The following is a 57,307-nucleotide window of genomic DNA, read 5'->3' as shown; positions in this document are numbered from 1 at the left end:
GGGTGAGTGGTACTTCTCGGTTCAAGGGAGTGGAGATGGATGGAAGGAAAGCTAGGAAGTATGGGAACACTCGAGACCATTTGAAACCTCTAGTTGGCATGAAAAGGAAAGGTAGACCGGCTAGAGTTAAGACTACACCTACAAGAGCGGAGAACCGCCGAGACAAGATGATGAATGAAATGCAACAATCGATTTTGGAATTGGCAAAATCGCATAGGGAGTTAAAGGATCTTGTTGAGGACATTCGTGCTAGCTCTAAGGAAGAGAGCAAAGAACTTACAATTGAAGAGGTGGAGTCTTACAGCCGTGTCAATGAGGAAGAGGAAGAAGAAGAAGAAGAAGAAGATCCGAGTTTGAAGGAAGAAGTTGATTCGAGCTACAAGAGTAGTGATTCGAACTCGAGTGAAGATGAGGAGGATAATGGCAAGATCCATGAAGGAGGGAAGTTGCCGAGCCAAACTGAGCCTAATCCGAATGTGAAGGCCATGGTGACACGAAGTGGGAGGACCTTGGATGCTCCATTGCAGCAACACAAGAAGGCCGTGCCTTCTAGAGGACTAGAGACCGAGAGTTTCAATGCCAAAGACTTAGAGAAGGACCCTGCCTCCTCTAAAGCCAATGATGCCGTGCCTCTACCAAAAGATGATCATGCCGTGCATGACAAAGGTAAGGATCCTAACTCTAGTGGTTTGATTTCAACTAATGATCTTCCTCGTGTTCCCTTCCCTAGTAGATTCGCAAAGCAAAAGAAGGATGACTCTGATCAAGCCATGCTCGACATCTTCAAGAAGGTGGAAGTGAACATGCCTATTATTGAATGCATACAACAAAATCCTAAGTATGCTAAGTTTTTGAAAGAATTGTGCACCAACAAGAGGATGACTCGAGAGAAGGAGGTTGTTACAATGAGTGAGACGGTTTCTGCCGTGCTCCAAAGGAAGCTACCACCTAAGCTTAAGGATCCAGGGAGTTTTTCTATCCCGTGTACAATCGGAAACATGACATTTGAAAAGATAATGTTAGACTTAGGTGCATCTATTAATGTAATGCCGCACTATATCTATGAGAACCTAGGTCTAGGTGATTTGAAACGTGATAATGTTGTGATTCGATTGGCTGATTGTTCCAACAAAGTCCCTTTGGGCTATGTTGAAGATGTTCTTGTGCAGGTTTCGAGCTTGATCTTTCCTGCCGACTTCTATGTCATAGACATGGAACCAACGGAGGCAGATGACAAAGAGGTTCCTATTTTGTTAGGCCGCCCCTTCATGAGGACTGCACGAACGAAAATAGATGTGTTTAGTGGATCACTCACCTTTGAGTTCGATGGTGAAGTGATTAGCTTCAACATCTTTGAAGCTATGAGGTATCCTCTTTCGGAGTTAAGTGATTGTTTTTCAGTTGACATACTTGATTCCCTTGCAGATAACTATCTAAATACCTTGACAAATGACGAGTTGGCACTCACCATTGCCCAAGGGGCCGGATTTACAAGTGATGGTTCTAACATTTCGGAGTTAGAAGCAAACAATGCCGTGCCATCCTTCATTCTTGAGAACGTGACCTCTCTTGAGGTTGCACGTGAGGTAAGCTTTGTCTCTCCTAGTCCAATTCTCTTAACTACTAACAAGAATCTTCCTTCTGTGGTGCAAGCTCCAAAGCTTGATCTTAAGGTTCTTCCGGACCACTTGAAGTATGCGTTTCTAGGAGAAGAGGATACATTGCCCGTGATCATTTCATCTGCACTAAACGAGGAGCAAGAAGAGAGATTGATTGAAGTGTTGAAGAGACACAAGACGGCAATAGGATGGACCTTAGCCGACATCAAAGGGATCAGTCCTACCATGTGTGTGCATCGAATATTGCTAGAAGATGGTGCCAAACCAACTAAGGAAGGTCAGAGACGCCTTCATCCACCAATGATGCAAGTTGTAAAGGATGAAATCACTAAGTTGCACGATTGTGGCGTGATCTACCCCATCTCGGATAGTAGGTGGATCTCTCCTATTCAAGTTGTGCCAAAGAAGTCAGGCATCACGGTGGTGAAGAACAAGGACAACGAATTGGTGCCTCAAAGGACAGTGACCGGTCATAGAGTATGTATTGACTATAGGAAGCTCAATGTGACAACAAGGAAGGATCACATGCCATTGCCATTCATTGATCAAATGCTTGAGAGGTTAGCTGATCACTCTTTCTATTGTTTCCTTGATGGATATAGTGGATACAACCAAATAAGTGTTGCGGAAGAAGATCAAGAGAAGACTACATTCACATGCCCTTTTGGTACGTTTGCCTATCGTCGCATGCCTTTTGGTTTATGCAACGCCCCAGGTACGTTTCAACGTTGTATGTATCACATTTTCTCTGAGTATATTGGTTCTAAAATTGAAGTTTTCATGGATGATTTTTCTGTCTATGGTGAAGATTTCGAAACTTGTTTAGAAAATGTTGAACTTGTGCTCAAACGTTGTGAAGAAACTAACTTGGTTTTGAATTGGGAAAAATGTCACTTTATGGTCACGCAAGGCATTGTCTTAGGTCATATTGTTTCATCTAGAGGAATTGAGGTTGATAAGTCTAAAATAGATCTTGTGCGTCACTTACCCCTCCCCACAAGTGTGAGGGATGTTCGATCGTTTCTTGGACATGCAGGTTTCTATCGTAGGTTTATCAAGGATTTTTCCAAGATTGCGAGACCAATGAGTACATTGCTTCAAAAGGACATCCCATTTCACTTTGATGATGATTGCAAGCTTGCATTCGAGACCTTGAAGAAGCTCCTAACTTCAGCACCGATCATGGCACCGCCGGATTGGTCCTTGCCATTTGAGTTGATGTGTGATGCCTCCGACTATGCAGTTGGAGCCGTGCTAGGGCAGAGGAAGGACAAGCAGCCCTACGCCATCTACTATGCCTCACGAACACTCAATGATGCTCAACAAAACTACACCACAACTGAAAAAGAACTGCTTGCCGTGATCTTTGCTCTAGATAAGTTTCGTTCTTACTTACTTCAATCTAAAGTTATTGTTTACACTGACCATGCAGCTTTGAAGTATTTAATGACAAAGAAGGATGCCAAACCGAGATTGATTCGATGGATTCTTCTACTCCAAGAATTTGATCTCGAGATCAAGGACAAGAAGGGAAGTGACAATGTTGTGGCGGATCACTTGAGTCGTTTGGTGAGAGATGCCGAGCCCTTGGCCATCCAAGAGAGCTTTCCGGACGAGCAACTCTTTCGAGTTGAGGTAAGTGAGCCATGGTATGCAGATATTGTCAATTATCTTGTTTCTAAGCAATTTCCTGATACATTATCGCATGCTCAAAAGAATAGACTCAAGGCATTAGCTAAGTATTATGTTTGGGATGAACCATACTTGTGGAAACATTGTGTCGATCAAATCATTAGGAGGTGTGTCCCTGAACATGAACATCAATCTATACTTACGTTTTGCCATTCTGAATCTTGTGGAGGACATTTTGGTTCACATAGGACTGCTCTTAAGGTGTTAGAATGTGGTTTCTTTTGGCCTACGATTTTTAAAGATGCATATCAGTTTTGTATGACGTGTGATAGGTGCCAACGTATGGGAAACTTAGGATCTAGAGATCAAATGCCTATGACACCGATTATATATGTCGAAATTTTTGATTGTTGGGGAATTGATTTCATGGGACCTTTTCCTAGCTCAAATGGTTTCTTATACATACTTGTTTGTGTTGACTATGTTTCGAAATGGGTGGAAGCAAAGGCCACCCGGACTAATGATTCTCGAGTTGTTGCAGATTTCCTTCGTTCTAACATTTTCTCTAGGTTTGGTATGCCGAGAGTTATCATTAGTGATGGAGGATCTCACTTTTGCAACCGGACCATTGAGGCGTTGTTGAAGAAGTATGGAATTAAGCATAAGGTTGCTACGCCTTATCACCCTCAAACAAGTGGACAAGTGGAGCTATCTAATCGTGAGATCAAGAGAATTTTAGAGAAGTCTGTTGGACCATCACGCAAGGATTGGTCTCAACGATTGGATGATGCTCTTTGGGCCTATAGGACGGCATACAAGACTCCCCTAGGCATGTCACCATTTCGACTAGTCTATGGCAAGGCGTGCCATCTTCCCGTGGAGCTTGAACATCGTGCATGGTGGGCTGTGAAGAATTTTAACATGGACATTGATGAGGCCGGATTACATAGGAAGTTGCAATTGCATGAGCTTGAAGAGATTAGGAATGAGGCCTATGATTCGGCAATGGTTTACAAGGAGAAGACTAAGACATTCCATGACCGCATGATTAGGAAGAAACACTTTGTCGTTGGACAGAAAGTTCTTTTGTTTAATTCTCGACTTAGATTGTTTCCGGGCAAGCTCCGCTCTAGGTGGCTTGGACCGTTTGTTGTCACTAATGTTTTTCCTTCTGGTGCTATTTAGATCAAAAGTATGGTGCATGGAAAGGAATTCACGGTCAATGGACATCGCTTGAAGCCGTACTATGACAATTTCGTGGAACACAATGTGGAGGAGACGTCTCTCCTTGATCCTACGGCAAGCAAGTGATGATTTGAGGATAGTCTAGGCTATGGACTCTAAACTTAACCCAATGAAGGAGCCATCAACGAGTGTTTGCATTTTCTTACCCCTTAACTCTTTCTAATTTTCGTTGCTTATCATATTGTACATTGAGGGCAATGTAAGTTTTAAGTGTGGGGTGGGGTATACATCATTCGTTGTATTCTTGTGTTTGATGCTTATGTGTTTCAATTTTGTGTTTTGATTTTCGAAATTTTAGTGTTATTTTAGTTCTGTTTTTCGATTTTTGAAGTTGTTTAGTTGTTTTGTTTTTGTTTTGAGTCCTAGGTATGCCTTTAACTGTCTAGGATGAGTTGATCTTTGAATTTATGGTTGATAGATGATCATGATATTGGAATGAACTTCATTGTTATTTGATGGTTAATCGATGTGTAGATTTTGTACGAACATGTAGTAGATGAGGATTTTGAAATTTAGGTACAGAATAAGCATGTTCTTTACTTGTTTGAATTCATGTAACCTATGTGAGATTCGAGCCATATATATGTGACTTTCTTTGGAGAGTTATTCTATCGTTTCTTGGCTTTATAACCTCATTACATCTATTTTGATCAATTCATATGCCATAGAATTGCAATGAACTAGAGAATGCTAGAACTTACTTTGTGAAACTTTCGAAGCTTTATGTCATAATATACTCTGATTTTGAAAAGGATTGTTGGATCTTTTTAGGATTTCCACCACTTAAGCCAAAAAGCCGTATTCCCTATTTTGAGCCCTGCTTGGGACACCTTAGTGTTAACCCCTTTGAGCCTACGTTGAGCCTTTTCTTTCATTACCAACATGTTAGATCCCTGCTTAGTATAGTTATATCTCTACCTTGTCTTTAAGGCTTGGCAGAGCCGATTTTGGATGTTAATATGGAGTGATGATTTGATTCAAGTGTGGGGTTGTGCTATTGTGTGTATCTATGCCGTGAAAAGAGAAATAAAAGAAAGAAAAATGTATTGAAGCCGTGAAAAGAAGAAGAGAAAAAGTATATGTATACACGGCTAAGAAAAAGAAGAAAAATTGAATGATAATCTCGGCATACATGTTATTTTTGTGAATTTGGAGTTGTGATGTATTTGTTGAAGGCTCAATAATGTTATATTTTAGCCTTTGTTCGTTTTCACAATGTTTAAAGTGAAGAATGGGTCCAACATGATGATATTTGGCCCTTGTTTTATGGAGTATGGCGACATAAGGTGGATGTTTTGCTCTGCTAAGTCTTGAGGATGACCTTTCTGATTCCTTTACCTTGAAAATATATCAATGCCGAGCCTAAGCCTACCCTTTTCTAAAGATCCGCATGATTCTTAAAATGAGTAGCTCTTGATTTGTGGAGTTTGTTTCATAAGTAAGCTTATGGTTTGGGTTCATTTGTGCATATGATTGGTATCTTTCATGAGGTTTTCGATTTCACTATGTTCATAACTCTTGTGTGTGAAAAGCTTTTAAGCATATGCCATGTTCTTGAGAGAAAAGATTTGGAGTGCATATCCTTTGTGAGTTGAATTTGAACTTGTTTTGAACATGTCGAGCTTAATTTCACCTTTGTTTCTGCCATGTCTTACTTGTTAAACGAAATCTCATGTTTATTAACCATTGAATTCATCCTATCTATTTCGATGGAGTGTTATTCTTGATGCTATGAGTTTGAAGATCTCTGAGACAAAAAGTTGAAGGAATTAGAATATTGTGTCGTTAGTTATAGTTGCTTTGATTTTGTTTTATGTTTTGATTTCCCTTTTTAGTGTTTGCTAAGGGACTAGCAAAGTCTAAGTGTGGGGTTGTTGATAGGAGCACAAAGTGTGACGTTCTTAATGTTTATATGCCCTATTCTTATGCTTTGTTACTTCTTATTTAGTTGTTTTAGATTCATATTTGTCATATGTATGTTATAGGTAGAGCTATTTCGAATTGAGATGATTTGATGATGAAATTGTGCTAAGTGTTAGAACTCATGATTGAGCTAGGATTCCTTACTCGACTAGGACTCTACTTTCCTATTTTCATTCTTTCCTATTTCTTAATCGACGATTTCTTTTCAGGAAAGACAAATCATATTTGGAAAGAAAGAAAAGTTGCCGAGTTGCATTCCTAGTTGAACAAGGAAATCATATTCGAGTTGAACAAAGAGAAGAGGAGGCCGGCCTAGCTACTCCTAGTTGGACCAAGATTGTTGCCGTGCAGCCCTTAAGTGATCTCCCTATTGGACTTGGTTTCCTACATCAAGTTGGATATGGAGTACATAAATCAAATCCATAACAAAGAGGATTTCAGTTTCCCAATTGGATTCTATTTCCTTATGGCACAGCAAGAAGGCTTCCTAGACCTCTATATATAGAGGCCGGCCTCTCCATTCAGGAGGATCATCAGCCTATACACAAACACAGCCATAGCTCTGCCGAATTCATCCTTCACCATTCCAAGAAATCCTAAAACCGATTCCACCATTCCTCACCTATCAATAGCCTTCAAACACGCTTGTGAAGAAGGTTTCATCCATAGAAGTCTCGGCTACACTTGTGGATTGCTTGATTTATAAAGTGTAACCATGATTCACTCTTGTTTAAATTCGGTTTTGGTTTTATTCTTGTGCTTGGATGAAGCTTGCGATTTGTGTAGTGTAATCTTGTATCAATTTTGTCTATGGAATAGCTACTTGATTCAATTTATATAGAGGTTTCGAAAATTATGTTTTGGTTTTATGAATTTCTGTTTTTGGTTTCTGCCGAACCTAGCTCTTGATCAATTTCGATTTCTAAGTGTTATGACTATGCTTGTAGCATGATATTTAGGTTGTTGAATTAAAGACTTATGCTAAGAACATGTTTATTCTTTTATATGTGATATTCGAAATTGCATGGTTGTTGGTTAAGTAGGTGACATACTTGATGAATTCAATGTGCATGGCTTTGGAATTACATGATAAAGATGAACATGTTAGATTTCGATTATGGCTGCTTGGAATGAATCGAATGTGTTAAGTGTCTATGTGTTTAGGTTACTGCTTAGGACCCTAATTGCATGATCCAACCTTAGTTATTCATGATAGTGTCTCGGCATGACTCTTAAAGGAGAACTAGAACTTGATTTTCGTTAGCTTTATATGAGTTGTTTTGGTGATTGTTTATGTGTTGGTTGGTTGATCACATGTATATATTAGTTTAGGTTTTATTTACTGTTTTTATGATTCAATCCAAAATCTATATCAAACTTTAAAACCCTTTATGAATTCGTGTAAGTATTGTGATCCTAAGCCCTGGCTGGATCCCCGGTTTGTGAACGATACCCTCTTGCTTTATACTACTTACGATGCTTACAGGGTTAAATATTGATGTCGAGTAATCGAGCACTCATCATGGCTATATAAAACCTCTATTGTTTTGGTATGTTATTAGTGTCAGTGGTGTTGTAATATGACCATGAGGGCTTTTCTCTTATTACCTAGTTGATCCTAATATTTACCCAGTTAGTTAACCTTTGTGTTTTTATGAGCTTGGTTTGTATTTTTTTTATGTGACAGGACATGTAATTGTCTACTTTTGGTCAAGTAACTATACATGTAACTAGTCATGCAATCAAGTAGTTGTTTATCTAACTAGTCATCTAGTCTATAACAACTGTGTAACTATGCAAGTAACTGGTCAAGTAACTGACTATTTGTAGTTGTGTTAATAACTTTGTTGGTATTGAGTATTTGTCTTAGTAACTGTATTGGTAACTGTGTATATAACAATATTGGTTACTTTGTTTTTATTAAATAATTGTTAGGTAACTGTATAGATATTACTTTTGGGTAGGTGTGATATTGGGAAATACAACCGAGTGGAGGAAATTCTACCCTATGCCCAGGGCAACTATTTCGTGGTGATGACCTTGAAACAAACTCTACTCAAAGTACCACTAGGTACATATATATGTTGTTAGGTTCTCGATCGATCGACAATTAATCATTTAACTGACCGTGTAACTACCCAACTGGTCAAGTAACTACTAATGTAACTAGACTACTCGAACGAGTAAATTATCATGTAACTACTTAAGTCATTGGGCACTACACACATATGTAGTTGGTCTTGTAAATGTATTGACATTGAGTAACTGTTTCCATAATTGTGTTGGTAACTTTTTTCTATTAATTGTTTGGTAAGTGTGTGAATAATTTTGTTGATGTTCAATAAATATCATAGTAACTGTACTTATATTAAATAACCATCATAGTAAGTGGACAACAAACACATCACGATGTTGTACCGCACCACGATAGTGAAACATGAAGAATAAATAACTACTAATGTAACATTTAAAGTAATTTTTGATGTAACTGCCTCGTTAATTGTATTGGCATAATTAGATTGTTGATTTAGCTATCTCGGTAACTATATTGGCATTGAGTAACTGTCTTGGTAACTGTTTATGTGACAATATTATGTTAGTAACTTTGTTGATACTAGGTAACTGTGTCAATAACTGTATTACATTAGGTAACTCTTTTGGTAACTGTCTGTATAACTATCATGTAACTGTGTTGGTATTAAGTAACCATCTTAATAACTAACAGTTCTCACACACCTATAGTACCTTCAGAACATAAATGGATCCAGCAACAGTCTATCCCTCTAAGATCATCAGTTTATCAGGAAACGTTCCACCACCTTCTCTCACCTCTGGTTCTCTCATACACACACATATCATGATCGACCAAGTAAGTACATATGTAACTAAATTACTCAAGTAACTTCTCATGTTACTACTCAAGTTTCTATGCACTACTGATGTAACTCATTTTTAACTACAAATTTATTATTCATGTAACTGATTATATGCATGGTATAACCAGTCTTTTAATTACTCAAGTACTATAACAATCGTATATCTTAACCATGTCACTAGGTCATAAGCAAGTAACTGGTTTATAACAGACCATGTAACTACTTAAATGCTAGCTATGTAACTACCCATCTATCTAGTAAAGTAACTACTCATGTAATTGAACTACATGCTTAAGTAATTGGTCATGTAAGTACTCAATTATTTGGTTACTACTTGTGTAATTGCTTGTGTAACTAATCAAGTAACTTGATTAGTTCATTAACTAATCATGTAACTACTCAGGTAACATGACAAGTAACTACTGAAGTAACCAGTCATTGGTCATGTTACATATTATTTGCAGTGTGTCGTTGTACGACAAAGTTACGTGTTTGATTATATCAGTAGCTCATGTAATTGGTCATGTAACTACTCAAGTAACTGATCATATAGATAACCATATATATAACTAGACATGTAACTATATTGGTAACTAGAGTAGTAACTACCAAGCTACTAGCCATGTTGTTGGTTCTGGAAATGAAACTGGAGCAGTAATTGCCATGCTGTTGTCTAAGCTATTAGATAACTATAATGATAACTGTAGCAGCATGGTACTAAACCCAACACTATACTTCAATATCTTGACCAAAATACCTTGATATGAAAAGAAACAAGCCACAATATGAAACTAAAGAATGGAGTTACTGAAATTGTGACCAACTATGTAAGACCAAGTAGGTTTGTATCTCTAATCAGAACTTTAGTAAGAGAATCCAAACTAACCAAGTAACTACTAAAATACTAGCTAGGTAACCACCCAAATGTGTGTCTCAACGCCAATATTATACGTTTTACCATGTCATAGCCCATGTAACCGGTCATGTAACTATCGTTGTTTGATTGTCTATCCAAATAATTAGTTACATGATTAGTTACTTAAATAGTTACATAATCAGATACTGATAAAGTGATAATATTGAGTAACTATTGCATTGTGCAACTGTTTAGGTAACTATATTAGTAACTGTCTTGGTAAATATATTAGTATCTCTATTGAAACTGAGTAACTATTATTACCTCTGTTGGAATTGAGTAACCGTTTTGGTAACTATATTAGTAACTCTATTGGAATTTTGTTATTGTCTTAGTAACTATATTAGTAACTCTGCTGGAATTGAGTAACTATGTTCATAACTATGTTAGTAACTCTATTGAAATTGAGTAACTATTAGTAACTCTGTTGGAATTGAGTAACTGTCTTGGTAACTATATTAATAACTATGTTGGAATTGCGTATTTGTCTTGTAACTATATTAGTAACTCTCTTGGAATTGAATAACTGTCTTGGTAACTATAACGGTAACTAACACGTAACTGTCACATATCTATGTTGGTATTAATAACTGTGTCGATGAGTAACAGTTCACAGAAGCATAAGAACAAATTTAATTCAGCAACACTCCACCCCTCACATCATCAACTCATCAAGAAAAGTTTCACCACCTCCCCTCACATCTGGTCTTTCAAACGTGTCTCAATCATGGTCGACCACATTTATAGATTCCTTTCGCGCATTTCGTCAAACACCTTCCATGCATCTTCTAGAAATCCCTATTTTGTATATATGTTGACGGGCTTGACCTCCACAAAGGGATTTACTTCAATTCATTAATCATGTTAATACTTCAATGGAGCATTGAGCCTATTCACATCCTTATGGACGATTCATCTTCTCACTCGAATCAGAAGTCCTTGACAAACATGAACTCAGTTTGGTTCTCCTCCTCTACCACAGCGTCGATGTCGTTTTGATACAAGAGGCAATTGATGGATGTGTTGTTGTTGTTCTTCTTGGCTTCAGATTTTCAAGGGTTGGTCCATATAGCTCACTTTTATTCGTTGCTCGGACAATGAGAATTGGAAAAGGGAGAAGATCATAAACAAAAGGATTGGAGAGAGAGTGTGTGTGTACATGGGTGTTAGGTTTAGATCAAAGTTTAACAAGTGACGGTATAAAGGACATGGAAAAAAAGAAAAACAGCCCAATTTTAGGCAAAAATGCCAATTTGCACCCCAAAGTTAGTCATAATTATCAGTTTCCACCCCGAACTTGTATTTGAGTAAATGTACCTCCTAAACTTGGTAAAATTTGCCGATTTGCACCCCATCCGTTAAATTTAATGTTTTTCATCCAATTTTAAGTCACATGTCATGCATTTGAGGGGCAATATTGTCATTATATATCTATTCATATTTAATAATGAAATAAATTAATAAAATTACTTAAGAGCAATACTTGCTTCTATGTTTTTTTTGTTTTTTTTCGAAACATGTTATTGATTTATATATTTATTATTTTACGTGATATAGTATGTTAAAAGATATTAGAAAAATATAAATAAATACATAGAAAATTAAAAATAAATGTGTACATATAAAAATATATATATGTATACACAACACACTATATTTGAATGGGTGGGTATGTTGAATATATAATTCGAAGTAGGGTTAAGTATGTAGAAAAAAAATGTATATAAATAATTTGATTAAAAAAAATAATCCTCATTTTAAATAATATTTTTATTTGTTTTTAAGATATATAAAAATAAAAAATGACAATATTACCCCTAATGTGCATGACATGTGATGCAAAATTAGATATAAACAGTTAAATTTAACGAATGGGGTGCAAATTGGCAATTTTTACCAAATTTACGAGGTAAATTGAATCAAATGCAAGTTCAGATGTAAATTGACAATTTCAGCCAAATTTAGGGTGTATTTTGTCAATTTGTCCTAATTTTATCATTCATTCAAAACCAATGAACCTTTTTATCATGTGTACTATGGTATAAAGACACATATTTATCAAGTGACAAACTAAGGTCTTTTTTTAACATTTTGACCTTGAAATGACTTTTTTAAATAAATGTTTTTTGAGAAATTAGTGTAATTAATCAGTGTAATGATGTATAAAATCTTTAAGACTTCCTCAAATTTGAATCTTTCTGTATGTAAAAAAAAATTGAATCTTTCCATCCATACACAGACTAGCAGACGGGAGCTGTCAATGAATAGAAAAGGCAAGCACAATTGCTCGTTCAGAGGGTTTCGGAGTCTATATATATATCATGATTTAATCTCTTCTAAATTAAATATTAGGTCGATTAGGTCAGTCACGCTGTATGTATATATATATGTATATATATATGTATACATATATATATACATACAGCGTGACTGACCTAATCGACCTAATATTTAATTTAGAAGAGATTAAATCATGATATAATACATATATAATAACCAATCACAGTTTGACAGAAAATTTGAGAAGGGTCAATTGACCCTTCTGGCCCAATGTGGCTGCGCCTGTGTACCCAGGCTTGCTTAGAAAGTTGGTGAGTATGTATTGATAGTAATCATTTTGTCTTTCTCATTTCTATCCTATAAGCCCTCCGTTTCCAACATCTGCCCTTGGTTTGTTCGCCTTGTAGGCTGAGTTTGTTTGTTTATCTCTTTTTTCTCTAATAAATTTGAGTTTACCAAAAAAAATTAAAAAAATCTGTCGTAGCTGTATATGTATATATATGTAAGATCTTGGTTCACACAACCTTGCATTTTATTCGAATACTTTCAAAAAAGTACGTACGTAGAGATGAGAGAAAATATAGAGAGAAATCAGAGAATCATAACTACGGATGTAACATCTGGTGATACTGGTTTCTTGCGAAAAATTACAGATGCGGAAACATTACATAGTCTTCATAAAAAAAACGCCCAAGAACAACACTGTTCTTCATTTGCAGCTGAATTCAAGCAAATAAATTTCTTCAAGTACGTCTCACTAAAACAATCATTATTGATATGGGACACTAACGAGAAAGGGGACACCCCGCTGCATGTTGCTGCAAGAGTTGGATGCGGTAAAGTTGTTCAGTACCTCATCAAACAAACTGAAGCGCAACCTGTTCAAGGAGTAGTACTACTGGAAAGTGGCCAAACTCACAAGGAGCTGCTCCGGATGACCAATTCTCAGGAAAGAAGAACCTAATTGTACATTAGCGTTTGTTATGCCTAGCAATTTATTTCATGAAATTCTATTTTGGTATGTGACAGACGTCCTGCAGCTCTTAGGTTGACCAGCACGGAGTATTCCTAAAATTTCAATCCATACTAGTAAGTAGTAACCAAAAAAAACTCAGACGATACTTCAGATCAAAATTCACAGATCAAAATACATTTTTTTAACAAAATTTGAAAATAAGCAGAGAACTAACAAGCCTTACAGGTAAAAAGATGATTGGTCGCCTATCACCAACCAAGTTTTTTCAGGAAATCCCTGGTCCTCTTCCTCATTCGTGTAAAAACTATTACCACAAGAGCAAGGATCCAAGGAGGGAAGTTTCCGCCAAAGAAGTTAAATTTTTGGATAAATTCCGGAGGATCCTTCATAACAATTGTTATCAAGATAGTCATAAGAGCTACTCCAAGCAAAATCTTCGTGATTGGTTGGATCAAGGAATCCTGCAGTGAATGCAGACATGTATGCATCAGCCAAACAGTACCAAAAGACTACCAAGGGTGACACAAATCTTTATCTCTTTACAGAGTAAAGCAAGCCAAAGAGCCATGCTGCACAAAATACAGGCCAACATACAACCTATACCCTTTCTTAAGAGAAAAGGCACATTCTAGTCATAAGAGCTACTCCAAGCAAAATCTTCGTGATTGGTTGGATCAAGGAATCCTGCAGTGAATGCAGACATGTATGCATCAGCCAAACAGTACCAAAAGACTACCAAGGGTGACACAAATCTTTATCTCTTTACAGAGTAAAGCAAGCCAAAGAGCCATGCTGCACAAAATACAGGCCAACATACAACCTATACCCTTTCTTAAGAGAAAAGGCACATTCTTTCTCTAATACTATCTGATAATCTGAAGGAAATTCGAGACCAGAAACAGAGAAGATACAAGATAGATATAACAAATTCAGTAAATCCTGTCAGGCCGTTCATCAAGTGATTGAATGACGCAACGGAGCCATGGATGCAAAATAACATTGGCACCAAAACTACATATTAGTGGAGAAATGCAACCCCGCAGTCGGCCACTATAAAGATAGGTGCTAATACTTGACACCAGCCAACAACTAGCCCTCGAAAATAAACTATTCACCAGTCAACAATAATCATATATAGCAAGCAGTATCAGCACAATTCCATGCTGGAATCGAAAATTTGAACCTAGGGACTAGCCATTATACAATAATGTGAAATCTGAAATGCACAGTGAACTGAAGGAATATGTAGTACTAAATATGAGATGTCAAACCCCCCAAACATAACAAGCAAAGAAAGCTTCGGAATTTCATGTCGGACCGACCAGATAAAACAAAGCATATATACATATCGGAACTGAATTTGAAATTGAATACCCTTGGCTCGCCGTCGATGTGAACCTCGGATCCATCTCGATATGGGAGAATAGAGCGGCCATTTCGGTGGTTAAAGCGGATGGGGACGCCGCGACCGGACTGGGGATTGAAAGCGTAGAGAGATTTGAAGCCGTACTTGTCGAGAATGTCTCGAACCTCCAACTGGTTCTGGTCCCAACCTCCAAGGCTTGACTTGAACGAATCGATCGGACCTTTGCCCTGTCGGTACAGCCGCACCTCTACTTCTGCAACCTTGGTCTTCAGTCTCGGCTGCGGATCCGGGTTTGGGTTTGGGGTTGAACCCAGCTCTTCGATTTCGCTCACTTTGTTATCGTCCTCCATTTTTGGATTGTGATCGTGGTATTGTTTTAGGGTTTGGTATTATATGCAGCTGCCTTGCTTCGTGTTTTGGAGGTTTAAATGGTTGACTTCCGTTGGCTGCTCCGCCCAATATTGATCGAACAAATTTTATAGTCTCATTTTCAGAACCGAATCTCGCTTTAAAATTAGTGTGAAATTCTTTATTTTACTGATTTTTCCGTCACTTTTTCACATCTCCATTATTTAGTTGTTAGGTATGTATGTATAAATCATTCATAAAAAATTTCACTCAATTTGGTAACCGTTTGAGCTTTCATAATTATGATTTACAATAACGGTTATAATTAGACAGATTCAGTTGGTTCATAGATTTAATAGTGTTTCAATACCTTAACGATCACCAAATTGAGTGAAATTTTGCATAGATGATCTATACATCCATATCTAACTCCTGAATGGTGGAGATGTGAAAAAGTGACCGAAAAATTAGTCAAATAAAGAACTCCACAGTTTAATTTTAATATGGGGCTCCGCTCTAGACGGGGACTATATATATATATATATATATATATATATCTGTGTGTGTGTCATTTTTGTTGTAGGAGAAATATAACAAATATAAAGAGAGAATTGAGAGATTATCTTATTCATTTATAGGAGCCTCTATTTTTATAGAGGATTACATGATACATTCATATAATAACTAGGAAATCTTTCGTTGCGTGTAATAGTAAACCTATTACTACATGGAACTTAATATTCCTATTCCTAAGTGGAATAGACCAAGGCACACACATAGTGAATCCTAAAGCACTCCCGTTTGTGTTGCACGTCTATTTAGTGCTTTCATGTTGCCTCGATAAAAAACCTTATCAAAGGATGGTAAAATCCAGTGGAATAAAAATTAACCTTGATCTAAGGACAAAAAGAGCGCAACGCACCAATCTTTATTTCAAAGATAACAAGTATATGGTAGACTCACCCTGATGTCTACATCTTTGATCTCCCTGATAATTATCCTGATCAAGAGACGATATTTAGACATAAACGATGCATGCATTGTTATCTCGTTAAAAACCTTGCCAAGTAACAAAAACCTCATGGGTGAAAAATAACCTTGGTCGAAGGAAAAAAGGAATTCAACACACCATTCACATTTGAAAGTAGTATGTAACGTGCTAGACATCCTCAAATATTGTCTGCACCTTCCCCTGATTCATACTTAATCATGGGAGCTTTAGTAACCTTAGCATAGCAATGCTTAACATGTATTTCAAATGTGGCTTTGGGAAATGATTGAGCAAATCATGCCATATTTTCCTCAAGTATGATCAAATTTCACTTTGATCGTGAGGAGAAGGCTGCTTGAGAACTTAAAACTTAAGTTCGGGCTAAAAAATAGGTTTTCGCGCATCATGACCTTCTATCGCTTAATCAGTCAAATATTCCTCTAGAAAATAGGTATGAACAAACCGTTGAATGATCTGGAAATTAGACATCCGTGCCTTTCTATTGACATATGATTCATAATCTAGTTCGTACGGAGCTGATAAAAAAACTCTGTTAAATTTGACTGACCTGTGAGTTCCTGGACAGAACCGTCATACTTTGCCAAAACAACTATAACTCACTTAATATAATAGATATGATCGAGTGGTTAGTCTTCCGAGATCTTTCCAGTGGTACCAATTACACGATTTTCCATTGAGTAGAATGTACTATAGTTCATGTCAATGTTGACCTACGAATCTACGCAGATTTTCCTTAATGTGCCTTTCTTCTCAATGCTAGGATTAAATAAGCCCATACCCTTAGGTATTGAAAGGATGTATTTATGCCATTCCATAGGTATTTCGTGGGCGCCAATCAACACCTAGCTCAATGAATGAGAAGTCAAGTCTTGTATCTTGATAAGTACCACAATGCGCTAGTGTACTTATATAGGGAGTTTCTAATCCCAACACTTCGTCGTCTTTTCCTTTAACGAAATGGATCTCTCTCTTTAGAGTAAAGACTTTGTCTGATCATAGGAGTATATGCAGGCCTCAATTATACCTTTAGAGTGCCTAAGCTGATTGATGAATAATCACCAATATTACAGTCCTCGACTACCTTTTTGAGACCGTGTCTTTCCTAGACCTTTTACATTCTTAACCTCAGATTTTCAATACATAGTGACATGTCTATATATGTAAACCCAGAATAAACACGCATAGGGCATAATTCACCATATCTCTTCCTAATTAAGATGTCACTTAGTGAGCGTTTCAAAACCCTTTTGCAAACGCACTTTGTGAGCTAGGGTAACTTAATTTGGGTGATTGAAGTTATTTTAGGAACCTTCAGTCATATCTCTTGATTTTGATCCCATAGAGATGCGTAATGACCACATTCCAAAGCTGCTTGGTTAGTTTTTCGGAAAATCCCTAACTGACAAGGCAATGGAGTGTAATGACATCCAATTATGAGAGCAAATCTCATCGTAAATGATTCCAGGGCATTACATGAGAAATTTTGCGCCATAAGGTGAGTCTAAACTCCTTTTCTCACTATGCTTTCTAACAAATTTCATAGGGTTTTATTTTTGCAGTGTCGGCTTCACCTACGCAAGGACCTATCTTTTGTTTAAACTAGATCTTTTCTTTCCATTTAGGCCAAAGCTATTATGTTGGTACTTTTAATGAAGTATGGTTCGATATCTAACTCATTATCCCACGTCCTCATGTACACTAGTGGTAATTTCTCTTTGTAGAGATCTCTATATGGATAAGCAATGGTATTAAGGCGTCCCCTAATGATAATCATAATCCAGAAAGTTGTCATGAGATGGATGAGTATCTTTTGATCAATGGATCAAGTTGTGCATACTTGCTTTCTCCCTTGAGCGAGTAATCGAACCAGGTGGTCTCCTTCGTTTCTTGAGGAGCCACGGCCTATGACACCATGTTGCTATGTTTATGGCGTCACCATGCCACCATCCTATGGTGGCGGCGCAATGCCAAGTTCTTTCTTGGTTGCCCAATTCTGGATAGCGCCATGTCCTCTTGATATGACATTAACCCTTGTAGGTTGCAGCTATATGATCTCGTCATTCTAATTATAAATCTCCCCTAACGACAGGAATACTTTCTCATCAAAATGACAATCCGTAAATATCGCGGTAAAAAGAGATCACCTGCCAAAGTTACTAATATTAGTGGACATAGTTGGAAGTTCCTATCCAACATAAAAACTTATTCATATATCAAACTAACTAAAGAACCCATCATTGTGCGCTATGACCGCGCAATATGACACATCTAACTTAGCTCGGGACTGAAAGTGCTATTCAATTCTCACACATATTCACTAGTCCTTAGTGAAAAATACAATGATGGTGGGCATAGTTGAATAAGGAACGTTGCATGCAAAACTTGCATAACTCTAACGGAAGTATGGTGCGCATTACCAATATTAAGACTGAAATGATAGTCATTTTTCGTAAGACCAATGAGTTTTTATATAGAGATATGAAGCCCATCATAGATCTCATATAATAACCAACATAAGTAGTGGATTATGGTATAACATGTAACCAGAGTGTTACCAAAACAACCAACACCATAAAATTTCTAAGGCGTCCGCAAGTTGGTTGAATCAATCCACAAAATTCCCTTTGGATTCAAAATAAGAATGAGATATTTTCTTATATATCTTTAGTGTAGGTGGGTCTTGCTCCTATTGTAGCTTTAAAAAAGGCCTTATAGAACGAATGATGGTGTTGAAAATTGCCAGTGAAGCATCTAGGGAATTTTATTGCATCACATAGCTTTAGTTGACGTCTTACCATTGTGGAACTAGGGCTAGTTCGAAATCATACCCAATTATAATTAACTCTACCATGGCATAGCCCTATGTATAATCAAATATGTGATATACACATGATATTGGCTTCTCAAAAGTTAAATCAACTAACTTAATTGGTCCATGCCATGACCACGTCATAGGACTAAATGTTGTTTGATATGAAAATGCTTCTAATAGTGCATGTGACGTTCAAGTCACCTAAGCTACGGCAATGAGCCATTAGGCGTCATCAGAATTTCTCCATTGTGATCTTTTTCTCAATTTATCTCGTCTTAGATCATCTAAGTGATAATGTCAATGCCGATATGAGTCGCAGTCCCAAATATCCTTGTTGGCGACATTCTAGGATCATAATCCTAAGTGTAGTGAATTTAATCCACTCGATTGACTCATAATATGCTCTAATAGGCTTTCTTTTTCGCTCTCATTAGAGGCAATACATAAGAATTATGATCATTCTAAAAAATCATTGGTGTAAATGTCCTTAGAACATTGTAAGGTTCGATTACTTCTCTGTCTGTAAAGATCTTCTGTGACATGAAATATAATGCCAATATGCAATATAAATCGAGCATTTACTGGCTCATTAACCACTTGTGACGATCCAATCATCGTAGTCACAGAGGAATATTATGACACTTATATGCTCTAATGTCGTGTATTATTGCTTCCTAGAAACAAAGTATAGCGAGTAGACCTCCATGAGGTCGTGCACACGTGCTCGACGCCCGTAAGGACAACATTGATGTCTCCGGATGATATATTATGAAAAGCAAAGTTAAGAAACTAAGATTCAATCCATCAAAAGGAGATAGAGCATGCATAAGGAAACTGTTTGGTAACTTCAAACCAACAAACTTGTCTAAGAAGTGGGGGGTCGGTAGTGCGAGGCACACTCAAAACCACTAGACTAGGTCTATACCCCTTAATTAGCTTCCTGACATGAACATCACATATAGTTTGAATGAGCTAAGTTCTGTATCAATTTATAGTTGTTTCTGCCAAAACACATAAAATCCAATTCTAGAAAGTAGAAAAAAAGAGCGAAGCCGCACCTTCCCTATGAAAGTCGGCATGGAACGCTGTGCCTCCCTCTGAGGCCGGCCACGTCTACGCCTCCTTGATAACAGATTTGTAACACCGCCTCAGCTCCCTGAGGTCGGCTATGTTACCGTCCACTCCTCCTAGGAGTTGGCGAGATTATGCCAGAATAATTCTGTGTTCATATATAGTCCCAAACTTTATGATACCTCCAAAATAATTCGAACCAAAATTCGCATCTAAGAAGGAATAATCAAATGGTTTTCTAAACACTGATAGGAACACAAAGTGTGATGTTCTTAATGTATATATGTCATGTTCTAACTCTTTGTTACTTCTTATTTCGTATGTTTTAGTTCATTTTGTTAGAATAAGTGTTTAGGTAGTGTTTAACGCGAATATGAGTGAATTGATGATGAAATTGTACTAAGTATTGTAAATCTATATTGAGCTATAATTCCCTACTCGAATAGAACTCTACTTTCCTATTTTCATTCTTTCCTATTTCTTAACTTTCTTATTCTTTTCAGGAAAGACAAATCCTAGGTGGACACGGAGAAGTGGAGCCATGATGCACTCCTAGATGAACAAGGAAACCATCTTCGAGTTTGACAAAGAGAGTTGAGGCCGTGTGAAGTCAAAGCCATATTGGATATGGAGAAGCGATGCTGTGCAGCCCAAAGACAAGTTCCTTGCGTGTTTCATTTCCCATTTAGACTTGGAGTTGGATTTCAAGAATCAAAGTCTATATGAAAGAAGATTTTAGCTTCTAAATCTGATTCTACTACCTTAATGGGACGTCAAGGGTCTAATTTTCTCTCTATATATAGAGCACGACATGGACAGAAGAATGATCATCAATCCTTGCATCAAGTATAGCCAAAGCTCTGCCCTAAACACTACTCACCATTTCCAAAGCAGTCAAGTTGTAAACACCATCATCCTTTCATCCCATTCGATCAAAAGCGCTACGCCTAGGATTGCCATCCAAGTTGAAGCCGTGCTGCCTTGTTTTGATACCGCTAAGGAGATTTACAAAGTGTAACTCGTTACTTCTTCAATTATGTTTTCGGTTTAGATCTTTATGTGATGTTGTGTTTCTGTTTTTAGTTATTTCCGAATTTGTGGAGTACTATTATATAATTTACGATTTCAAGATGTTATAAGTAGTTCTGATTTTGTTTTATATGATTTATGCGTTGATGCCGTGAGTTTATGATTTAGTGACTTAATGATTCTCTTTCTTGTGCGTTAACTAGATGTGATTCAAGGTGCTAAGTTAGTTTTGCATTAGGATTCTTTAGTGTTTTTGTTAACTTGTTAAAGTAAGTGACATGCTTGACTTGTTAGTAATCATTAGCAATTAACCATGATTTGTTTGTTATCTAAGATACGCTAAATAATTAGATAAGAGATGAATCAATGAAGTGGTAGGATTGAGAATGACATATTACCTTGTAATTTCTAAGCGCTAAGATTTGATTACTAGGCCATGTTTCAAATTAGGGATGCGCTGTAACGACCCTAAAATTCGAGCCTAAAAACTCAAAATTTCAAAGTCGTTAGAACACCAAAACAATCTCAATGAAATCGAAATCATTTAACGTGCACAGCGGATCATCACTGAGTTCTCAATACAACTCAGAAAACCAATTATTACAACCCAAATTTATAATTTAACATTATATAAGATGAAAATGTAATAATCCTCACAATCTCTCACAAAACTCACAAATAAAACCACACCAATTCTCACACACAAATCCACGCTAGAAACCTCACCACAAGCAGGATACGAACGACTTCGAGTCTCCGGAGTCGTCACTCAATCTCCTCTAATCAACACCTGTGGAATTATCCCCTACACCATCGAATTGGTGCACCGGGATTGTAAACACAAACCCGGTAAGCTTATAGCTCGTATGAGTAAAATGAAAATATAATTCGCATATCAATATATACGAAAAATCACAAATCAACAAATATAAATGCCCTCATGAGTCAATGGACGACCCATCTGGTTGTCCCAAAGAAATATGAAATGAAACGGTCATGAGAAATTAAGTAACCCTTCTGGTTACCCAAATGCATTTATAATACGGGTACCAAGAACGCTGGTACACATCTGTTACCCCTCTCGTAATACGCCGCCGATATTGGATAGCCACCCGCTACCCAACATCCAAAACAATTTGAGTACCCATGAGCAGATAACCACCCGTTACCTCACATGCAGTACTACGGCAGACAGACTAGAGCTCTAACTGTATCGTAACTTTCGCCCGGCCAAAGGCTAGGTTCCGACTTGCCAAACACGTACAATAATCTCACATCATATTGTACAAACATCAAGTCCGAAGACAAATCAATATTTTAACAATCTCCATGTTAAAATCACGTACAATAATCTCACATCATATTGTACAAATCAAAATCACATGCTCGATAAAATCATGTCATCGAAATGACATCATCACGATAAAATCATAACAGTACATTATATAGCAAACTATATATATATGTACTTATTTACCTTTTATACAATATATATATAATCCACTATATCGTATACGTGTTATAATTCGTAAACACGTCCGAAGACAAAACGTTTAACAAATACATATTAAAATCACGTACAATAATCTCACATCATATTGTATAATTTAATTCACATGCTCGTCATATAATTCTCGTCATCGAAATGACTAATTCCAATGAATGCATAACAGTATATAATATAGCAAACTATATATATAAGTACTTATTTACCATTTATACGAATATATATATTCCACTATATCATATACATGTCGTAATTCAATATTTAGAACTCTTGTAAAAATCTTGAATTTACCACAAGGGTAGATTCGTAAATATGTGAGATTTTACTCACCTTATCGACTCGAGCGTAATTCCACAATTTCCGAAGATAATTCATTTCCTTGATTTATCGATCACCTCAATCGAGCTTGAAAACCACCGGAGATGGCTCGGGTACGGCGGAGCAGAAAACGCAGAGGTTGACGTCGTTGGTGGAGCTCCGGCGTGGCGTGAGAGGGCGAGTCGACCTCGGGGTTGCCTGTGGGGGATGGTGCGACGCCTCCTAGGCCGGCGGTGAGGGCCACGTCTCCTTGTGAAGGGAGATTGGTGGTGAGGCCGAGAGGAAGAGGGAGAGAGTTCGGGGAGGAAGAGAGAGAAGAGAGAAAGAAGAGAGGGAGGCGGAGAGAAGAGAGAGAGAAGGGTTTCCTGAAATGGAAACCCTAATCACAAAAATACCCATTTTATACTCGTTTTCAAAATCGGAAACTAACTTCCGACGTTAATAACTTTCATCTCCGACGTCCGATTCGAACGCGTCACATGTCCACGCACTCGTATCGACGATCTCTACAACTTTCGTGAAGGAAGTTTTCACAACTGAACGACGGAATAAAATTCGATATATACGTTGCGGAAACGTAAAGTTTTTCTAATTAAACGTTCCGAGAACGTTTCCGTTTCTCGTTTCACAACGTCGCAACCGATCACATTCATTCTAATTAAATTTCACAACTTTATAGAATTATATCAAACAAAAATATTGTTTGAAAAATAGGGTTATTACATGCGCTAAGTAACCTAGCTCGGCCTTAGGTTGTTGTTTGTTCACTTAATATTTGTCCGCTAAGGCTCGGTGTGTGCATAGGATGAGAACATGATTTCGAAACTACTTGTGACGTTTTGTTTGGTTATCTATGAGTGTGTTTGATTGATCACTTGTATATATTTGTTTAGGTTTTATATTTTTGTTCTTGATCCGAAACTATCAAATCTTTTATCTCTTTGTGAACTCGTTGTTTTTTGATTGTGATTCAGTCCCTGGTTTATAACGATGTCTTCTTATTTTATACTATTAACGATGCTTACATGGTTAATATTGATGTTAAGTAATCGAAATGATCAATCACACTTCGAAAACTTTATTAATATGGCAAGATTGCATCAAAGTTTATGATCGACCTAATTTATAATGACCTAGTCAAAATAAAAGTTAAGGAACCATGTCTTCTCAATAGGAAATTAATGCGGTGTTAGATGATGACGTCGAAATTCAAATCGTCCATGTTATTAAAAATGTCCTTGTTGCCACAAAATCCGCAATTGTGAGATTAGCACTACAAGTTTTTATCTCAACTTCATTCCAAAGATAAATTACTAGAGACATGAAATCTTTGTACCTCTAATATGTAAAAATCATAGGCTTGTTTGCACTATAGTCCCATTCTCAAGGGTTTGCGGTGCGGCATTCGCTATTCCAACTGGTCTAACATTGATTAAGGAAGAATATCATCATGTTGCTCTACGGTCTGAAACAGTACTATGAGCGCGCTGATAGTCTATAAAGTTGTTCTTACTATATGCGAGCCAATATTGAGTCACAAGAGTCGTGGTTGTAATAAAGAATTTAGATAGCATTTTCTGGAACATGTTGTCGTCACTTATGACAATACTACAGAATCATAATCTCAAATATAGATTAAGCTTCTCTCAATTGAAGTCGGTGACTATTTGTAGCCAAGTGAGAAAATATCTTCCCATTGGAGAGATTGTATGAACGTTACCATAACGCTCACTCCGTGCATTCCATAATCATGTAGGATCACTCTATACTATGTATTGTCAACATAGAATCCTCTAGGATCATTCTTATCTACGTCTTGCCAATGTAGAATGGAAGCAATATGGCGTCTCACAAACATGAGAGCTTGTGACTTCAATTTAGCGCTAGATTCCACAACTTTGAGAGTATAATATGTCGAACGCAGGGCGGATCAATTGATCACCCATAGTGGTAGGGGAGGATGAAATATCCTTTAGGTTAAAACCTCTGATGGTGGGGTTTTGATGCTAGTCTTGAGATTCCAAATCACAAATAGTTTGTCCTCTTATTTCGACTGTCCCATGTAGTTCCAAACCACACTATATGTCAGCGACTTATCACGTGATTCCAAACCGCACTAGGTCAACTTGTTTGCCCAAAAGATATCATGTTCTAAGAAATGTGATATGAACAATATGAGAGGGAACATAGTTCCAGAAACCGTAACCTGAAAATAAACCCAAGTCTTTAATATTAACCTGTCAAAAGCAATCTAAATGACCTAAAGCAACTCAAGCTTTTGACAGCTAAACTGCATGATAACCTGTTGTATGAGAAATATAGCAAACATAAAAAAAGAATTGAGAGATCATCTTATTCATTGATAAGAGCCTCTATTTATAGAGGATTACATGATACATTCATACAATAACAAGGAAACCTATCTCTACTTGTAATAGTAAACCTATTACTACATGGAACTTGATGTTCCTATTCCTAAATGGAATAGACCAAGGCACACACATAGTGAATATCGTAAAACACTTTTCTTTAACTCTCAATCTTTATTGCAGGAATCATAACATTATAATTTAATAATTCTGGTACACTATCATCTAAATTGAGAATGATAAAAGATTTTCATAAATCTAGTTTTGAAGTTTATGTTTGACAAATTTAATTCGTCAATTGATTTGATGAAGTATGATACTAATATAACATCTATAATACATAAAATATTAAAATCTGAGAAAAAAGTTAATCTAATTGATAATTCATTAGAAAATTCTTAGTTCTCAGTTTAATGGTTCTTAATCCAGCGGAAGACTCTTGTATGTGCATATGCATATGTACTAGAACAAAAACACATCTAATGGGTGAGAACATTTTGATAATTTATAGGAACTTATACATATAAATATAGGTGAGAGATATACTTATTAGAGTCAATAGAGTGTCATAGATGAATTTACAAATTGAAGTGTATTATATTGGCCTGTCAATTAAAAGTCAAGATATAATTTGCAAGAATATTTACTGATTTAGGTATGAATTGCAAGTGTACTTAGATTGATTAAAACAAGGCAAAATTGCCAAATACACCCTAATTTGGTTGAAATTATTAATTTGCACCCCAAACATGCAGTTAATTTTCCTCTTAAACTTGGTAAAAATTGCCGATTTGCATCTCATCCGTTAAATTTAACTGTTTCTATCCAATTTTGCGTCACATGTCATACACATGAGGGGTAATATTCTCATTTTCTATTTATATTTTTCTTTAAAATATTTAAAAGAAGAATTACTTTTTTAATCAAATTATTTATTTACATATTTTTTCTACATACTTAACCTTACTTCGAATTATATATTCAACATACCACTCATTCAAATATAGTGTGCTGTGTGTATATATATATATTTATATTTATATGTACACATTTACATTTAATTTTCTATGTATTTATTTATATATTTCTAATATCTTTTAACATATCATATTACGTAAAATAATAAATATATAAATCAATAACATGTTTCGAAAAAAACTAAAAAAACATAGTAGCAAGTGTTTCTCTTAAGTAATTTTATTAATTTATTTCATTATTAAATATAAATAAATATATAATGACAGTACTATCACTCAAATGCATGACATGCGACTTAAAATTGGATGGAAAATATTAAATTAAACGGATGGTGTGCAAATCGGCAATTTTCGCCAAGTTTGGGAGGTAAATTGACTGAAATACAAGTTTTGGTGCAAACTGACAATTATACCCAAATTTGGGGTGCAAATTGACATTTTTGCCTTAAAACAACATTGTACGTTCTTTAGTCTGCTAATAAGTAACACTCTTCGACCGGTCAGTAAAATGCAACTCAGATTACTTGCAACTCTATCATGTTGTTCTTAAATATCTATACATATATATACATAAATTGTTGTAGGAGAATTATCTCCGTAATCTTCTCATGTATCTTATCCTAATTAGTATAAGTTAGTCTAGATAAGGAAAAATATATAATCTCTTAGTCAACGGGATACTCAATGTAATGTCTATATATAAGGTCTCCTTATCAATGAATAAAGACGATGGTGTTCTCTATTTGATACATATTACATTCTTCTGTAACACGTTATCAGCACGTAGTTCTAACCTTGATTTTCTAGGTCTAGAACCCTAATTTCTGAAAAACAATTCATTATGCGATGAAATTTCTACATAAGAAGATGAAAAAAAAACGTTCTGCTGAAAAAAAAGTTGCATAACAGACAAACCAGAAAAAAAACAAAAAACGGTTTTACGTAGGGCACCTAGAAATTTGATCTGGGCACCCCAGCATTCCTTCGACCTGCAAAGGTCGACCCAGTTGACGACGAACCCGCTGCCCAAATTGGAGTACGCACCAGCGCCGACGACCCTCAACCTAGCTACCGTCGCAATCGTCTGGCGCGACAGGTCCGTCGTCGTCAGTCTGATTCAAGCATCTACGGGTCCCGCCCAATGCATTTGATCTTCTCAATCAAAACCGGGATCCAAACCGGAGAAGAGGCCACTCGGCCCCGTCGGTCCTGTCCCGTCTTGCTTGACCCGAGTCTACTTGGATCTAACCCGAGTGAGATTTTTAACCTCTCTGGCTAATTGGTTAAAAGGGGGATGGTAATTTTGCCCCATGTATATTGGTTTTAACCTACTGGTGAAACACATATATTTATATTAGTAATTTCATGTTTGATTTTACTATTTATTTATGGTTTATGTAACTAACCATACATTTATTTATTTTGGTGAAATTAATTTCATGATGATACAATATCGAATGGCGAGAGTTACTTCACGACGTATATTTGTGGATTCAAGCATGATCGTGAAATTAAGCAAGAGCAAATATTATGTAGTTTATTTGGCAAACAAACAAGTATGTTTTAAATTAACGTTGCTGCTTTCATGTAATTTAAATTCTTCTGAATTTTGTCTTTCATTGGGGACTTGCAACCTCCATTTCCTTTTCAACCCGATTATTTCGCTTCTCGGGTGGTATATAGGGATATGATTCCCTTGGTACCAAGTTTTAGGAGCAGCTGGGAGTGCCGTTGTTTCCATTCGTAGCCGTTGTGTGTAGCTACATGTTTGAAAAAAATGGGACAAACATTGGTTTGCGACGGAAATTGTTGCTTATACCACCCGTTTGTGACTGAAATTGTCTCTTACACCATTGTGACAGAATTTGTCACGGTTTATTGAATTGACTTACCATAATTCGAGACTTGACCTCCAATTCAGTAATTGGAAGTTGTATCGTATTGATACTATTGAATGTTCCCTCTTGTTGACCGCAACATGCGCCTTAAATTTGGTATTTTCATGTTGGCTGTGTTTATGCATCTAGGCCGGATTAATTTCCTTTGGTGCAACATCGTTTCATTGACAAAAACAATATGGTCAAAATATACATGAGTGAGATATGAGAAGATATTGGAACAAGACACTCATTATATGGAAGAACATTAGAATATCTTCTCACTATTATGGATTTCAAAGCAATTATACATTCGTGTTATAAAAAGAAAATAATGAAGCATAAATGCTTCGGTTAATAGTCTCAATGACTACATATCCGTTTATTCCCAAGTTTATGTGACTAATGTTACTTAGTCAATACATTTTTAATTGGTTCATGGTCAAGATCTCATTACAATTGTTGGCTATAAAATTCTCATGTAGTTCAAGTAAACGAACATACGAGAATGTCTCGATGCATATGTGGTTTCATTATCAGAAGCAATATCTTAATGCAATGTAATGAATTACATACTACATGGCACTACCTAAATAAGGCCACAATTTTAATTGTGACATAAGTCAGGCTTACACGATCTTTGTGTGGCGTAACACACACTTATATGATATTTGATGTTGTTATTATACATATGTTTCGATTCTCCATAATCTTTAGCAGATTAGGTCATCATCTATTGATTTTCATCAACATCTTGCAAACTAGCATTGCAAATTAAATGCCGAAGGATTATGAGCCACGAGCATTTGCTCTCGGCTTTATTTCGAACCGATAATGCTTGTTGTAGCATACTTATGGCTCGTTGGCATAATAAAGCCTTGACTGATGTCTTGTTATGACATGTTTCCACATTGGTTTAGTGATGATTTGTAGTTTTACAAGTCATGTAATGCACTTTATATCCCACCGTTACAAAATATGGTGATGTTTTACACAAAATTCGAATTGAACTAATGCTCATACAAGATTAGGGGAGTGACAAACTATAACAGGTTCGTGAGTTACGACCATGGCACGATCGCCAAGATGTTCCGTCTGCCGCCCGGTTTTACCCCTAATGGCATTAAAAATTGGCCGTGCCTAGGCCATTGGCAGCCCCCTGCAGCCCATGCAGGCCCCCCCCCCCCGCAGGACCCCTGCATGGCCTCCTCACGAACTCCTACCCTTTTTTGCTATATTGTTTTGACGCCGGTAACCCTTTTTTGGTATGCCTAGGCAATACCGATCCTTGTATTTAGATATATTGTGTATATACATGATATTTGCAAGTCAAAATCACTCGTGAATGACGTTTGAGGGTCTAAAACCCTTAAGTAATGTTAAGCGGCCATTCATGACTATATCAGTGCACTTGCCAAGCTTTATATTGTAATGTTTATATGTCTTAATCTAAGACTACTTGTCTCTATATTCTTGTTTATAATCATGTTCAAGAGACTTTGAGTGCATAGCTAGAAGAACTTAAAGCTATTAATGGATTTAGTGTTTAGTCCATTGTGACTACGACGAGAACAATTTCTTATGGCGTTATGATTCAAGTCACATGCTTTTATGCATCAAAAGAGCAATTGAACCTATGAAATGGTTTTTGTTATAGTAGTTATCTACGTTAATGAATTCACAACGATACTATATATAAAAATTGGTGAGACAATAAGCTACGTGAAGACAATCCTTGTGCCAACATTATTTATCACCTACAAACTCACTGTGAAAGAGTTCTTATGTTTCTCTTCTAATGATGTATCGCATCTCATGAGTCAAAACAGTGTGAATTGTATTCTTTCACGATACTATGATTCAGAATAATGAATCGATGACTCGTTTAGGTTATTCTTTTGAACAAAGAAGTTAAACGGATCAATAAAGTTCCTCCAAAGTAATGAAGATGTAATCTATGCATTAATAAGTGCATAAGCCCCCTCTATGATTCTTCGTTAACTATGCTCAATCTCTAAGCCTATTTTTTAGCAAAATTTATGAATGACATACACCCTCCTACGCTAAAGAGAATGTGACATAAGATGGAAGCCGAAATTGGCTTATCATGATTCACTTTGAAGATAAAATATATTATGGTGATACATATATCATGGTTCAACTCAAACCATAACACTTAGATGTTATGGAGCACCCAAAACAATGACAAAAGTTAAAAAAGACTAAATTTTCAAGATTTACAGATTGCGAACTTGTCATTATGAGGACCGGTTCACCTACTTTTAGGTGGGTTATTGAGGTGCTACTTATGGCCACTAACTCGTAACATCCAAAGCTACCTACTCACAAAATTTGAGCCCATTCGGAGACCTGAAACATGGTGTACCGCTCGACACAATTGGTCACTGACCTCCGGCGAGTATTCCAGCTGGTTTGGTGCTTTTCCGACCGGTTCTAGCAGTGAGACCAATGATGTTGGATTCCTAACATCCATTTTTACTTGCTTCTAAAATTTTGTAGCATTTGGGGTTTGGAAAATTAGTGAATTATTCAAGGAAGTGTAAAACAGAGGTTCGGTAATGGTCGTTGATGTGTCTAGGCTTCCAACGAACCAACAATTCAAACTATAAGCTACGGCTTGTAGTGTGTCTTGTTTTACAGTATCCATTTGTTCCACCATCATTGACATTACAGTTGTAACAATTCACATATTAGAGTTCAAGTCTAACAATATGTATGTTGGTAACGGATTATGTTAACGGTTTATCGTCCACATATTTTATGTGCCAAATTGCGCCTCCACAAGTATATAATGATGAGTTATTTGATGTTGAATTTTGTCTTTGAATAAGACATGAACTTCCACCTATGTTCGCTTATATAAACACGTTAACATGCGATTTCGTTTAGTTATTTTTGATGAGCCAATCTCCCCGTTGTTAGGGGGAGAGAAGAACTTGTTTGTTGAAGTTCAACGACTTAGTTTTGTCGTGGTTTGTTCCACTGTGTCTCATCATGTTCCTAGTAGTCATACAAATGGAAGTGATTAGATTAGAGATACATAATGCAACTATGCCAATAAGGATTGTGTCCGACAGATGGACATGTAGTCACTCTTTATTGGTGACGTGGTGACTCCACAAATGTGGTAGATGGTGTCACTAGGCCGTGGTTTTTACGAAAGTGTAGAGAGACCACTTGGTTCGATAATACTTGTTGATTGCGAGTTATGGCACAATATGATCTATGATCAATGATACTCAATTGTCTGTTTTCTTGAATGATGGTTATTATTGGAGAATGCCTCAATGTCAATACTAATTCAAATGAGAAATCTCAAAAAATGACGATGTTGATTGAGTTTGATGTCGAACCAAGAGGTTTTTGTTTTGATTGACAAGATTTTTACCGAGGCAACAATATTGCACCATGACACATTAGGATCGCGATACAAGGGGGAGTGTTGTAAGATAATTATCTCTGTAATTTTCTGGTGTATCTTGTTCTAATTAGTATATGTTAGTCTAGATAAAAAAAGATATATAATTTCTTATTCAACAAGATACTCAATGTAATGCCTATATATAAGGTCTCTTTATCAATGAATAAAGATGATGTTTCTCTCTATTTGATGCGTATTACATTCTTCTGTAATATATATATATATATATATATATATATATATATCTGATTATTGAGTCGTTTTGCAGGAATGAAGACCATAATCATTTATTGTAACCTCACTGGTTATAAATCTAATTTTTTTTATGTCTACTTTCGTTTGCTTCTTAATCATATGATCAGAAGTTAAGCCGTCAACACCAGCCCAATACCAGGCTTTCTTATGAACCTCTTCAACTGTGTGGCAATTTGTATAGCAATGCAAGAAAACAACCAAACCAGAGGGGAAAATTATTTCACATAAAATTTAACCTGCTAGAAAAATAGAGGGAAATAGGAAGTATTACTAAACTTGTTGCTGGGCGAGTTGGCGGACATTGATGGGATAAGCATCGCTCTGGAGAGTAGAATCATATGCTTTGGTTGCTATCTCAATATTTACAGCTCCTGTTGGATGTAACCCATCAAAGTACATGTAAGCCGTCCTATCTCCACAAACCTTCCCACCTCTATCGCATGATATTCCATTTCCACCTGCATATGCATGTGTCAAGCTTGACGACGATAGTTCATAGAGAAGATTGAAATACAATTATTGTCTAAGGAAAACAGAAAAAGAACATGAATGCGGAAAGGGAAGGGAAGCACCTTGAGAGAGGGATGCAACTGCACAACAAGGGTTTCTTATGTCTGTAAAGCCTGTATTTAACATGCAGAAGTGATAACTTAGAATACATATATAGTAGCAGGCATGCATCATGAAGGACGTACGTAAAACGAAAGGTACCTGTTCTGGAAGGAGGAGAGTAAGTCAGACTAGATATAATGTTATATTGGTTAATTAAAACGAAACTGAAGTCGGATAAGTTAGATCTGAGAGAGTCAAGCAATGTCTTCAAGCGATCGTTGTAGAGCTGCGCTGCGTTGTTCAGCTGTGAAGGGGTGCCAATAATGTTTGGCCTGTTAATCACAGGACTGTAGCCTAGTGGCATTAGCGACATAACAACAAATTTACGGCCTCCCAAACTGTGCAATTTCTGCAGCAACAACAACAATATCGGACTAAATGTTTTGTCGAACACTTCAATCATTTGATATATGTCTGTATTTGACTTATCTCTATGTACGCGTACGTACTTACCTGAAGTTTCTGAGCTAGAGAGGCTATGAGATTTGCAGTGAAGTTTTCAATACTGATTTGGATGTACAATTTCCTTAGGAAATAGTTGAGCATGTAATCATTTCCGCCAACTCCTACAACAATCAAGTAGCTTGGTAGCGATTGAGAGCAATTGCACCCTAGCTGTGCTTCTAAATTTGCCAGTGTCACCTCCTCAAAGTCCAAAACTTGTTGACTCAAGCTCGTTGCATTACCCTGAAACATATTTCAGAATATAAGACCTACCAGACATTTCAGATTACAAGTTATCACATTCTTATGGAGATCAAGGAAATCAATCAAAACTAACTAATTTTGATTTTTCCGTCGAAAATTAAAAAAAACACTATATATACGGTGTTTTAGGTGCGGACGTCCGCACAGTGCAGACAAATGGATTCCGGCAACGGCAGGCTACAATGGCGCGGCAGACCAGCACAGCCGTACTACCCACCTCTCGGCGATCTCGTCTGTGCCGGTCACAGTTCCATCAGATATCCACGGCGGCTGGATTCTTCAAAAATCAAGTTTCTGGGCAGATTCCAGCGATTTCACCATTCCGACCGCCATAGGTCGCCGATGGAGCTCCGACCGGCACAGAGGAGACCGCCGAAAGGTGGGGAGTGCATGCGCAGTTGTCGTGGTCCGCCCCGGCGTTGCGGCTTGCTTTTGAGACGACACCCATATCGAAGCTAGTGATCACAGACATGATATACTACGACAATTGTTTACAGTAAATTAACTCAATGAGCCCTAGTGTTTTTTTTTGAACATATACATCATATATATATATATATATATATATATTTCATCATATGGATGCATGCTATGTACGTATCTGCTAGCTCACCATGCATGCTTGCATGTGATAGTTGAACCCAAGCAAGCGCAGGCTTCATGTGAGGACCGTCGATCAGTATAATATTTGATCGTCTCCATATAAATCGACACATTGTACGGTTGTGAATAATTCACAATTCACAGGTTATTGATGAGAAAGCTAGACTAGGAAGCGCGTTTGATATAAATGAGAAGAGAAATACCAAAGTCAAAACCGTATTTTTATATGAACCATGAGCTGATGTAGTTTGAATATATGAAAATAAGGAGTGAAATACGCACCGCAATTGATCCTGTATCATTTAAGATACCAGAAGCGCCAGAGGCATGGTTGACACCATGAACAATTTTACTTCCTTTAGTGGAAGGGTCTTGAAATGGTGGAATGAGGGGAAGCTTAAGCTGATCACAAAGGAGATCAATAACATTTTTATTGTTTGTAAATCTCCCAGAAGGTCCACTTGGGAAGTCGATTCCATACGGCAAGTAATCGGCTTTGGACCTGGTTTCCAAAAAGTTATTGTTGCCATTGTCAACCAGAGAGCTTCCGAACACAAACAGCCCTTGGATCTTATTACCAACACCATTGTTTGTAAAGCTACAGTTATCAGCGTCTGCGGAAGATGAAGATACAGAAGCAAATATCAGAGAGAGGTACAAACACAATAACTTTGAACCTCTTTCTGTCATACTGACCCAGCAGAAGAAGAAGAAGCTAGAACTAGAAGAAGAAGAAGAAGAAGTTTTCTGTAGGAATAATAATGGTAGGATCAAATGCATTATACTTATAGGTAACAAGGTCTAAAAGTCAAACAATTAAACAGTGCAACCAAATCTGGAAAATCTTTTCGCGTATTGCCTTTGTCTGACCAACTGTTTTAATATTTTTCTTTCTGGTGAATGAATGAAAAAGGAAATGGAGATATGAAATCCCATCATTTAGAACCAAATAATTTTTCTTTTTAATCTGTTTATGTCTCACTTCACATGCATATCTGACTTAAATTAACATATCCATATAGCTAGCTGGACTAATTTGTTCAATTTCATAACGTACATTGACTGGGGAAACCTTAAAATATATAAGAAAGAGAAGGTAAAAAGCTTGGGTCTCGGATCAAACCTAGCTAGCTATATATGCCATTTTTTCTTTTCTTCTCGAAGAAGAAGTTTCAATCAATATATAGTTGGATATGGCCGGACTAAGCTCTCGATATATGACCATATGCTAATGCTAATTAATCAATCAAATAACAAGTGACCTATATATAACAGAGTTCGGACGCTGGCCGGCCGGGCATCATTGATCACAACCGGATAACGACGATTCAATTGTAAATGGAATATTATTGGCTTGATTTTGTTGGGTTAAACCGGTATGTATTTAGTAAAGGGAAGGATTCGCTCTTCTTCAAGTACTGTATATCTGAACTTATTTAGTCCTTTTTCGTGCATACTGTTCATGGGATAAGGTACGGTGTTCATTCTTACCGTCATCTACTCAACTCTCAACTATAACCAAATTTTTCAGTATAGATCGAAGACAGAATACACACACACACACTCACATTGATAGTTTCAAAATATGGCTGCTGTAGCTGCCCCGCCCCAGCTAGCTAGCTAGGTCCATAAGACGGGAAATAAGTTTAGCTTGCGCATATTGCAGCCTAGCTATATTTATTTTCACCCAGCTGCTAGAAGCATTAATATGAGCCACGCACACTTCAACATTATTCAATATTGAACCTTCTTTCTTTTCCGAATCTGATTAGCTCAGCTTATTTACACCTCCCACTCTCCCAGAGTAAGTTTTTAGGCATAAATCCATAATTTGCATACGCAAGATGCACAAGTTGGTAAATACTTGATACGTGGTTACATGTAAACGAGAGAAGAGCCGATTCAAGAAATGCCATAAATACATACCACTCAACTGCATGCCATAAATATATTACAAAGTCCTATCTGATGGCCGAACTTACTAGCTATTAACTCCTACCAAACTTCAAATAAAAAAAGGTTGAAAGTCTTAACCCGATCTTGGGTATATATATATATATATATATATAGCCCTTCTTGGCTGCCGAGGTCCGCACCAAGATTTTGGTGCGGATTTCCATCTTTTTACCACTTTTGATCAAATTTTCTCATCTCCACCGTCTAGTATCTAGATAATATTGTGTAGATCATCTCTGCAAAATTTCAGCCAATTTGGTAATCGTTAAGGCCCTCAAAATTGCGTTTTTCGGTTAAAAATATGAACGGTAACTGTTTGACAGAATTCGGTCCGTCCATTTATTATTCGATTTTGAGGGCCTTAACAATTACCAAATTGGCTGAAAATTTGCAGAGATGATCTACACAATATTATCTAGATACTAGACGGTGGAGATGAGAAAATTCGATTAAAAAGTAGTAAAAAGATGGAAATCCGCACCAAAATCATTGGTGCGGACCTCCGCATTTGAGGAAATCTATATATATATATATATATCTATATGATATATATATATATATATATATATATATAAGGGTTTTCAGGTAAGGAGATCCGTACCTTAAGCTAAGGTACGGATTTCCATTTTTTATCAACGTTTAGATCGATTTTTGACATCTCCACCGTCTAATATCTAGGTTATAATGTATAGATCATCTCCACAAAATTTCAGCCGAATTCATGATCTTTAAGGTATCAAACTAATCAAAACCAATGGACGGATTGAATTTGCCGAACCTGAACCGTTCATATTTTGAGTAGAGAATCGAAGTTATGAGTACCTTAACGGCGATGGAATCGGGTGAAATTTTGTGGAGATGATCTATACGTTATAGCCTAGATATTGGACGGTGGAGAAGTGAAAACTCGATCGAAAAGTTGGTCAAAAATAGAAATCCGTATCATAAGCTAAGATAAGGGCCTCCTTACCTGAAAAGCCCTATATATATATATATATATATATATATATATATATATGCAGGTTCTGCAGCAAACGTTCCCAGCTCCCCTAACGTGCGGACATCTTGCTTCTCAACTGCATCTAGCGCCAACGGCTGCGTTCCTCTTGCCGGATTAGGGCCATGGCATCTCAGAAGACGTCTGATTGAAGGTCGAAGCCAATTCGATCGAGGTTCGAAGGTTCTAGGTTGCAAGACGTGACTGAAACTTCAAATCGGTAGAAATCTAATCACAAACTGGTAATTGGCGGCTCCACTATCAAGAAGAAGCTTTAGTTGGAGACCTGGACACCATCTGGCAAGAGAGGCGCCGTCATCAGACTGTGATGATTGAAAAAAAAAGACGTCCGCACTTTAGGAAAGTTGCGGACATCCTCTTCAGATCCTCCTTGTGTGTGTGTGTATATATAAATATAGTCCATTTTTAAAGTGGAGCCCCGCTTTGGAATTAAAGTGCGGAGGTCCTTATTTAATTAGTATTCGGTCACTTTTTCACATCTCCACCATTCAGTAGTTATATATATATATATATTAAGAATTTGGAATGAATAATTAGTGGCAAATTCTTCAGATAAACCCTACGTAAAGAAGTGCATTCATAAGCAACAAATCCTTTGAGCATCTCCAACAATTTTTTTTATAATTTTTCTATTATATATAATCAAAAAGCACTATAATCAAAAAGCATTTTATACTCAAACTCCCGCACATTCTCTATTTTGTAGATTTTATCATTCTTCCCTAAATCCTTCTCTAAAATTACTACAGAGATGGTTGCAAATGTAGAAAATGCTTTTAGAAAAGCTATTGGAGCAAAACACCTAAATTGGAGAAAATTTAAGATACACATCTATTTTTGTTTTCTGTTTTTTTTTTAGAATGATCTTACTAGCATATCGATCGTATCATATCTCATAAGCTTGAAATATTGAAAGGAAATTAATAATTAAAGAACTTCAATAGTGAAATACATGATTGTCATTTTGGTGTAGCAGATTATGACGTTCACAAACGCCAGAGAACAACATTACCATAGCGTTTTTAAAACCTCATGAATTTAATGGCATTTGTAAATGCCATGAATATAATTTGAATATGGAGACTCAAAATTTAATGGCATTTTTTCTATAAAAAGACCGTTAAATCTTCTGTCAATGACATTTTTTGAAAAATGTCGTGCTTAAAATGCCATTAAAGGCTATAAGTGTCACATCCCTGAAATTTCGAATGATAAAAATTCGAATTCGAAGCCATGAAAAATCTAAAACAATCTCAAATATATTGAAATCATCTTATAATAACAATGTATCGAAACTGAGTCCACAACATGAATCAGTAGACTTGAATAATACATAACCAGTTTATACCTCAGTATTATAACTAATGGAATTGTAAAATTCATTCAATCTTCACCACAAACAGAAGAAAGAAATCTTCAGAGTAAGTCCTCCGAATCTGTTAATCCCCACCTGCAGAACTATCCCCTACACCATCGAATTGAGGTAGCAGGATTGTAAACACAAACTCCGTAAGCTTTTCAGCCCGTATGAGTAAACCAGTAGTATAACATACATCGCATACAAAGGAAATATGACAGATAACATTTAAAGGCAAACATACTCATCTGACACTGGGCAACCCATATGTTACCCAATATCATTTAAAAATATGTGTAATCATGAGACATTAGGAAACCCATCTGTTACTCAAAATCATTTAAAACATGGGTACTCATGAGACCCAGGAAACCCATCTGTAACCCCTCATGCAGTACACCGAAAGACACTAGGCAACCCATCTGGATACCCAAAATCATTTAAAACATGGGTACTCATGAGACCCAGCTACCCATCTGTTACGTCTCATGCAGTACACCGACAGACACTGGGCAACCCATTTGTTACCCAATATCACTAAAAAATATGGATACTCATGAGACCATGCAACCCATCTGTTACCCCTCATGCAGTACACCAACATGCACTCGGCAACTCATATGGTTACCCAAAATCATTTAGGAGACCCAAGTACCCATCTGTTACCCCTCATGCAGTACACCGACAGACACTGGGCAGCCCATATGTTACCCAATATCAGTCAAAAACATTGGTACTCATGAGACCCATGCAACCCATTTGTTACCCCTCATGCAGTACACCGGCAGACAAACTAGAGCTCTAACTAAATCGTAACCGACACCCGGCCAAAGCTTGTTTTCGATTACTGCCAACAACGTCCGAAAACCAGAAAACGTTTTAACAAGACTCAATGTTAAAACCACGTACAATATAACAATCTACACATGTTATTGTACTACAACCAAGCGACTCTTGCACAACAATATAAATATAGTCACCACAATATAATCTCATTTTTCAAATAAAAACTGTAACATTATATAATATAGCAACTCATATATATATGTATCGTATTTACCATATTTGTACACATACACAACCTACTATATTATATAGATGTCACAGTTCACTCTTTTTAAAAAATCGTAAATATGAGTCACCGCCAAGGGTAGACTTGTCATATTGAGATTTACTATGAGTCACTTTTTTCAAATCATTTACTAAAATAGCGTTTCACTTACCCATGAACCGTAGATGATCAAGTTTATGTAATTTAAACCAAAACATATTTTTAGAACAAATTTTATATGCTAGTGATGCAATGACTATGTTAACAACTCAAACAAAATTCAATAACTATAACACTACTTTGATCATTATGATCATTGTGAGTTTTACTCAACTTATTTCCTGCGTGCAACTTCCACGACACCGAGAGCGATTCTCTCACTCGTTTCATCGGTCAGCTAATAGCATGAGAAAATGCTTAGAAAACAATGCGTAAAATCTCAGGTGACGATTCATTACAGCTGAACAATGTTAACAAACACTGGTTACAAAGCACTGTTCATGAACCACTGTTCATGCGCCGCCACCATTCCGGTGACCCCCGATGATCACCAAAATTTACCACCACAAACTAAAAAACCTTTCCAACAACTTTCTAGTTGACACCAAATTCTAAATCGAAGCCTAAACAGTCCAATCGACGAAAAACATAAAATCGGTACTATTCACAGACCATAGAAAAAAGAAATCGTCGATTCTCTTTATGTAATTCGAAATAGATACAATTGCTTTAGAGTATTGATATAAATCCTACAAGCTTCAAAACACAAGAAGAATCACCTTCATTGGTTGCCGGAGGAAGGAGTTCTCCTCACTTCTTCAAACAGAGCAGCCGTATTATTTCTTCATTTCTTGGCTTCAAACAGCTCGAATCTGTACCAAACACTAACCCATATCGATAGGGGATGAAGAGACGGTTCCAACGCCACCGGTCTTACTCAATTCCGTCGTCGGACGACGGAGATATGGTCGGAGAAAGATTTGGCAACCAAGAGGGAAAAATCGCGTGAACAGTACTCGAGCTCAGGTAAACAGCAACCAAGCTGCTTTTGAGAAAAAAACCTGATTTTTTTAAATCTCATCTCATTCCTTTTATACTCATCCAAAAAACGGAAACAAAATTTATGTTGCTAACAACTTTCACATACGACATCCGATTAAAGCGTGTCGCGCGTCTACAAACTCGTATTGACGAACTCTACGACTTTCATGAATGAAGTTTTCTGAGATTCCTAATGGATAAAAAGTCAACTCTTGACCACTCACGGTAATGTTTCTGAGTATAAATCGCTCAAACACTTTCTTTTTCGCCCTCGTACTATATAATCGGATAATCACCAATTTAAATATCTCCGAATAATAATTAGAAAATAATTATAATTTCCGAGATATTACAATATGTGTACTAGTATTGAGCGCATCTCAGCCATGTGAATTGTGATCGAGATGAAAACAAAGTCCAACTCAAAGACATGCACCTTCATCATCAGAAGCATGAAAAGCTGATTTCTTATTTCCTAATACATAACATTGATCGAAAAGTACTAATGATCGATATAAATTTAGGTCATCCTTAAACTCCACAATAGTAGAAGATCGATTTTGTTTACATTCGACTTTTGAAGCTTAATTTGTTTCCTTCATCATCATCATTCTCATGATCTATCAACACCCAAGAGCCATCATCCATTTGAACCATAGACTTGTTCTTCTCTATACACCACTTTGCGAGACTACATTATATTCATCCTTGAGACCATCATCCACATATTTGTTTACTAGCGCAAGATCACGATTAACTTCGAGCTTAAAACACCCTTCCCTTTGATACCCTGCAACTCCATGAAAGTAATTTTGCAAGTCGTGCGCGTTTCGCAGTGCATCTTCAAATAGAGCGATTTCAAAGTGTCGATTTTCAACTTTATGTCTTTATCCAGATATTAGGGTGCTCACCATTGTGAGCATATTTGTTTTGGACACGCAAGATGTGAAGATTTTGTAGACCTGAAAATTCATTTAGGGGTCCTAAAAGTAGGCCTCATCATTTAACCCGCGGATTCAAAAAGTACGCGGAAATCCGCAAGCCCGATGGGCTTTTACTCGGCCCGGCCTGCTAGAAAGTCTGTCAAAACCCGCTTCCGTGGGTAGAGGGCCAAACTTAGTTTAAAGGTGTGAAACCCGTCCCACCCGTGGTTTGACCAGCCAAAAAATAAAATATTATACATGCATATAATATATTATACATATATCAATTATGTCTTTTTTAGTAATAATTATACATAAAATATTATATATGTTAATGATACTAGATTTAAAATTTTATATTTCTTTATATTATAACTTTATACTAGATTTAGAATAAAATTGTAGCATTATGAAACAACTATATGAAGTAAACTTCTTAGGATTAATCGACACAAGTTGATGTTATCGGTGCTAATATTTAGGGACCCTGTTAAAACTTCATCTAATTCGGACCTCGTCTGACCGTTAAAAATATTGGTAAACCGAATACACCACTATTATGCCCTAAGGGAGGACTCATTATCGGGATGCGAACGTCGAAAGCTGTTTGCATATCTGAAATCATCTAATTTTTGTCACCGATCGTGCGTGGTTGCACCGAGGAAACTCATTTGGCAAAGCCCCGGTCAATGAGGTTTTAATATGTCAAAATGCCTCTTTTTTGTTGACCATGGCTATGGACGGTCAAACTATGTCCGAAATGGACCAAATTTTTACGGAGTCCATCAATATATATACCGATCACATTTGCTGGTGTTGATCGACCGTATTAAGAACTGAAGTTGTTGATCACCGAAGTGTCCACTAATGTATCATAACCTTTATACTAGGTTTAAAATAAAACTATAGCAATATGAAGTGACTATATGAAAGAAACTTCTCGGGATTAATCGTCACCAGCCGATGTGATTGGTACTTATATTTAGTGACCTTGTAAAAGGACCTCGTTTGACCGTCAGAATTTCCAGTGAACCGAAAACAGAACTAGGATTCCCTAAGGGAGGACCCATTACAAAGATGTGAACGCTGAAAGCCATTTGCATATCTGAAATCACCTAATTTTTATTACCTATCGTGCGCGGTCACATTGAGGAAACCCATTTGGCAAAACCCCAGTCAATGAGGTTTCAATATGTCAAAAAGCTTCTCTTTTGGTTGACCGTAGGTACGAATAGTCAAACCATTTCCAAAACGGACGAAACGTTTACATGGTCCCTAAATATATATACCGATCACATTTGCTGGTCTTGATCGACCATATTTCGAATTTGAGTTGTCGATCGCCTAAGTGTCCACTAATCTATCATAACCTTTATATTATGTTTAGAATAAAACTATCGCATTATGAAACGACTATATGAATGAAACTGCTTGGAATCAGTCGATATCAGCCGATGTCATCGGTATATATATTTAGCGACCCTGTAAAAATTTAATCCAATTCGGTCCTCATTTGACCGTCGGAATTTCCAGTAAACCAAAAACACAACTAATATCCCCTAAGGAAAGACCTATTACCAAGATGCGAACACCGAAAGTTGTTTACATATTTGAAATCATTTAATTTTTGTCACTGATCGTGCGTGGTCGCACCAAGAAAATCCATTTGGCAAAGGCCCGGTCAATAGGGGTTTTAATATGTCAAAACGCCTTTTTTGTTGTTGACCATAGGTACAAATGGTCAACCTTGTTCAAAATGGACAAAATTTTTATGGGGTCCCTAAATATATATACCGATCACATTTGCTGGTGTCGATCGACCATATTTCGAATTGGAGTTGTCGATCGCCTAAGTGTCTACTAATGTGTATTATAAACTTTATATTAGGTTTATAATAAAACTATTGCATTATGAAGCGACTATATGAAAGAAACTTCTCGCAATCAATCGACACCATCTGATGTGATCGGTATATATATTCAGTGACCATTTTAAAATTTCATCTAATGCGGACCTCGTTTGACCGTCAGAATTTATGCTAAACTAAAAACACTACTAATATGCCCTAAGGGAGGACCCATTACCAGGATGCGAATGCCGAAAGCCGTTTACATATTTGAAATCACATAATTTTTGTCATTGATCGTGCGTGGTCGCAACGAAGAAACCTATTTGGCAAAAACCTTGATTAATGAGATTTTATTATGTTAAAACGCCTTTTTTTTGTTGACCGTAGGTACGGACGGTCAAACTATGTTCAAAACTGACAAAATTTTTACAGGATCCCTAAATATATATATCGATCACATCTACTGGTGTCGATCGATAATATTTCGAAACTTGAATTTATTTGTGACTTTTTATTGAGAATGTTTTCTAATAATTCTTTAATTGTTTTCTAATAAACTCTTAAATAAGAGTATTATGTTTTTTTCTAATACAAGCCCGGAATGTCAGGCCCGTAAAAGCCTTCAATGCTCGACCCGACCCGGCCCGCAAAAGCCCGCAAGACCCGCTTTAGGTATGTGGGTTTGGATTTTCATATTTGTGAAAATACTCAACATGATCCGACTGACCACTTATTTAAATGTACTAAGGCCTGACCCGTTGACGAGTACTACCTAAAAGGCGAGCAGGGCCAGCCAAATTAAACAGGATGGTTATGACAAGACATGCTTTACGCACTGGTATTCCTGTAGGTTTTATGATATTACATCCGTCTCGAACGAGGTCTACTGCTGTTTGAGCTGCAAATGCTGCACCCATGCTGTGGCCACTGACAGTAATGCTGATTTCCTCGTCCTTGTATCGATCCAATAGTTCTCTCACTGCTGCTTGAGCCTGCACATCATAATTGACTTTATTGCAGCGTGTGGACTCTTGGAAGAAACCTTAGCTAACTTACTTGGACTATTATATTTGGTCTAAATTGGGTATATACAATGTACAATTAAACATATATACCGGTTCTAGAGTGGTACGTTTACAAAAGTGATCACAAAGCATCAGAAAATGAAGAAATTAGTGGTGTTTGTGGATAACTTCTTGGGTAATTACATTAGTTGCGTAGGCCAAAACAAAGACCCCTAACCAAAATGATTCCTAAGTATAAGTTTATCACAGATCACGGGCGTACATTACTAGCAGAATCGAAACCAGAGGTCCACAAATAAGGATAGATCAGCAATGGAGCGTGAGCTCAAGAACTTCATCAGGCTAGGGCGAAAATCTCTTAATACGGCATTATTCAGACAACATATGTTTTGAAGAAGCATGCATTAATTCCCATCAAAACCACGGAAGAATCATACCCATATCACGAAACAACTCAAAAACCTAGAAAACTTGATCTGTGAACACAATTTGTCTAAGTAATGTCTAAGAATCTAAGAGTGTTATTAGCCTTTGGGAGGCTCTTCCCCACACTTATCATTTATATTAATGGAAATATGTGAACTCTAAGGGGGGCATGAAACCTAGAATCCGAATCACGTATACTAGTAGCATTACAAGAATCCTCCTAGAAAGACCAACTACATTATTCAAATTAGCAAAGTGTGCTAGACGATGAGCAACACTATTTGTTTCACTGTATATATGCTGGATAACACTACTATCAAAACTTTGCATATACGATCTACAATCATCAAGTACCGGACATACCTCCACCATATCATTGGATTGCCAATTGAGCGCATTGACAAGCACGACACAGTGATCACTCTCTACGTCGAGCCTCTTCCAACCTTACGCTAAACCTACTTCAAGTCCCACACAACAAGCCATTGCCTTGGCCTGTAGTGGAGAGGAAAGAAAGATGGTCCAGCTTATAAGACCAGGCCACTGGCCTTGAACCTCCCCTCTACCATCTATAACAATCATACCTGCTCCACCACTCCCATCAACCTTGTAAGACCCATCGAAATTCAGGTTGAGTCTTCCTCTAGGTGGGGAAGTCCATATTACCAAGTCTCGACGTCTTTCAGCCACACCTCCAGAAGCCACATTCTCGTACTCAGCCAATAAATTCATGCACAGCCCTCGCACTTCTTTAGATCTTCAATGACCTCTGGGTCCTTGGATGTCTTCAATTGTTCCTTTAGATTCTGTGATATCCAAAGCAAAACATATATAGTGAATAAGAAAAAAAAAAAAAATATATATATATATATATATATATATGTATATATAAAGAAACTAGATAGATGACACTTAAAGAAATTACCTCCTTTTCAGCAGGAAGCTCATTTGAAAACAAAAAAAAAATCATATCTCTTCCTAAACCTAGAGAACCATTGAATGTTATCGTACTTTTTCTTAAATATAGAAAACTGTTCGTACAAATAACATAACCAATGTAATATCAGACAACTCAAAATCTGGATAAAGTTTTCCAGGGAGCAAAATAGATGAATTGAAGAGATTGAGCTCAAAATCGGGATACAGTTCTCACATGAGCAAAATTAGTGAATTGAGAGATCGAGATTGATAAAGAGAGCCTACCCATCAACATTCAGTGTTCCGCATAAAGATTCAAAACGCGGATCACGTACAACCTGTTACGACCCGAATCTTTTTGCCTTTTTCCCATGTTGAGTGTCGTACTAAGTGCAACGACACTAAAAGTTGATTTTTCGATGCGTAAGTTTTTCAGAAAAACTTCATTCGTGAAAGTTGTAGGGCTGTTGATACGAATTATGGACACCCGCCATGCCTGAATCGGAGTTCGTGTGAAGAAGTTACGAATCAATAAGGGTATTTAGCATTTTTAGAAAATAGTATAAATAGGGGAATCAAAAAGAAAAAGGGGGAGAAAAATCAGTTTTTTGCGGGTCGGGTACTGTTCACCCAAAAACCCAGCCGGATCTTCTCCGGTGTCTATCTACGTCGTCCCGCCACGGATCGAGACCCTTCCAGCCCCATTCGTCCGCCTTTTCATTTCCCGTTGATTTGTACCAGTGGCACGCCACGCTGACTACTATCCACGGCACAACGACGGCCGCAAGGGACTGCCACCATCGTCGCCGAAGCTGCAACATTTTCTGGCAAAATCGAAGCTCAAGTCTTCCTCTTTCCAGCCTATCTCTTCTTTCTAGGCACGATTTGGGGTCCTTGGAGCTACGATTTGGGTGGATTCATGATTTGGAGATTATGAGCACTATTCTGATTTTTAATGGCGCTTTCCAGCCATTTTCCGGCCAAATTGGACTTCGGTGCATGTATGAAAGATGTTTGGTTTTGTGTGATCTATAATTATCATACTGGAGTCGAGTCGATTCGTAGTGGTTGGAGGTGGTAGTTTGTGGGCCCACGCGCAACCATTGTGGCGACGCGCGGGGCGGTACGTGCTGTCATTTTTGGGGCAGTGAGTTGCTCTATCGAGTAACATAAGTCAATACGAAGTTATCATTGTCTTAATTATTGAATTTGCTTATTTTATGAGGTTGTGGATTTAGATTATCATTGGTAGGAATGATGTGTTATCACCATAAGGTTTGGGTTCATTTAATGTTGGCTGCTATGTGTTTGAGTGAGTCGCTCCATCGAGTAACATATGTCAATACGAACTTATCGTTGTCTTAATTGTTGAATTTGGTTATTTTATGAGATTGTGGATTTAGATTATCGTTTGTAGGAATAATGTGTTATTACCATAAGCTTTGGGTTCATTTAATGTTGGCTACTATGTGTTTGTATCAACTAATGGTAGATATGATGTTGAATATTTATGATTGTTCTGGGGTTATAGTTGCATACTCGTGGTAGGGTTGTGATATTAATTGACTGGAACTCTATTAAGCCCTATCAACTCGGTCATTCAATTGGAATCAACGAGGTATATGCAAGCCCTATCAACGTAGTCATTCCATTAGAATCCACGAGCCATAGGCATGGGAACGGGGATTCTAGATTTTACGATATGATATTTTGATGCCATACTTAGGATGATGATGATATATTCGGGAATGAGATTCCCAGAAGTTGAACTACGAGTAGCTTGATCCCTTTCAAAAAGGTATATAGGCAGCCTGAACAAGGTTTGGGTGCAGCCATCTTTATTTCAGAATAGATATCGTTTCTTTAATGATCTACCTTGGGTTTTATTACATAAACTCAAGTTGGGATGTTACAGTGGTATCAACAGCGTACTAGAGGAATGGTGTGTTTGAACATTGAGTTAGTTGTTTATAAACATGATGACACTTTTGTGATGGTTTGATATTATGTGCAGGACGGTGATTGTAAATCGGTTTACGAGTGAGACTCGGGGTTATGTTATGAGATAGCATCAGATCATTTGCGGTGAGGGTATAGAACCGGAAGAGAGAGGATGAACTGGCGGAACCAGAATAGAGGGTATGAACCGGCGAATTATTGAGACACTAGGAGAGAGGGGACAAACTAGTGGTCTCTGCAGATTGCAGAACATGGAGAGAGGGGATGAACCGGCAATGCAATGAGAGTATGGATTCGACAAAAAGGGGATGAACTGACAGAGCATAGAGGACCAGAAGAAAGGGGATGAACCGATAACAATATCGATGTTACTGAGTCGCTAGAAGAGATGAGATGTACTAGTAGACTCTTGATAGAGGTTTAGAAAGGAGAGGTCTGGTAACTCATCGAGTGTTGTATGGTCTCGTGTTTTCTTTCAAAGGGGACATTGTTTTAAATATAAATTTACACAGTTCGATGTTTATAGAATATTGTATGATTGTTATTGATCCCGTCATCTAAGTGGATTGGGTGGTTGTGGTTTAAGACGAGCTACAGGCTCTAGGGGTCCAATGATATTAAGTAACGAATATTGCATATTCTATAATGTACCTTGTATTGTATTTTTGAATTATATTTATGAGATATGATTGTGGAGTTTGGAAATTTTTGGGAGCATGGTGGCTCCGGGCGTTGAGGTTGGATTTGAGATATTCGGAGTGTTGTTTTGTGTAGGTAGGGTTGGCTACTTTCAGGGGAGATTGTGCCGAAATTTTTGGTATATCTCATTTGACAATGGTACTCTCACGATCTACCTCAAGATTAAGGTAAATTTTGGGGTTGGTTGTGTCACAACCTCAACATAAAAATGAAGAATTTCAACCACGGTAGATACTGATCATAAATTTAACAACCTTAACATAGAGCTTCCAACCCAAAGTCGATCAGTAAAGGAGGGAAGGCTGATCAGTTCGATTACTCGACATCAATATTAACCATCTAAACATTGTTAGTAGTATAAAGCAAGAGGGTATCGTTCACAAAACAGAATTCCAACCAGGGCAAGGGATTACAAACATTTAACAACGAATTTACAAAGGATATAAAAGTTTTGAGATATAGGATCAGATCAAACAGAAAATATAAAACCTAAATTAATATATATATATATATATATATGTGATCAACCAACCAACACATAAGCAATCACCAAACAAATCATGTATGAACAGTAGCAACGAATTCCAATCTCAATCATATTCATGCCGAAAGTATCTCTAGCAACCTAGAATCGATAATGCAATTAGGGAACCTCCAAAGTTATCTTATCACATTGACACTAAGCACATTCCATTTCAACACCGAGCAGTACAAGAAATCTAACATACTAACCCTAACGTGCCACCCTAAGTAACAAGTAGAGATAACATGTTCATAGCACAAGTCCAAACCGAAACTTAGATAGTCATGCTAAGCCCCCTGTATACATAACAACCTAAGAAAATTTTCAGTGAATATGACAAAGAAACAAAACAATTAATCAACCCCAAGAATCATAACATTTTGTACCTTTGGATAATTAACATATGCAACATCAACCCTAAGTATCAATCACACATGCAATATAAGAACACACTGAAAATTCTCTAAGTATAAACAGAAACACACACGACATAAAACCTAAAATCATTTATTTAAATCGAAAACCCAAAATAATCTCGTAGACAAGATCATAATAAATCTCAACAAAACCTAAACAGAAATCATTCAAGAACAAGACAAGAACATAGAAAACTGAAAACAAGAGATGAAGATCATCGTATACACTTTAAGTTATTCATCCAAGGCTTCACAAGAAGGTACACAAAATCTTCCAATGGAATGGATATCGTAGGCTCCGAGCGTTGGATAGAAAAGATGGTGAAAGATGGCTGATTTCAGAACTAGGGTTCTTGGAGAGATGAACGTGTTTGGTCCAAGCTTTGGCTATACTTGTGCAAGGATTGATGATCATTGAACAATGAGGCCGTGCCTCTATATATAGGAGTCAAAATAGCCTTTATGTCGTCCCATTAAGGAGATAGAATCGGATTGGGATGCTGAAATCTTCTTTAATATGGACTTTGATTCTTGAACTCTAAATCCAACTTGATGTAGGAAACTCTCCTTCTTGAACTAGGAAATGTTAGGCCGACCTCTTTTCTCTCCTTATCCAACTCGGACATGATCTCCTTGTCCAACTAGGAATGCATCACAACTCTAGTACTCCTTTTCCAAATAGGATTTGTCTTTCCTGAAAACAATCGACAAATAAGGAATAGGAAAGTACAATCCTAATCGAGTAAGAAATCATAGCTTAATAAGGATTTCTAACACTTATCACAATTTCATCATTAAAAACTATCATAATCGGCATTAGCTCTACCTAAACATACAAATGACAAATATGAATCTAAAACAACTAAATAAGAAGTAACAAAGCATAAGAATATGACATATATACATTCAGAACGTCACACTTTTTGCTCCTATCAACAACCCCACAGTTAGACTTTGCTAGTCCCTTAGCAAAACACTAAAAAGGGAAATCAAAACATAAAGTAAAAATCAATACAACTAAACTAACGACACTACTAGTACAAAACACTTTAATGCCTTCATCATTTTGTCTCAGAGATCTTCAAACGCATAGCATCAAGAATAACACTCAATCGAAATAGATATGATGAATTCAATGGTTAATAAACATGAGATTTCGCATAACAAGTAAGACATGGCAGAAACAAAAGTGATATTAAGCTCGACTTGCTCAAAACAAGTTTAAATTCAACTCACAATGATATGCACTCCGAATCTTTTCTCTCAAGAACATGACATATGTTCAAAAGTTTTTCACACATAAGAGTTATGAGCACATAGTGAAATCGAAAACCTCAAGAATGATACCAATCATATGCACAAATGAACCCAAACCATATGCTTACTCATGAAACAAACTCCACAGATCAAGAGCTACTCATTTTAAGAATCATGCGAATTTTTATAAAGGTTAGTTAGGCTTGGCAAAGATATCATTTTTCAGGAAAAATGAATCACAAATGTCATCCTCAAGACTTAGCAGAGTAAGAACATCCACTTTAATTATGTCGACATACTCCATAAAAACAAGGGCCAAATATAATCATGTTGGACCCACTCTTCACTTTAAACAATGTGAAAACGAACAAAGGCTAAAGTATAAGATTATTGAGCCTTCAACAAGTACAACACAACTCCAAATTCACAAAAACATAGCTATGCCGTGATCATCATCATTTTTTCATTCTTTTCATCGATTTTCAAAACAGTGTATCCTGTATTTTTTCCTTCTTCTTTTTCACGGCATGTTTCTATTTTTCATACGGCACACATACATACATAGCATAACCCCACACTTGAATCAAATCATCACTCTATATTAACACCCAGAATGGGCTTTGCCAATCTTCAAAGCTAAGGTAGAGATATAAATATACTAAGCAACGATATAACATGTTGGAAATGAAAGAAAAAGCTTAACGTAGGCTCAAAGGGATTCATACTAAGGTGTCCCAATCAGGGCTCAAATAGGGAATATACGGCTTTTTGGCTTAAAGTGGTGAAAATCCAAAAAAGATCCAACAATTTTTTTTTAAATCAAAGTATATTATGACATAAAGCTCCGAAAAGTTTCACAATATAAGTTATTCTATAGTTCACTACAATTCTATGGCATATGAATTGATCAAAATAGATATAATGAAGTTATATAGCCAAGAAACGATAGATAAAATTCTCCAAAGAAAGACACCTATATGGCTCGAAACTCACATAGGTTACATGAATTCAAACAAGTAGGGAACATGTTGATTATGTACCAAAGTTTCAAAGTCCTCATCTACTATATGTTCGTACAATTTCTACACATTGATTAACCAAACAAAAACAATTAAGTTCAATTCAATATCGTGATCATCTATCAACCATAAATCCAAATATTATACTCATCCTAGACAGTTAAGGCATACCTAGGACTCAAAACAAAATCAAAAACAACATAACAAAACAAAATATAAAAAAACAGAAAAATAACACTAAAAATCGAAAATCAAAGCAACAAAATAAAAATCAAAGCAACAAAATCAAAACACATACGCATCAAACAATAGAATACAACAAATGATGTATATCTCACCCCACACTTAAAACTTACATTGCCCTCAATGTACAATGTGAAAAGCAACAAAAATTAAAAAGAGATAAGGGATAAGAAAACGCAAACACTCGTTGATGGCTCCTTAATTGGCTTAAGCTTAGATTTTATAGCCTAGACTATCCAAAAATATCACTTGTTTGCCGTAGGTTCAAGGAGAGAAGTCTCTTCAATGACATGATCCACAACACTAGTATAGTACGGTTTCAAGCGATGTCCATTGACCGTGAACTCCGTCCCATTTACACCACTCTTGATATATATAGTTCTAGAAAGGAAAATGTGAGTGATAGTAAAAGGACCTAACCATCTAGAATGTAACTTACTTGGAAATAACTTAAGTCGTGAATGAAACGATAGAACTTTCTGCCCGACGACAAAGTATTTCTTCCTTATCATACAGTCATGGAACGATTTAGTCTTTTCCTTGTAAATCATAGCCGAATCATAGGCTTCAATTCGAATCTTATCAAGCTCATGAAAATGCAATTTCCTATGCAATCTGGCTCCATCAATGTCCATATCCAAATTCTTCACAGCCCACCATGCAAGATGTTTAAGCTTCACGGGTAGATGGTACACCTTGCCATAGACTAACCGAAACATGAACATACCAAGAGGAGTCTTGTATGCAGTCCTATAGGCCCAAAGAGCATCATATAATCGTTGAGACCAATCCTTGCGGGATGGTCCAACTGATTTCTTTAAGATTCTCTTGATCTCACCATTAGATAGCTCAACGTGTCCACTTGTTTGGGGGTGATAAGGCGTAGCAACCTTATGCTTGATTTCATACTTCCTCAACAACGCTTCAATGATCCAATTGTAAAAGTGAGATCCTCCATCACTAATAATAACTCTCGGCATACCAAACCTAGAAAAAATGTTAGAACAAATGAAATCTGCAACAGCTCGAGAATCATTAGTTCGGGTGGTTTTTTCTTCCACCTATTTCGAAACATAATCAACACAAATGAGTATGTACAAGAAACAATTACAGTTAGAAAAAGGTCCCATAAAATCAATGCCCTACCAATCAAATATTTAAACATGTATAATCGGTGTCATAGGCACTAGATCCTAAGTTTCCCATGTGTTGGCATCTATCACAAGTCATGCAAAAATGATATGGATCTTTAAAGATCGTAGGCCAAAAGAAACCACATTCTAGTACCTCAAGAGTAGTTATACGCGAACCAAAATGTCATTCACAAGACTCAGAATGGCAAAAAGTAACTATATAGAATGATGTTCAGATTCAGGGACACATCTCCTAATGATTTGATCAACATAATTTTTTCACAAGTATGGTTTGTCCTAAATGTAATACTTAGCTAAAGCCTTGAGTCTAATCTTTTGGGCATGCGATAAAGTATCTGGAAATTGCTTAGAAACAAGATAGTTCACAATATATGCATACCATGGCTCACTTACTTCAACTCGAAAGAGTTTCTCATCCGAAAAACTCTCTTGAATGGCCAAGGGTTCGGCATCTCTCACCAAATGGCTCAAATGGGGTGCCATAACATTGTCACTTCCTTTCTTGTCCTTGATCTCGAGATCAAACTCTTGTAGTAAGAGAATCTATCGAATCAATCTCGGTTTGACATCCTTCTTCGTCATTAAGTACTTCAAAGTAGCATGGTCAGTGTAAACAATAACTTTGGATTGAAGTAAGTAAGAATGAAACTTATCTAAAGCAAAAATCACGGCAAGAAGTTCTTTTTCGGTTGTCGTATAGTTCTGTTGAGCATCATTGAGCATTCGTGAGGCATAGTAAATGACATATAGCTGCTTATTTTTCCTCTGCCCTAGCTAGTCTCCAACTGCATAGTCGGAGGCATCACACATTAACTCAAATAGCAAAGACCAATCTGGCGGTCCCATGATAGGTGCCGACGTCAAGAGCTTCTTCAAAATCTCAAATGTGTGTTTGCAATCATCATCAGAGTGAAATTGAATGTCTGTTTAAAGCAATTGACTCAATGGTCTCACAATCTTGGAAAAGTCCTTAATAAACCTACGATAGAAACCTGCATGTCCAAGAAACAATCGAACATCCCTCACAATTGTGGGGAGGGGTAAGTGACGTACAAGATCTATTTTAGACTTATCAACCTCAATTCCTTTAGATGAAACAATATGGTCTAAGACAATGCCTTGCGTAACCATGAAATGACATTTTTCTCGATTCAAACCAAGTTAGTTTCTTCACAACGTTTAAGCACAAGTTCTACATTCTCTAAACATGCATCTAAATTCTGACCATAAACAGAAAAGTCATCCATGAAAAGTTCAACCTCTGAACCAATATACTCAGAGAAAGTGTGATACATACAACGTTGAAACGTACCTTGGGCGTTGCATAAACCAAAAGGTATGCGACGATAAGCAAACGTACCAAAAGGGCATGTGAACGTCGTCTTTTCTTGATCTTCTCCCGCAACACTAATCTGATTGTATCCATTATATCCATCAAGGAAACAATAGAAAGAATGACCAGCTAACCTCTCAAGCATTTGATCAATGAATGGCAATGACATATATGATCATTTGTGGATGTAACATTGAGCTTCCTATAGTCAATACACCCACAGTGGCCAGTCACTATCCTTTGAGGCACTAACTCGTTATCTTTGTTTTTCACCACCGTGATTTCGAACTTCTTTTGCACAACTTGAATGGGAGAGATAAACCTACTGTCTGAAATAGGGTAGATGACGCCACAATCGTGCAACTTAGTGATCTCATCCTTGACAACTTGCATCATTGGTGGGTGAAGACGTCTCTGACCTTCCTTGGTCAGTTTGAAACCATCTTCAAGCAAACTTCAGTGCACACACATGGTAGGGCTAATTCTCTTATGTCATTTCAAAACCTTAATCAACCTCTCCTCTTGTTTCTCGTCAAGTGCAGATGAAATGATCACTGGCAATGTATCTTCATCTCCCAAACACGCATACTTCAAATAGTTCGGAAGAACCTTAAGATCAAGCTTTAGGGCTTGCACCACAGAGGGAAGATTTTTGTTAGTGGTTAAAAGAATTGGACTAGGAGAGACATAACTTACCTCATGTGCAACCTCAAGAGAGGTCACATTCTCTAGAACATAAGATGGCATGACATCATTAGCTTCTAACTCATAAATGTTGAAGCCATCACTTGTAAATCCGGCCCCTTGGGCAATGGTGAGTGCCAACTCGTCATGTGTCAATGTATCTAAATAGTTATCTATAAGGGAATCAAGAATGTCAACTGAAAAATAATCACTCAATTCTGAATAGGGATACCTCATAGCTTCAAATATGTTGAAGCTAATCACTTTACCGTCGAACTCAAATGTGAGTGATCCACTAAACACATCAATTTTCATTCTTGTAGTCCTCATGAATAGACGGCCCAATAAGATAGGGACCTCATTTTCATCTATTTTAGTTGGTTCCATGTCAATGACATAGAAATCCGCAGGGAATATCAAGCTCAAAACCTGCACATGAACATTTTCAACATAGCCCAAATGGACTTTGTTGGAACGATTTGCCAATCGAATCACAACATTATCTTTTTTCAAATCACCTAGACCTAGATCCGCATAAATATAGTAAGGAATTACATTGATCAATGCACCTAAGTCTAGCATTATCTTTTCAAATGTCATATTTCAAATTGTACAAAGGATAGAAAACTCCCTGGATCCTTAAGCTTTGGTGGTAGCTTCTTTTTGAGCACAACATAAACCGTCTCACTTATTGTGACAACCTCCTTCTCTCGAGTCATCCTCTTATCGATGCACAATTCTTTTAAAAACTTAGGATACCTAGGATTCTGTTGAATGCATTTAATAAGAGGCATGTTCACTTCCACCTTTTTAAAGATGTCGAGCATGGCTTGATCATAGTCATCTTTCTTTTGCTTTGCAAATCTATTGGGAAAGGGAACACGAGGAAGAGTATTAGTTGAAACCAAACCACTAGAGTTAGGATTCTTACCTGTGTCATGCACGGCAAGATCACCTTGGGGTAGAGGCACGACATCATAAGCCTTAGAGGAGGCATGGTCCTTCTCTAAGTCATTTGCATTGAAACTCTTGGCCTCTTTTTCTTTAGAAGGCACGGCCATCTTGATTGGATGCAATGAAGCATCCAAGATCCTCCCACTTATTGTCATTATGACTTTCACATTAGGATTTGACTCAGTTGGGCTCGGCAACTTACCCCCTTCATGGATATTGCCTATGAAATCGATCACTTGTCCCATCTGCTTCTTATGCTCGGTTATGTCTTTAGAATGAGCTTGTTGACATGTAACTAAAGCTTGAGTAGCAGAGTTTAAATTATGTTACCCTTAAGCAAGGGACTTTAAAAGTTCATCATAGTTAGGTGCAGATGCATTATTTGAACCATGAACATTGGAGTTAAAGAGAACAAAACCTTGAGGTACTTGAGGCCTCACAAACATACCTAAAGGATGAGGTCCTTGACCTTGAGCATTGTTGTTCCAATGAAAGTTGGGATGGTCTCTAAGTCCAGGATTGTATGTGTTCGAGTAAGGATCGTACCTAGGCCTTTGTTGCCCCATGAAGTTCAACTCCTCTTCAATCATTGCACCATTTGGACAATTCTCGGTTGTGTGATCTTTGAAAGAACAAATGTCACACGCTTGAGTGTTGATGCTCGAACCATTGAATGTCTTGACTACAATGTCAAGCTTTCTTTCTAAAGTAGCCATCTGATTTCTTAAAGCAACATCATACACCCCACGGCTCTTGCTTCCTCTCTTCTCCTTGGAACTCAATTGGCGATTGTTGTCGGCCAAGTCATCAATCAAGGTGTAAGCTTCTTGATTGGTTTTGTTCATGAATGTGCAGCCACATGCCGAATCCACCATGCTCTTTTTAGTGGTGTCGAGTCCTTCATAAAAGAATTGCACCAAGTGATCCAACGAAATACCATGGTGGGGCACTTTCTTTGTAGTTCCTGAATTCTTCTCATGCCTCATAGAGTGAATCACCATTCTTTTGAGTGAAGTTCTGAATTTCACTCTTTAGTCTTTTCATCCCATGTGGTGATGATTCCAGCAGGCAGAGAGTACAACTAACGTTTAGCATCGTCCTTAAGAGTAAATGGAAACAAAAGCAACCTCAAGCCTTCTCGAGAAGATGATGAATCGATTGGAGCTTGCAAATATCCAAGAACTCCCTAAGGTGAACATTAGGGTCTTCCATTGAGGAACCAGAGTACGTAGGCAGTTGCCCAAGCAATTGATCTGGAATGGAGAAGTTGGCTTCATCAGGTGGAATTAAAGCAATGCATGAAGTTGATTCAGGGGTGGTGGGAATGAAAGCATTCTTGAGTGCCATTAGAGTACATGCAGGAACTAGAGTTCGGTCCGCAATTGTATTTGTCTCCGAGTCAAAGATGAAGGGGAAGAAAAGATCCTCCTCTTCTTTTGATCTAGGTGAAGAGTTCAAGATTGAATTGCTTGAAGAAGTTTCGAAATTTTAGAGTCCACTTGAGCCAAAAGCTTGTAAGTCTTTAAGTGCTTCAATTCGATCTTTGTGCGTTTTCTTAGATATAGCGGACATGCATAGTTCCTGAAACACAAAAGTTATAAAATTAGCATTGAAGAATACAAAATGAAGACAATAAATGGCACACTTATGGAAGAGGCACATCAACTATGTTGTCATGTTACAAAGAGTTAGTTCTTTACGTTTACAAAGTTCATACAATTCACAAGT

At 37.1% G+C, this 57,307-nt stretch overlaps 3 protein-coding genes, 1 non-coding gene and 1 pseudogene across 7 annotated transcripts in view; 2 read left to right on the top strand and 3 right to left on the bottom strand.

The window, feature by feature from the left end:
• The window catches only part of LOC126783950 (uncharacterized), a gene marked incomplete at its 3' end in the record, with an annotated part of 5,160 nt that extends 667 nt beyond the window's left edge, over nucleotides 1-4,493 (top strand). Inside the window, 4 exon segments of the mRNA XM_050509474.1 lie at nucleotides 1-365; nucleotides 747-1,277; nucleotides 1,635-2,088; nucleotides 2,563-4,493. The exon segment at nucleotides 1-365 is cut by the window's left edge and continues 667 nt beyond it. Of these exon segments, the coding sequence (XP_050365431.1) occupies nucleotides 1-365; nucleotides 747-1,277; nucleotides 1,635-2,088; nucleotides 2,563-4,493 (3,281 nt within the window).
• An 8,582-nt stretch (nucleotides 4,494-13,075) lies between these two features.
• LOC126785413 (uncharacterized) lies at nucleotides 13,076-15,272 on the bottom strand. Of its 3 annotated transcripts, none has more exons than XM_050511098.1 (3): nucleotides 14,842-15,272; nucleotides 13,691-13,928; nucleotides 13,076-13,559 (listed from the first exon to the last, which is right to left on the bottom strand). In XM_050511098.1, the coding sequence occupies exons 1-2, from the start codon at nucleotides 15,181-15,183 to the stop codon at nucleotides 13,716-13,718; spliced, it is 555 nt and encodes a 184-aa protein (XP_050367055.1). In that variant the 5' UTR covers nucleotides 15,184-15,272; the 3' UTR covers nucleotides 13,076-13,559; nucleotides 13,691-13,715. The 3 variants fall into 3 exon arrangements, with proteins under 3 accessions (XP_050367055.1, XP_050367056.1, XP_050367057.1); XM_050511099.1 differs by having other exon boundaries at nucleotides 13,076-13,435; XM_050511100.1 differs by lacking the exon at nucleotides 13,076-13,559 and adding an exon at nucleotides 14,071-14,151 and having other exon boundaries at nucleotides 13,880-13,928.
• A 15,754-nt stretch (nucleotides 15,273-31,026) lies between these two features.
• LOC126785403 (GDSL esterase/lipase At4g16230-like) lies at nucleotides 31,027-34,493 on the bottom strand. Of its 2 annotated transcripts, none has more exons than XM_050511082.1 (6): nucleotides 34,056-34,493; nucleotides 32,916-33,149; nucleotides 32,562-32,811; nucleotides 32,423-32,473; nucleotides 32,127-32,308; nucleotides 31,027-31,174 (listed from the first exon to the last, which is right to left on the bottom strand). In XM_050511082.1, the coding sequence occupies exons 1-6, from the start codon at nucleotides 34,461-34,463 to the stop codon at nucleotides 31,133-31,135; spliced, it is 1,167 nt and encodes a 388-aa protein (XP_050367039.1). In that variant the 5' UTR covers nucleotides 34,464-34,493; the 3' UTR covers nucleotides 31,027-31,132. The 2 variants fall into 2 exon arrangements, with proteins under 2 accessions (XP_050367039.1, XP_050367038.1); XM_050511081.1 differs by lacking the exon at nucleotides 31,027-31,174 and adding an exon at nucleotides 31,867-32,011.
• A 6,267-nt stretch (nucleotides 34,494-40,760) lies between these two features.
• On the bottom strand, nucleotides 40,761-45,152 carry LOC126783949 (phospholipase A1-IIgamma-like; annotated as a pseudogene).
• An 11,360-nt stretch (nucleotides 45,153-56,512) lies between these two features.
• LOC126785563 (small nucleolar RNA R71) lies at nucleotides 56,513-56,617 on the top strand. Its single transcript, XR_007671093.1, has one exon. It is a non-coding gene; the product is annotated as a small nucleolar RNA R71 (small nucleolar RNA).
• The last annotated feature ends 690 nt before the right edge of the window (nucleotides 56,618-57,307 follow it).

This window comes from Argentina anserina, chromosome 2 (assembly GCF_933775445.1).
Source record: "Argentina anserina chromosome 2, drPotAnse1.1, whole genome shotgun sequence".
NCBI classification, from domain to species: Eukaryota; Viridiplantae; Streptophyta; class Magnoliopsida; order Rosales; family Rosaceae; genus Argentina; species Argentina anserina.
Note: the sequence above shows the minus strand (reverse complement) of the source record. Positions and strands in the feature narration are given on the sequence as shown.

What these genes read in the sequence shown, in the direction of transcription:
- LOC126785413 (XM_050511098.1), bottom strand. Translation starts at nt 15,183, where the DNA reads ATGGAGGACGATAACAAAGTGAGCGAAATCGAAGAGCTGGGTTCAACC. An exon ending in ACATCGACGGCGAGCCAAGG is followed by an intron (nt 13,929 to 14,841) that starts GTATTCAATTTC and finishes CATTCACTGCAG; the next exon opens with GATTCCTTGATCCAACCAAT.
- LOC126785403 (XM_050511081.1), bottom strand. Translation starts at nt 34,463, where the DNA reads ATGACAGAAAGAGGTTCAAAGTTATTGTGTTTGTACCTCTCTCTGATA. An exon ending in ATGATACAGGATCAATTGCG is followed by an intron (nt 33,150 to 34,055) that starts GTGCGTATTTCA and finishes AATATGTTTCAG; the next exon opens with GGTAATGCAACGAGCTTGAG. An exon ending in CTCTAGCTCAGAAACTTCAG is followed by an intron (nt 32,812 to 32,915) that starts GTAAGTACGTAC and finishes TTGTTGCTGCAG; the next exon opens with AAATTGCACAGTTTGGGAGG.